This window comes from Rhincodon typus, chromosome 18, assembly GCF_021869965.1.
Source record: "Rhincodon typus isolate 14 chromosome 18, sRhiTyp1.1, whole genome shotgun sequence".
NCBI classification, from domain to species: Eukaryota; Metazoa; Chordata; class Chondrichthyes; order Orectolobiformes; family Rhincodontidae; genus Rhincodon; species Rhincodon typus.
Window position 1 is genome coordinate 48,940,013 of NC_063349.1, and position 52,500 is coordinate 48,992,512.

Here is a 52,500-nt window from a genome sequence, read left to right on the forward strand (position 1 = left end):
CTAGGCCCAAAACGTCAGCTTTCCTGCTCCTCTGATGCTGCTTGGCCTGCTGTGTTCATCCAGCTCTACACCTTGTTATCTTGGCTTCTCTTCTTCCCTTGTTTACTGTCAACAGTCCCTTTGTCTGCCAAACTGCCTTTTTCGCTTTCTCTGAGTTTTTTTTTTATTCACTCATGGGATGATGACGATGCAGGCTAGACAGCATTTATTGCCCATCCCTAATTGTCCAGAGGGCAGTTAAGAGCCAACCACATTGCTGTGGGTCTGGCGTCACATGTAGGCCAGATTAGGTAAGGATGGCAGTTTCCTTTCTTAAAGGACATTAGTGAACCAGATGGGGTTTTTCCCGACAATCAACAATGGATTCATGGTCAACATTAGACTGTTAATTCCAGATATTTATTGAATTCAAATTCCACCATCTGCCATAGTGGGATTCAAACACGGGTCCCTGGAATATTACCTGGGTCTCTGGATTAACAGTCCAGCGATAATACCACTGGGCCATCGCCTCCCCCTACTGTCTCCGCCTATCTGCTAACTCTTCCACCATTCCCCCCCACCCCCGCACCCGCCCAGGCATCCCCCCTACCCCACAACTGGCCCATCTCCTGTCATCAGATTTAATCCTCCTTTTCCCAGTACCTATCAGATCTGAAGAAGGGTCACTGGACTTGAAATGTTAACTCTATTTACTCTTCACAGATGCTGCCAGACCTGCTGAGTTTTTCCAGCAATTTCTTTTGTTTTATTCCTCTTTATGGTCTTTTGAGAAACTGTGTTCTTAATAGAAATTATTTTCTTGCTATCTGCCGCTAAGATGTCTGTGTGAGTTCTCTGGATACCCTTTTGTGGATTGGAACCTGGAAGAAAGGCATAAACAGCAAAAAACGATACGAAGGTGGGTCACGTTGCGGACAGTGCGGAGGGCTGTTCTAGGTTACAAAGGGACATTGATAGAATGCGGAGCTGGTCTGAGAAGTGGCAGATGGAGATTAACCCTGAAAAGTGTGAGGTGATTCATTTTGGAAGGACAAACTTGAAAGCAGAATACAGGGTTAACGGAAAGATTCTTGGCAGTGTGGAGGAGCAGAGGGATCTTGGGGTTCATGTTCACAGTTCCCTGAGAGCTGCCACCCAGGTGGATAGAGTTGTTAAGAAGGCGTATGGTGTGTTAGCTTTCATTAATAGAGGTATTGAGTTCAAGAACCATGAAGTTATCCTCCACCTATACAAAGGCCTGGTTCGGCCACATCTGGAGTGTCCAGTTCTGGTCACATCATTACAGGAAAGATGTGGAAGCGTTAGAAAAGGTGCAGAGGAGATTTACCAGGATGTTGCCTGGAATGGAGGGAAGGTCTTACGAGGAAAGGTTGAGAGAGCTAGGGCTTTTCTCTTTAGAACAACAAAGGATGAGAGGTGACTTGATAGAGGTGTACAAAATGATCAGAGGTATAGATAGAGTAGACAGCCAGAGACTTTTTCCTCGGGCGGAGGTAGCTTTTACGAGGGGACATAGTTTTAAAGTGGAAGGAGGTAGATATCGGGGAGACGTCAGAGGTGGGTTCTTTACTCAGAGAGTGGTCGGGGCGTGGAATGCATTGCCGGAGAGGGTAGTGGAGTCGGCCTCATTAGGGGCATTTAAGCGGCTATTAGATAGGTATATGGATGATAGTATAAGGTAGCGCTAGAGGTTAGATAGACCTTAGGTTTAGGGTAAAAGTTCGGCACAACATCATGGGCTGAAGGGCCTGTACTGTGCTGTACTATTCTATGTTCTATGTTCTACGTTCTATGTTCTAAATTTCAGTTTTCCTAGAATTTCCACTAATCTCTCAAGTTCTGAACGGAGGTTGGGAGAATCCAAATGGAAATTCAAGGCCAAATTTTTTATAATCCTTCAGTAATAACTTCAAAACACAACTCAGTGAGAATTGGAATTTCTTCTCTTTGATTCAAAAGACACTCTAGTAGGATTGGTCACCTACATCCCACTTCCAAAACATCACTTCGTTAAGCACAAAAGAAATACTGATGACTTAATTGTGAAATAACCATTAAGATTACCTTGAGTTTCAGAGATTTCCACAAGTGAAAGCATTTATGGTTTTAAAGAGTCAGAGGAAACACATTCTTAATCAGTTAATTCAAAGCTTTAGGAAAAGAGCCGCATTATTATCTTTATTTGCAGATGTTCAACCAAAGATATGTAAATGTTATCCAGAAAGCTTCTCACTAGATTGGCTGTCTCTCTCTGTTATACAAACAGTCAGAGGGTTGACATTAACAGATGTTCAGGTCAAATATTAGAGATTTGGTGCCACTGGAGAGATTAGCAATAGGTGGTGAATAAATCAGCAAATGCTGGCAAGTCTGACAGCACAACTATCCCTATTTATCTCCTTCTGGGAGCTGGTATTAGCACAATATGGGCAACCAAGGACGAGCAAGTCAAATGAAAAGAGTCTGTCAAAACTAGGCATAAAATGCAAGAGTTTGGGTGGCTCACTTAAAGTTAAGTACTTATTGAGAAATATACAGTACAGATAAGCTGCTGTTTAGGCCTGTGAAAATCTAACAGTAAGAATGTCGGAATGTCAGCAATTTAAGATACGTGGAAGTTAAGGTATAATTCTAACATGATCCTCGAAGAGTTTATCCTGCTTCAGCTACTATTGTGATGGAAATCATTAAAATTAAGTTTACAAGCTCCTGATACGAGCATTTTGTGGTGCAATGGTAGTGTCCCAACCTCTAGACTCGAAGGCTTGGGTTCAAATTCTATCTGCTCTAGGGATATCTATTACCATGTCTGGATAGGATAATTAAAACTATTTTTAATCTTTTATTAGTGTGCTGGCAGCCCGGATTTATAGCTTTGGAAAGAATCTAAAAATAAAAATGGAAAATGCTAGATTTCTCATCAAGTCAGGCAGCATCATCAGAGTCATCATGACCTGCAATATTAGCTCAGGTACTCTCTCATCGATGCTGTCCAAACTGCTGAGTAATTCCAGAAAATTCTGTCTGTATTTTAAGATTTCCGGCATCTGCAGTAATTCCTTTTTGCATTAAAGAGTCTTAGAATGTGGGCTAGAAAACTGGCCAGTGCTCTTTTGAGGGAATGGAATCAGAGTTACAATCTGATAGTGATGGTCGATGATAGCATTGGGCCAAGTGGAGCTTCTTCTGAGGAATGGTCACCGGACGCGAAACGTTAACTCTGATTTTTTCTTCACAGATGCTGCCAGACCTTGCTGAGCTTTGCCAGCAACTTCTGATTTTGTTCCAGATTTACAGCATCCACAGTTCTTTTAGCTTTTATTGGGCCACCTTATCTCTGTGTGTGTGTGTGTGTGTGTGTGTGTGTGTGTGTAGCCTGTCCTTCATAAATGGATATTGTGCTGAGCTATAGGAAACTGATGAAAACTCTAGCTGCAATTGCAAGCAAAGAAATAGAATGCTGTGAAGAGAAAGGGTTACAGGGAGATTGATGGGGTATTGGAGACATTAGTGGCTGAAGTGTACAGAAGGAAAGGTACCATGGCTCCACCGGTTGCCAGGAGACCATCAAAGACAGCACTAGACAGCTACTAGAAAGATAGCGGAAGCAGCAAGTGAGGGAACTCAATTGCTTGTCCAGACAGTAGCGCAATAAGAAATCTAACAAATTAGTCTATTGGTTAAGATGTCATTGGCAAGTTGGAATTTTAGTCCTTTTAACAAGATTCTGGAGAACAACACACTTTAAACTCAAACGTACCAAATGATCCTCACCAGGAAATTCTCATAGTTGCCCACCAAACTCTCTCAACACACCAACTTCAAAAAGTGCTCTTGCCTCATGGCTATGGCAACAATATAGAGGCAGGCTTGTGCTCTAAACAATATCTCCTCTCAGTCTGCATCACGGTCCACCCTTAGTTTTTAATTTTTACATTATGTGCCAGAATAGACCATAAGACCCAATACTCTCATTGCCCTGCGCCCTGCCAGCACAGGTACAAAGGGCCAAACGGCCTTCTTCCATGCTGTAAATCCCATGACCCTACTAGTTTCTCCACTCTATCCGTCTGGTAGTTGAGTGGGATTTTAATGAAATAATTAGTAGTGATTCTTTAAATTTTTATTTAATTTCAAACAGTGGGAGAAAATGTGCTTCCACTGGAAAGTGTGTTATGAAGAAACATAAAAAACAAAGATCAGTTCGTCATCAAGTATGTCCTACAATGTCATGGAGGATTTCCACACCAAACCCCAACCAAGGTCTCCTCTCCCCCCCTCAGCTCCCCGCCAAATCCCACGTCTTTACAAGACTAACAATTTCCTTTATTGCAAAAATGCAAAGAAAAAAATACGTGTATTTATTTAAGAGATAGTAGGAACTGCAGATGCTGGAGAATCTGAGACAACAAGGTGCAGAGCTGGATGAACACAGCAGGCCAAGCAGCATCATAGGAGCAGTAAGGCTGACGTTTCGGGGAAGGGTCTGGGCCCTTGTTGTCTCTGTATTTATTTAACATGTTTTTACCACCACTGGATGCCTCAAATTGTCTGACAGCCAATGAATACTCTCAAGATGTAATAACTGTTGTAATCATTAAAAAATAGAAGCCAATTTGCACGTAGCAAGCTTACACAAAGGGTGATGTGATCATTACCAGGGATAAATACTGGTCAGGCCACCAGTTATAGCTCTCCTGCTGTTTTGAAATGGTGCCATGGGTTACTTTACATCTGAACAAGTAGAAGGAGCTTTAGTTTAACATATAGTCAAAAGGCAGTACTTCCTAACAGTGCAGTATTTTTGATTTGATTGGTTTGATTTATTATTGTCGCATGTACCTAGGTACAGTGAAAAGTTTAGTTTTGTGTGCAGTACAGGCAGATCATACCATACAAAGTGCATTAGGGTAATAGAACAGAGTGAGGAATGCAATGTTACCACTGCAGAGAAGGTGCACAAAGACCAAGGTCAAATTTAAAATTTGAGAGGTCCATTCAGAAGTCTAATAACAGCAGAGAAGAAGCTGTTCTTGAATCTGTTGGTATGTGTGTTTAAGTTTCTGTTTCTTCTGCCCTATGGAAAAGGTTGGAAGGATTATAACTGGGAAGGGTCTTTGATTATGTTGGCTACCTTTCCAAATCAGCAAGAAATATAGATTGAGTCAATGGACGGAAGGTTGGCTCAATACTGTACAGGAGCATCAGCGTTACTGTCCAACTGTGGAGTAGGACATTCACCTAGAATCTTTCCATACAGGATGTTACCAAGTGAGCAGAAATAAAAACAGAAAGTGCGGAGAAACTCAATTCTGAAGAAGTTCCAAAGATTAATCATACCGGACTCAAAACATTAACTCTGTTTCTCTCCTCACAGATGCTGCTCGATGCCCCGAGTCTCTCCAGCAGTTTCTGTTTTTATTTCAGATTTCCAGCATCCACAATGTTTTGGTTTTACTTGTGCACAACAATAGAAAACAACGTAGGCACATTTTGTCAAATAACAAACTCCAGGAGATTATTTTTCATTCTTCAAAGGAGTACAAAACAGGGAAGCTGGTGGTGTAGTGGTAATGTCACTAAACTGGGAATCCATAAGCCCAGCCTAATTCTCTGAGAGAACGTTCATTCAAAACCCACCAAATTAGCAGCTGGTGCAATTTAAATTCAAATAATGAATCTAAAGTTAGTAACAGTGACCACGGAAGTATTATCACTTGCTGTATAGACCCACCTGGTTCACTAATGTCCTTTAGGAAAGGAAATCTGCCATCCATACAATAAAATAAAGAACTACAGATGATAGAGTTGTGAAGCAGAAACAGAAAGTCCTGGAGAAACTCAATACATCTGGTAGCATCTGCAGAGAGAGAAACACAGTTAATGTTTCGAGTCTGGTGACTCTTCATCAGGATCTACCTTCCTTGCTGGGTCTGGCCTACAAGCGACTCCAGATCTGCAGCAATGTTATTGACTCTTAACTGCCCACTGAAATGCACTTAATTAAAGGGCAATTAGAGAGGTAGGCAACAAAAACTGGTGATATTCAAGCACATCCTCAAAAGGAATAAGGGAAAGACAACCCATTGATCTTTCTTCATTCCACAGATTTTTGTACCTATATGATTGTAAAGTACACATATGTGGACACTTGAGAGAGTTGTACCACAAATCCAAAGGCAAGTTCTGTGTACAAAATTTGATCCAGTCGGATATTATAAAACAAAGAACTGCGGATGATGAATGTCTGAAACAAAAACAGAAATTGCTGTAGAATCTTAGCACATCTGGCAGCATCTGCAGAGAGAAAGCAGAGTTAATGTTTCAAGTCCAGTCCTGAAGAAAGGTCACTGGACTCGAATCGTTAACTTTGCTTTCTCTTTGTAGATGCTGCCAAACCTGCTGAGTTTCTCCAGCAATTTCTGTTTCTGGAATCAGTCAGGAATGGGCTACATTTGTAGAAAATGTTTCATTATCTCTTGCAATGAGAGGTTTCACTGTTTGTACAGGATGTATTTGTACTGTGCAGGAATTAATTCAAATCATCAGTTGAGAGACATATGGGTTTTGACCTCTGTGAGGTTATCACACGGGAAAGCGCATATCACTGGACTGACCGTGCCATGTTCATTACTGATGCAGATGCAGTAAGCAAATCCCTCTCATAGTTTGCTAATCTCGTTGTGATTCTTTTCAGCACCAACTGCGCCAGAGTGTTTCCTTCGCAAAAAAAATTTAAGGCTTTTAATAGCGTGAGTGAGAGATGACCCTATAGAACTCAAACTCAGTAAACACGAAAAGAAAATACTTTGAGTTCAAGAAATGGAAGTACTTAGCAGGTATCTGCGGAGAGAGAAAGACAGCATTAACAGGCTGAATGTTACTGGCCCTTAGCTAGCAGGAACAACAGCGGATGGTGAGGCAGGGTGGCATTGAAAACCTTGAGGTGAGTGGGGGGTCTTCTGCAAGGACCTGTTTGAAGGCCATTTTATGAAGCCAACAGATACATGGTGAACCATAGCAGCCACAGAGGCTCCAATTTCCTACCCCTCCCCCGCTAAGGGGGTCAGGACCTGTGGAGGGAGTGGTGTATTTGAATTTTAGATTTTTACATTTTCATTTTTACAAATTGTAAATACATGGTTTCAAAAATGATTTGCTGTCGGATGTCAACCTGGGAGCAAAAATTCTAATGGCTTTGTTAATTTTGGAAGCATCACATTTCCTCCCAGCTCGTTTACCAGATTTATTTGCACAGCTATTGTTTCGGCTCCTTGCCCTATTGTTACGTTTTATTATGACATTCTTCTGGTGCAGCCAGGACTTGAAACTTGGGCTTTCCAGCCCACAGGTAGAGACACTACCACTGAGCCACAAGCTCTTGATCTTGAGGTATTTTCTAATAATCTGGTTCAGAGAAGTTGAAACACACCTCTGGAGCAGGTGGCACTTGAACTCAGATCTACTGGATCAGAGGTAGGGACACAACCACTGCACCACAGGAGCCCCTGTCTTGGCCTCTAGATATTTTCAATCATCCAGTTCAGATATGTTCTGACACACCTCTGGAGCAAGTGGGGCTTGAACCCAGGCCCTCTAGCTCAGACAGAGACACATACCTCTGTGCCACAAAAATCCCATCTCTATCTCCTTGTCTCAACCATAACACCAGATGATGACAGCGAATGATGACAGCCAATCATCCCATCTAGGATCGTACAACCCGAAAGATTCAAAAGTGGCTCCATTATGGCATCAAATCATTTCTGAAATGAATCCAGGAATGTTGCCTCCTCTGCTTTTCCAGGGGTCTATTTCATTTAGTAATCTCTCTGTGAGCAAAATATTCTGAACAAAACGGCCTCCTTCTACTCAGCCATACAAGAACAGGACATGGGTCTGTCTGTATCCAAAAATATGGTCAGTAAACTGATGAAAATCAAGCATGATAAACAGATTGTGCAAACAATTCCAGGAGAACAGAAACAAAAATCCTAGAACTGACAAGAACCTTTAAATTAATGATTAGATTTTAGCTTTTTTTTGTTGCTTTAAAAGTATCAAAACTTGATTCTTGGATCATACTTCACAGGGTAAGGCTATTTAAAAAGAGCTCTTTTAAAAGAACTGTCCAATAATCTTCCTGCTCCTCTGATGCTGCTTGGCCTGCTGTGTTCATCCAGCTCTACATCTCGGTATGTCCAATAATCTAGCTTTCTCCCCCATAAATCTACAAATTAGTCTCCCTCATTTTTTAATACCCAGAAGTGCTCTTTCACAGAAATGAACATTTTTTTCTCCCATCACCAAACCACACAATGGTATTTTTTTCCTCTGTTCACCACCTCCAGTACATCTCCTGTGCTTCCAGTTGAATAAATTACATGCAAAGCCTGTTAAGGGCAATGGGAACCATCAAGGGTGAGGGAGAGGCAGGGAGAGAGAGAGGGGTCTAACTCAAAATAGGGTTGGAGGGAGAAATAAAATATCTTACCTAGTGGGGTTCCCACCTTTCTCTAAAGACATTGAAAGCCTCTTTAGTTTAAAATTTAATTTGTTTATGGGACGCTGGTGTCACTGACTAGGCCACCTAAGAGTCAGATGCATTGCTGTAGGTCCGGTGTCACATATAGGCCAGGATGGTAGATTTCACGTAGTGAACTAGATGGGTTTTTTGCAACAATGAACATAAGTTACCATTTGCCCAGTCTTTTTATCCCAGGTAGTACTGAATTTGAATTTGACTCCCTGTTATAGTGGGATTCAAACCCCCGAGAACATTATCCTGGATTTCTGGATGGCTTGTCCAGTGACATTAGCACGTTGCCACCGCTTCCCCTGATGAATAGCCAATTGCTTTAAAAGCCCTACCCTTCTGCATTCTGTGTGAAGAATTCTGCTGGAGCCCATTTGTTGAAGCATGGAAAGGCTTGGCCTGAGCATTATATAATTACATTTATGTTCCTGTGTATGGAGTGAAGTTTAGAGAGGCTCAAAGGACCAAATGATGTCATGTTAAAATAGGGGCTGGAGTCTTATGCACTCCCCTGCGGTGAGTTTGGTGTTGGCGGGTTATTTAATCAGGCGGATAGGTGGTAGGCAGGGTCTGTGGAGAATCGTCCTGGCCCACTCCAGTTAAGAGCCCGCTAAAGGCCTTATTCTCTTCCTGGTGGGTTTGCTTCCTGTCTGATGATAGAGGTGAAGGTCCCTTGTTGATAGGCGTGATCGCATAACCTCCTGTTGAGAAGTGAAGGACCTCTGAGAACCAGCCTCTTACTGCTGGTTCTGCCATATCCCTTCCCCTACCTCCACATTTCATGAACCCCATCCCTTCACGTTCAGGTGCCCGGTGTCCTTGGCCTCAGGTAGTTATACCCATCACCACCACATCCTGATGATGTGCAGCCAAGATATCAGCTTCCAATTGGCACAACCAGGTTTCTCGGGAAATGCTTGTGGCTGACCTATCGGCTGCCTGATTGGCACAAGGTGCAGTGGTCCTTCCATGACAGGGAGCGATGTGGGGAGTGTCACCAGCTCTCCAGTCAATGGTTGAGACCTCCATCGTTGGCACAAGACTCTGTTTCTGGTAAGACAGCTGCAATTTAGTCAAAAAGGCAAAAATCATGTGGAGGCTGGACATTTGAAACAGAAGCAGAAAATGGTGACACTCTCACTCAGTCATTAGTCATCTGTGGAGATAACTGATGAATTAACGTGTCAGCACTGAAACTACTTAATGTTACCCATCTATGTTCAGTTGTGAAAATTACAATTTCTGTCTAATCTTATTTGTGGTGTTAGGGAGTGAGTTTGTGTGTTTTTAGGTGAGTAATCCTTTCACAGATCATCAAATAACCAGAACCCATGTCCATTTACCTGTCCTACTTGAGATTGGTAAATTTTTATATAAGTAAATATTGGAGGAGAAGAGCAAAGGTTTTCCAGGCTACTTCCTGGAATGGTAGGATGATGATGGTTAGGACTATATTCCCTGGAGATTAGAAGACTATTGGGGAAATCTTATAGAAATCTATAAAATTCTAATAGGATAAGCACAGGAGGGATGTTCCTGATGACCCTAGAGTCCAGAACCAGGGGCTCACAGCATAAGGATACAGAATAAGCCATTTAGGACTGAGATCAGGAGAAATGTCTTCAGCAAAGAGTGGTAAGCCTGTGGGGTTCTCTACCACCGATAACACTTGAGGCTAAAACAATTAATTTTTTCAAGAAAGTGTTAGATAAAGCTCTGAAGGCTAAAGGAGTCAAATGATACATGGAAAAAATGGGAATACAGTACTGAGTTGGATGATTGGCAATGATCATGTTAAATGTTGGAGAGGCTCAAAGGACCAAATGGCTGCAGTTTTTTATGTTTCTAAACAACATTGATAGGATGCAGAGCTGGGCTGAGAAGTGGCAGATGGAGTTTAACCCTGAAAAGTGTGAGGTGATTCATTTTGGAAGGACAAACTTGAAAACAGAATACAGGGTTAATGGAAAGATTCTTGGCAGTGTGGAGGAGCAGAGGGATCTCGGGGCTCATGTCCACAGTTCCCTGAAAGCTGCCACCCAGGTGGATAGAGTTGTTAAGAAGGCATATGGTGTGTTAGCTTTCATTAATAGAGGGATTGAGTTCAAGAGCCGTGAAGTTATGCTCCAGCTATACAAAAGCCTGGTTCGGCCACATCTGGAGTATTGTGTCCAGTTCTGGTTGCCTCATTACAGGAAAGATGTGGGAGCATTGGAAAAGGTGCAGAGGAGATTTACCAGGATGTTGCCTGGAATGGAGGGAAGGTCTTACGAGGAAAAGTTGAGAGAGCTAGGGCTTTTCTCTTTAGAACGATGAAGGACGAGAGGTGACTTGATAGAGGTGTACAAAATGATCAGAGGTATAGATACAGTAGACAGCCGGAGACTTTTTCCTTGGGTGGAGGTAGCTATTACAAGGGGACAAAATTTTAAAGTGAGTGGAGGTAGATACAGGGCAGACGTCAGGTTCTTTACTCAGAGAGTGGTTGGGGCGTGGAATGCATTGCCGGAGAGGGTAGTGGAGTCGGCCTCATTAGGGGCATTTAAGCGGCTATGAAATAGGCATATGGATGATAGTATAACGTAGGGATGGAGGTTAGATAGACCTTAGGATTAGGGTAAAAGTTCGGCACAACATCGTGGGCCGAAGGGCCTGTACTGTACTGTACTGTTCTATGTTCTATTAACATGTGATCCCCATCCTGTGACAATCGCCCCCCCGGCCCGGCCAACTATTCCCATCTAGTTCTCACTCATCTTTGTTCTGGCATTCCCTCATCATTCCTGGGTCCATGGTAGGGGTAGTGTTTTCCAGACCAGTCATTCCCACAGGTGTTGGTAGCAAGAAGTACCTGCCAGTCCCTGATTGGCCAGCAGCTGTCAGTACATGGGGCCTCTACTGTTGAGCATCTCAATTATAAGGAAGGTCTGAAAATCGTCATTTTATGCATTGAAGTGAAGGGCGCTTGGAGTAGTTAAAATTAACATGGCAAATAGGTGTTGCGAATTAATCAGATAGTTGTATTAAAATAGATACATTTTAATTTAGATTATTAAGGTTTCCTTTTTATCGTGCTGCAGTGCTGGTTTCATTTTGTTTGTTTTGTTTTTTTTTCCCTTTTGTATAATTTAGTTTAATTTAGCTTTTGTCATTTGATCCCAAAACACTTTCACAATATATTTTTAAAAAGCCAGCCAGGAGGCGTATATAATATATTTGATAATATAGTAAGCTCTCTGTGAAGAAATAATAAGATCTTCTGACATATATTGATTTCTGCATGAGCTTCACAATAAGTTCAAGTCCTTTAACTGAAGTGAAATTGGCTTAAATTTTAGGTTGATTTTCTATCATCAGAATCTTTTTATCGATATCATCTGAAATATGAGAGGATTTTACTCTTCCTAATCCTTCAGTGCCCTAACCAAGAAGACATTTGACTGCATGTCATTTTTTTAAAATCAATTATCTGCTAATCATAAAGTAAACATTGATTCTATAAGCAACTGAAATTCTGATAGAATGTCAATAGATTGCCAGTCAACGGTGAGATGGTTGCTTTTCATCTTTCCTGTGTAAAATTACCCTCTTGGAAATACCAATATAATTATCTGTAATAAAGTAAAGCTTTTTGTTTGTTGTTAACTTCTCTTCTCTATAATTAAATGTTGCTGCCCATTTAAAACTTGTACGCTTATGTCTAAAGGTGGCATTTGTGCCAAAAGAAAATACTACTGCCGATAGGCACATTTTCATTTTACTTTGACACTGTTTTGGAGAAAGTATATTATAAATTGACTGATGAGCAGACTCAGGTAAGGCCTTTTTTTTAGCATAGAACTTTCTTTGTATGATTGTTTCTGTTCATTGTTCCAGCATCACTTTCTTTGCTTGGGGCTGTCCTTCAGCACTTTTTTTATTTTAAAAAAGTCAGATCAGCAATAACCTCTTAAATTATTTTTCTAAAGAGAAAGAGAGTAGAGTATTCATTGATTCAGCACTGTGGCAAACTAATGCATTATAGGTAGACTAGTCCCCACGGCCTGATAGCCTACATCATGGAGTCTTAAGGGAAGTGGAAGCGGAGATGGCGGATGAATTGGTTATAATGTTCCAAAATTCCCTGGATTCTGAAAGGTCCCAGTGGATTGGAAAAATGCTAACGTAACATCCTTATTCAAAAAGGGAGGGAGGCAGAAAGTAGGAAGCCATACATTATTTAGTTCAAAGTCGATCATTGTCAAATTGTTGCAGTCGCTTTTTGTGGAACTAGTAATGGGACATTTGGAAATGTAAAATGCCATCCATTGCAATCAGCATGGCTTTATGAAGGATAAATCAAGTTTGACTAATTTGCTGGGTTCTTTGAAGATGTAACAAGCAAAATGGATAATGGGAGTTGTAGTATATCTGGACTTTGAGATGCATTTGATAAGGTGTCGCACAAAAGGTTAATACACAAGATCACTCGGGGTTAGGAGTAATATATTAATTTGGGTAGAGGATTAACTAACCAACAGAAAGCAGAGTTGGGATAAATGGGGTTGGCAATACATAACTAGGGGGATGCCACAGGGTTTGGCCCCTGGGTCCCAACTATTTACAATCTTTAATAATGACATGACCTAGGGACTGAATGTACTGTAGCCAAATTTGCAGCCAAATAGGTGGGAAAGTAAATTGCAATAAAAAAAAGCCACTTAAGAATGGTTGTGGATGGGTTATGTGAATCCAATTTGGATGACAAAAAGGCAATGTATTGGAGAGAAAGTTTAAAATGCTTCAGTGCAGAGGGATTTGATAACTTTCATGCATGAGTTCCAGAAAGCCACTATTTATCTTCAACAGGAATATTTAGAATTAGAATTAGAATTAGATTTTATTAGAAGTACATGAGCACAGCAATAAGTTACAATGTCACCATTCCCTGCTCCATCTTAGGTACAAAGATACCAAGGTACAAAATCTTAGATAGAAAAATGGAGAATAAAGAAACAAAGTTAAAAGTTCAACAGTCTTTCTTAAGAAGGAGGGCAAAGATAGAGTGGGCAGCCAGCGACTTTTTCATAGGGTGGAGGTAGCTATTACGAGGGGCATAGTTTTAAAGTGAGTGGAGGTAGATATAGGGGAGATGTCAGAGCTAGGTTCTTACTCAGAGAGTGGTCGGGGCATGGAATGCGTTGCCGGAGAGGGTAGTGGAGTCGGCCTCATTAGGGGATTTAAGTGGCTATTAGATAGACATTTGGATGATAGTATAAGGTAGGGGTGGAGGCTAGATAGACGTTAGGATTAGGGTAAAAGTTCGGCACAACATCGTGGGCCGAAGGGCCTGTACTGTTCTATGTTCTAAACAGAACTTTGGCGTTTAAGAGGTAAAGTCACCATTGTCCTACTCTCTCATTAGAGAGAGACAAGTAATGGTGACTTTAATCTATAGGTCACCACCCTTCAGACTAGGGGTACATTTGAGAAGCTGGTTCTTCAATGGTAACCTTAACCAGTTCAGGAGTTGAACCCAAGCGGATGGTATTGCTCTATATTAGGGACCAGACATCCAGCTAACTGCGCTAACTGACACCTATGCCCTAACACTAACCCTGGCCCCTATTCACTACTGCAATATATGATGGATGCCTGGACACTGAATAAACTTAAGGAGGAGACATACAGATTTTTAATTAGTAGCAGGTTGAAAAGTTATGGGAGCAGGCATGAAAGTGAAGATGAGGTGGAGATGAGATGAGCCCTAACTGAATTCAATGGAGAGCAGGTTCAAGGGGATGAATTGCTTACTCCTGCTCCTTGTTTTTATGTTCTTATGTAGCCTTTAGTTTTGGTTGCAGCACTTTAGCCTTGGGTTGTTGTTGTAACTTCAGATCTGAACTCAGACAAGCTGATGGATGAGTGTATGAAGAAAGGCATTTCACAACTGCTGTCCTGCTGTAATATTTTCAGCCTTTAGCATTAATTACTGCTGCTAACTAGCTGTCACAGCTAACTTTTGAAACCCACTCACAGCCTCCTTAGCCTGTATAGGTTACGTCTATAGGTCCATGTTGAGGCAGATGTTTTGAAGTTTATTAACACTAACTATTTATACGTTTACAATATCACAGACTCACAAACATAGTCTGGATCCTGTGCTTACTGATGTTATTGTACATTGCATACATTACACCTAACTTGACTGACTGAAAACACTACACAGGTTGCATTACACAAAGACTGAGGTGAGGCAGGTCTATTTATACTGGACCATCACATTTTATGATGTTATGTAACTGTCTTGAAGGTACAGTGCTATCTGACCTGGAATCTATGCCGTAATACAAACTCACAGTTTCCCCATCTTTAACTAGGGCAGAAAACAATAAGCACTCCCTATCTGTTTCTTTCTAAGTCATATAGATTCTGACTTGGAACTATGTCACTGCTCCTTTAATGCCAGTGAATCAAAAATCTGGAACTCTGGTATGCTTTGGAAATAGATATTTGAAGTTAATTATATTGTTTGTATTAGTGGAAAATGGAAAGATAAATATAAGGATTTTCTTAAATTTGGAAAAAATAGTCAAAGATCTCTGCCACCAACTCTGAGTCAAGTAAAGAAATCCAAACATGCAATTCCATTCAGCAGGGATTTATCTCCCCTTATAGTCTGAAGTGGAACTGCGGTCATCTCTAAGTTATGTTTTGGTCATAGGAATTTAAGAATGTACAAACAGGAGTGAGCCAATCAAAAACAGAAAGTGCTGGAAAAACTCAACAGGTCTGGCAGCATCTGTACAGAGAAAAACCAGAGTTCACGTTTCAAGTCCATTGACCCATCGCCAGAATATTTAGCTCTTCAATTTAATTCCATACACCCGTTGTTTCATGTGTGACTATTTTTCAGGGAGTTCACCTTATACACACCATGTGCTGTGTGTATATAACATGCGACTGCTAGGCAGCTGGTCTGCTTAGTGTTTGCAAGCTGCACACGTACAGAAATCAGTTGGTTTGCTGTAAATTCTGCTTCATAACTTGTTATGTGTTTTAATGTTTAACAGAAACAAATCCATTGGATTTAATCAAACTCTGAAAAATGATTCATCATTAGACCATTACCATTAAAATGACATATGTTCTGGCCCTCTATCCCATTCTCCACAGCAACAGGAAACACATTAGCTTTGAATGAATGTAGAAATATGAATCAGTTATATCTGATCACCACTGCCCATGGGCACAGTTTCCAGAACAAGTATCTATAGCTTGATATTGGCATCATCTTTCTGGCTTAGAAACAGCTGTAATTGTTCCCAGATATAAATATTTGTCATCTTCTCTTCAATGGAACAATCTGAGTCTTCCATTCAATAATTAACAAAACATCCAGTTTATCAACAGAGCCACAGGATCTTTTTCACTCAACCTACATTTCAAAACACAAACATATATATGAGGAAGGAACAAGTGTAGGCCACTTCACCCTTTGAGCCAGATCTGCTATTCAATAAGACCACAGCTGATCTGATTTTAACCTCAACTCTACATTCTTGCATGCCCCTTGATAATCAAGAATTTATCTACCTCTGCCTTGAATTTTTTTAAAGATTCTGCATCCACAACCTTTTGGGGAAGGGAATTCCAAAGACTCCCTATTATAAATAGATGGCCCTTTATTTTTAAGCTATGACCCCTGGGTCTAGATTCTCCCACAACAGCAAACGTTCTTTCCACATCCACTCAGGGTCCTATATCTTTCAATGAAGCCACCTCTGACTGTCCTAAGCTCCAGAGGATATAGGCCTAGCCTGTCTAGCCTTTCCTCATAAATCTGCTCATTCCAGGTATTAGAACAGTAAAGCTTCTCTGAACTGCTTCCAACTCTTTAATGTCCTTCTGTAAGTACAGTGACCATTACTGTACACAGTATACCAGATGTGGTCTCACCAATGCTCTGTATAACTGAAGCATAGCCTCCATACTCTTGCATTCAAATTCCCTCACTGTAGAACATAACATTCTATTTAGCTTTCCTATACTGTTGTTGTACCTGCAATTCTTGCAGTAAGGCATACAGATCTTTTTGCATCTCAGCTCTGCAACCTCTCACTACTTAGATAATTTGCTTCTTTCCTTTCTTTCTGTTAGTCTCTAAGTATGACTTAAAGAAGAGTCAGGGGATGTGGGCTTCACTGGTTGAGCCAGCATTTATTGCCTAGCCCTAGTTACCATTGAGCTGTCTCCTTTAACCATGGCAGTCAACTTGTTGTAGCTAGATGCACAATGCCTTTAGGGAGGGAGTACTAGGATTTTGACTCAGTGCCACTGAAGGAACGGCAATATTTTTCTAAAGTCTGGATGATGAGTAACTTGGAGAGGAATTTGTAGTGTTGGTGTTCCCATGTATCTGCTGTCAATGTTCTTCTAATTGGTAGAGGTTATGGGTTTGTAAGGTGTTGTATAAGAAACCTCAGTGCATCTTGTAGATTGTTCACACTGCTACCACTGTGTTAGTGGTGGAGAGACTAGCTGTTGTGGATATGGTGCCAATCAGGCGAGCTGCTTTATCTTGTAATATTATAAACCAAAAGATATAGCCTGAAAAAAAAAACTTATGAACTTTCCAACTGTAGCATTAACTGGTGGAAATAATTTCTTTCTCTGGTTCTAATTTATAGCTAGAAACCTTTGAACTTCACCAATTAACCTTCTAAATTTCCAGGAATATAACCTCATTTATGCAATCTCTTGAAGTGTAATTATCAATCTGGTAAATCTATGTTGTGCTACCTTCAGGGCCATAGGTTTATGGAGATTTGCGGGCATGAAAATCTGAACTGTTTTAGAACAGTAGATACATAGAACATGTAAGGCACATTGCTGTAACTCTTTCATATGAGCATTTCATATGATTGAGAAACTGTGCCTTCTTGCTGTTGGACAGGAAGCAAGGAACAAAATTTCAATTTCCAGAGCCATCCAGTTCATGAGTCACACTCATTCACGATGAAGACAGATGAAAGACAGCTGGTGTGTCACTGATATTAGGCCATTCAATTTCTTTTTTTGTCTTTTTGAATTTATCTTTTTGAATAACCAAACTGTGCTAAAATAATGTTATAATCTTAAAAACTTTGGGCTTCATTTTGCCTTTGCAAAAGAGTGGGAGAAATGCTTGTTTTTCTATGTCATAGCTCAGCAAAATTGCAGAAATGCACCGTTGTGGTACATGCAGTTTAATGAGCAGAAATGAAATCCATTGTGGAGTTGTGATATTTTTAATGCAGTTGAGCCATGAATCAGCCACTTGTCAGCAAAAATGGTTCATTTCTTTGGGCTTTCTCAGAAGTAACATGCTCATGAAATAATGATGGTAAATCATGACATCTTTACACGATACCGTAACAGTGTAATATTGTGGCTGTGCTCTTAAAATACTTCAGCATAGCATTAAAATACCAAAGTAATGTTCATAAATAATGTATAATAAAAAACAAATGAGGTGATAAAGGTAAAGTCACCATCGGGCTCATTTCTCATCAGAGAGAAGGAGAGAGAGAGAGATGACTAGCGGTGGTTTAACCTGAGGGTCATCACACTTCAGACAAGGGGAGAGGTTGAGAATGAAGGTTATTTATTGTAACTGCAGCTGGCAGGCTAAACACTGTTTGGGTCACTCTGCATATTATTAATGAAATTACTAAACTGGAGAGGGCTCAGAAGAGAGTTACCAGAATGTTGCTGTGAGTGGAGGGTTTGAGCTATTAGGAGAGGTTGGATAGGCTGGGACTTTTTTTCACTGGAGTGTTAGGAGTTTGAGAGATGACCTTACAGAGGTTTATAAAATAATGAGGGGTATAGATAAGGTGAATGGCAGGTGTCTTTTCCCTAGGGTGGGGGATTTCAAGTTTATGAGGCATATTTTTAAGATGAGAGAAGAAATATTTAAAAAAAGATATAAGGGACAATTTGCTTACACAGAGAGTGACTCGTGTGTGAAATAGACTTCCAGAGGAAGTAGTGAACACAGGAATTAGGTGTGCAAGTCGACAATTCAGCCATTTGAGTCCACTCCACCATTTATTATGTCCATGGCTGATCTTATCCTGGTCTCAACTTGACTTTCCTGCCTGCTCCCCCGGCCCTTTATCCTGCTTTTCATCAGAAACATACCTATTTCTTTCTTGAATCTGTTGACTGATTCTGCTTCCACTGCACTCTGGGGCAGTGAGTTTCACAGATTCACAATCCTCAGAGAGAAGTAATTTTTCCTCATCTCAATTTTGAACCTACTTCCTTTCACTCTATATCTATGACAACTTGTTTGAGATTGTCCTACAAGGGACATCTTTCCAACACATATCCTATCAATCCCCTTTAGAATTTATATACCTCAATCAGATCCCCACTCAGTCTTCTGAACTCCAGCGAGTACAAGCCCAAACTATTCAACCACTCCTCATACGACAGTCATTTCATCCCTGGAATCAACCTGGTGAACCTGTTCTGAATTGCCTCCAGTACCACCACATTCTTTCTCAAGGAAGGAGACCAAAACGGGACACAATATTCCCGGTGTGGAACCAGAGTCTTACATAATTGTAACAACACTTCTTTACTTTTATTATCCAGTTCTTTTGCAATAAACGCAAAGATTTAATTTGCCTTTCTTGTTGTATGCTACATCTGAGATTCATGAACAAAGATGCCCAGATCCTTCATTATTGATGCACTTTGAATTTGCTTCCTATTTAAATATCATTTGCCCTTTTATTTTGCTGGCTAAAATAGAAAACCTCGCATTTATCCACATTAAACTCCATTTGCCAGATTCTGGCCCATTCTCTAAGCTTATCAATATTCATCCATAACCTCTTTATCTCCTCATCACTGCCTGTTTTTACTACCTATTTTAGCATCATCCATGAATTTTGCTATGTTACACTCTGTTTCTATTTATATAGATTGTTAATAGTTGAATTCTGAGAACTGAACCCTGCGGCACCCCACTAGTTTCAGTTTGCCATCCAGAGAAGGTCCTATTTATCCCAATGTTCTGCTTTCTGTCAGCCATCCAGCCTTCTTTCCAAGCCAGTACTCTACCCATAACCCTCTGGAATCTAACCTTCTGGATCAGTATTTTATGTGGCACCTTGTCAAATGCCTTCTGGAAGTCTCGATATATCACATCCAGTGGATCCCCATTATCCACCTTCCTGTTTACATCCTCAAGGAAATCTAGCAGGTTTGTTAAACATGACCTGCCCTTCACGAAACTGTGCTGACACTGGTAAATTGATCTTCGCTTTTCCAAGTGTTCAGTTATCTCTTCCTTTAGGATTGACTCCAGCAATTTCCCCATTACAGAGGCCAAACTCACTCGTCTATAGCTTCCCACTTCTTGCCTGTCTCCTTTTTTGAATAAGGTGTCACATTAGTAAATTTCCAATACTTTGGCATGTTTCCAGAATCCAAGAAATTTTTGAATATTGTAACTAATGCATCCACTATTTCTGCTGCCACCTCCCTTAATACTCTAGGATGCAGGCCATCAGGCCACAGGGACTTACCTGCCTTTAATCCCATCAGTTTACTTAATACCTTCTCTATAGACATAGGAATTCTGTCAAGATCCTCTGTAGTAACTGCAGTTTTTGGGAAGAGATTATTATCTTCCACTGTGAAAACAGGAAGTATTGGTTTTGTGCCTCTGTCATGTCTGAGTTTCCCATTATTACCTCACCAATTCCGTCCTCTAAAGGGCCAACACTTACTTTCGCTATTATCTTCCTTTCTATGTACTTGTGGAAGCATTTGGTATTAGTTTTTATGTTTTCTGCTTGTTTTTTTTCATAGTTCATCTTAGCTGTTTTGATTTTGTTTTTAGTATCTCTTTGCTGATATTTATAGTTTTCTGTTTGACTCACTCACAGGATGAGGGGTGTTGCTGCATGGACCAGCATCCACTGCCCATCCCCAATTGCCCAGAGCCAACCTTATTTCTATAAAGTTGGCAGTTTCCCTCCCTGAGGGATATCAGTTAATCAATCCATGGTCACTATTGATCTCTCAATTCCCAACTCAATTCAAACTCCACCATCTTCCATGGCAGGACTCGAACCCTGGCCCCCAGAACACCACTTGGGTCTATTGACCAACAGTCCAGCAACAACACCACTGGGCCATTGTCGCCCCCAATCCTCCAGAGTCCAACAAACTTGTGTAGCATGGTATGCCCTAGTTTTTGCCTTCATGTTAAGGCATGGATGATTCTTCACCTTTATGCAATTCCTCTTCCTCTCAGGAATATACTTTAATTGAGAGCTATTTAGTATTTCCCTAAGCATTTATCATTGTTCTTCAACTGTCTTGCCCTTAATGCAGGTACAGTTACAGTATTTAAAACATTTAGGTAAGTACTTGAATAAGAAATGTTTGGAGGGATATGTGCCAAGCGCAGGCAGGTAGGACCAGTTTAGTTTGGAATTGTGGTCAGCAGGGACTAATTGGACTGAAGGGTCTGTTTTTGTGCTGTATGTCTTTGTACATCGCAAACCAGCCGTCCAACCAACAGGGGTCCAACAGGGAGAAATGACTGGTGGTTGTTTAATAATAATACATTGTAAGTAACTGCTGCAACAGTTATTCCAGATAGAACTGCAATCTTTGGAGACTTCTGTTGAACAAATCAAAGTTTCCATGCCAATATGCTGAATGTTTACACATCCGGATTATATATACAGTGGGTTATTTGGTGTTTGCGGTTATTAACATCTATCATTTACAATTCAATGTCATTTTAAAGTAATTCAGTCATTGGAAAAAGCTACAGGTGAGTTGTCCAAATTGCTGCACAAGAGGAGACCAATCAAACTGCTAGTATCAGTGCCAGCATCATTGTGAATGCCAACACCAGTGTCACTGCCAATGCTAGCTCTTAACTTGGAACTGTCTTTCTTAGCGTTATTTCCCTGCTCTTTCCCAATGACAGTCTTCCTTTAAAAATGTCGAGTCAATGCCATGTAAATAATATATTCTCTGCTCTAATTGGCCCCTTGTGGTAAAATAGTCTAAGAACTGGCGCCCACTGGGGTGGAGTACACATGTCAATATATCAGCACTAGTCAGGGAAAGATGAATGCTGCATTTTCAGTATTTGCCAAGTACTGTCTAATAGATCCTACAGTCCAGCTCGGAAACAACATCAAGTTGCTTTTAAGCTGAAATTTTATTGTTCCAAAGTGTTCTGAGGCACTTCACCAGGTGAAGATCGATGTCAAGCCAAAGGAGACTTAAATCAGATGAAGAAAGGTTTAGTCAAGGAGCTTGGTTTTCAGGGCTACTATGGGGGGGGGTGGTGGAGACGGCTTGCGGGGAGAGAGGGAGAGAGACAGAGAGAGAAGGAAAGGCAAAGAGATTTAGGGAGAGCTTTCCACAGTTAAAGTTTAGATGGCTGAAGACCTGGCAGTCAGTTGGACCAGAGGGGACTTAGGCTTCAGGAAAGAAGAACTTGTGGGGATATCTACTCGCCAAAACAGATGATCATAGGGAGGCATTTAATTTTTATTTCACCTTGCAATTCCTATCTCTTATCACAGAAGAATCTGGAAGTTTGTTACTATTCTGCTGTTAAACATGTTGTTGGAAATGACAACGATCAACTCAGAATGTGAAATTAATCTACATTCAATATTAATGGTAGTCATGTTATACAGCCAATTTAGCCTCTTGTAGTTACATTAATGAATGATTTTAAAAATTGCCTTCATAAATTGCTATCATGTAGTGGTTCATTTGCAAAGATGAAATTACTCTGCCTGTGTTCCTTCTGGACGATGATCCTTTAAGTTACTTTCCTGTTTCAGACTCTTTATAATGTTATTAATACAAATTGAAAATGGAAATATTAAAAGACCTTTAAAATGAAAAAAGATATCCTGAACTGTAAAAATACATATTGAGATGCTCGTTATATTTGTACTGCAGTCATGTGTGGGCAAATCCAAAACTCTGCTGTTCTTTTACCCATCAGCCTTTGCTGCCTGACGCACATTGGCTCCCATGTTGCTACACATGGTCGTAGAGTCATAGAGACAGCACAGAAACAGACCCTTTGGCCCTCCTCGTCCATGATGACCAGATATCCTAAATTAATCTCGTCCCATTTGCCAGCAATTAACCAATATCTCTCGAAACACTTCCTATTCATTTACCCATCTAGATGCTTTTCAAATGTCGTAATTGTATCAGCCTTCACCACCTCCTCTGGCAGCTCATTCCATACAAGTATCACCCTCTGCAGTAAATATTGCCCCTTAGAGTCCTTTTATATCTTTTCCTTCCCAACTTCAACCTATGCCCTCTAGTTTTGGATTTCCCTACTCTGGGAAAAAGGCCTTGGCTATTCACTTCTATCCATGACCCTCGTGATTTTATAAACCTCTATAAGGTCACTCCTCAGCCTACAATGCTCCAGGGAAAATAGACCCAGCCTATTCAGCCTCTCCCTATAGCTCAAACCCTCCAACCCTGGTAACATGCTTCTAACTCTAAATAAAACGGAAGAACTGTGGATGCTGTAAATCAGAAACAGAAACAGAAGTTGCTGGAAAAGCTCAGCAGGTCTGGCAGCATCTGTGAAGAGAAATCAGAGCTAACATTTTGGGTCTGGTGACCCTTCCTCAGAACTGATTGTAGCTAGGAAAACATCAGTTTATATGCAGAACATAGGGTGAGAAGTGGGGTAAGGAGTAAACGATAGGTGGGATAGACCCCAAAGAAAGAGAAGAACAGTTGGACAGACAAAGGAGTTGATAATGATCTGGCTGGGAGTGTGAATAGCTGTTAATGGAGACTGTTAGTGGCTAACAATAGGTAATGTATAATGGCAGACTGTGTGATAACACGGCCTGGCGTATGGGGTTGGGATCTAGGACATAGGAGAGTTAGCGTCTAAAATTATTGAACTTGATATATGTCTGCAGGGTTCCCAGTGGAAAATGAGGTGTTGTTCCTCCAGCTTGCACTGAGCTTCACTGGAACATGGCAGCAAGCCTGAGACAGAGATGTTGGCTAGGGACCAGGGTGGTATATTAAAGTGGAAGTCAACTGGAAGCTCAGGGTTATTTTTTGCGGTCACCAGACCCGAAACATTAACTCTGATTTCTTGTCAACAGCTGCTGCCAGACCTGCTGAGCTTTTCCAGCAACTTCTGTTTTTGTTTCTAAATCTTTTCTGAACCCTTTCAAGTTTCACAACATCTTTCCTATAGCAGGGAGACCAGAATTGAATGCAGTGTGGCTTAACCAACAGTGTGGCTTAAATTCCTCCTTGGCTCCTCTCCTCCCTACCTCTGTAGCTTCCCCCTGCCCTACGAGCCTTCAAAATCTCTGTGCTCCTCCAATTCAGGGCTGTTTTGCATCCTCAATTTTCATTGTTCTGCTATTGGCCATGCATTCACTTGTAAAGGGCGTAAGGACTAGAATTACTCCTTTAAGTCTTTCCACCTTTTCAACCTCTCTCTCCTGCTACAAGATGGCTTTATAACCTACCTGTGTAACTAAGAATTGGGCCACCTATTCTTATTTCTCATAATGTGGCTTGGTGATAAACTTTGGTTCATAGTGTTCTTGTGAAATATTGCACAGGGAGATCCCCAATTTATGAACAGCTGAATTGTGAGCACCAATATTTAGGAACACATTCCCATACAGGGGTGTAATTTTAAATATCAAACATATGAATATTTCCTACACTTACAAACCACAATTTACATTGCCCTGCACTGTATACTGACTTGGGTAGAAGTTGTCTTGCGAATGGATTCGAGAATAGCGCTCATTTGCAATCCGGGAGTGCCTATCGAATATCATATTATATTAAAAGCGCAAAATAAATACAAGTTGTTACTATTTTAAATCAGATGTTAACTCATTTGCTTTGGATGATTTATAACTTACACAAAAATAACACACATGTTGTATAGAATAAATTCTTGGCTGCAATGTGAACGCCAACTATTTCAACTTTTGCTTTTATAGCTTCAGGCTACGGTCGAGAAATAATTCTTTGTGTATTCGCTAATAAGCAGTTCACATGTCCCTTACACATCAGGCCGGTCTTTTTGCTATCCACCATTTAAGATGGATTTCTATCTCGATTACAATCCATAATTATATTCACTGGGGTTGAGCAGATTGAAGGGCTTCTGATAGAAACCTATAAAATTCTATCAGGACTAGACAGGGTAAACTCAGGAAGGATGTTCCTGATGACATGAGAATTCAGAACCAGGATTCACGGTCTAAGGATAAGATATAGACCATTCAGGGCTGAGACAAGGATAAATTTCTTCAGCCAGAGATTGGTGAGCCTGTGTAATTCTCTGTCACAGAAAGCAATTGAGGCCAAAACATTGAATATTTTCAAGGAGTTAGATATAGGTCTTAGAGCTAAAGGGATCAAAAGATATGAAGAGAAATTTGAGAACAGGAGACGGCGTTGGATGATTAGCCATGATCATATTGAATAGGGAAGCAGGTTCAAAGGGCCAAATGATGACTCCTTCTCCTATTTTCTGTGTTTCTATATTTCTATAAATGGAGAATAATCAATGTTGAAAATGTGATATCAGATAGGTTGAGGTGAAGAAACAGGAAACCATCTTGGAAATGAAGCTGTGGGAAGTTGGATCATCTGAACTTATGTGGCAAAGATAGAGAAACTGGGAGAATGGGACAGAGTCATTTCAGGAAACAAAAGTGTAAAGAATTGTAGTCAAGGTTGCTAAGGTTATCAAGGAGCTTGCAGTGGGTATTGGTCAATAGCCTCCCCAGAAATAGAGAGATGAAAACAAGAGGTCATAAAAACAAGATTATCATGAATAAATCCAATGAGGAATTCGGGAGGAATTTCTTTATCCAGGGAATGGGGAGAATGTGGAGTTCTCTACTACATAGAATAGGAGGAGTGGCAAGCATGGAGGCATCCACAGGGAAGCTAGACAACCATGTAACAGAGACAGGAATATAGAGAATTGGTTAATAGGATTGTCGATGGACTACAATGGATGAGGCTAATGTGGAGTGGAAATATCAGCATTGGCCAGTTGGACTGACTGAACTGTTTCTGAGCTGGAAGCTGAATGTAATTCCAGAAGGTAAAAATATCACAAGAAGAAAAGGAGGAGTTCGAGATAGAACACAGGAATCCATGCCTGGATCTGCCTTTACTGCTACCGGTAGCTCAGAATGCCAAGACAAAAAACTGATTTATAATGTGTGATTCATGAAATTGTCAACAAGCTTCTGTATTTTTTCGTCCTGAAATCTGATCTAAAACTTTGTGACAGTGCTAACAAACGTGAAGAAGTATGAACCTCAATGATGGGACCATCCTATAGTTTCTAGTAGGTTGTCTCAAGAACTCAAAGTCAATTTTGGTCCATTTCATAATGGGGTATGTATTTAAGGACAAATCTTCATCATAATCTGCTCATATTACTGGTCGAATAACTATCGCATTCGAGTAATAAGTTTCAGATTTGAAACATGTGAATGATATTGAAATTGGGAATATAGAGTGAATTTGCTTACACTCATGACCCCTTTTAACCTCTCCTGCTCCCATCTGTTCTCCATTATAAAATGATCTCCTCTAAGTATACATATATTTTATAACGGCAACAGTAACATCACATATGCTATAAATTAGGGCAGGGTATAGAGAAACAACACAAAATGTCTCATCAGAGCCAATGGACAACCAAAGGATGAGCCAAGAAATCACATTTGGAACATTGTCTGCCAGATTGGCTACTTGTTGTTACCATGTATGGTTTGTCCTAGTTTTAAACAAATATTTATTTTTAGTAACACATGATGAAAGATGGAAATATATGCCGTTTGTATCATGTTTAAAGAACTGCAGTTCAGGAAAAATCTCGTCGATCACATGCGCCTCTCCACCACTTAAGAGCCTCAAGCCAGGTCTATGATGGATTACTCTCCACTTGCCAGAATTGTGCAGCTCCAACACCCTTCACAATACTTGGAACCTTGCAGGAGAAAGCAGCCTGCATGATCAACAGCTCATTCTTTTACCTTAAACTTCCATTCTCTCCTTCGGTGCCGTACCATAGCTAGGCTGCGTATGATCCACTGATGCACTGCTCCAAGTCGCAAAGCCTTTTTTGAAAAGTAGCTTTTTTGAAAACCTGCAACTTCATCCACTTCGAAAAACAAGAGCGCTGAGAAATCACTTCCAGGGTCATAGGAGCATAGACAGATACAACACAGAAACAGACTATTTGGTCCAACTCATCCATGCTGACCAGATATCCTAAATAAATCTACTTTCATTTGCCAGCATTTGGCCCTTATCCCTCTAAACCTTTCCTATTCATATACCCATCCAGATGCCTCTTAAATATTGTAATTGTACCAGCCTCCACCACTTCTTCTGGTAGCTCATTCCATACACGCACCACCCTCTGCGTAAAAAAGTTGCCCCTTAGATCCCTTTTAAGTCTTTCCCCTCTCACCTTAAACCTATGCCCTCTAGTTTTGGATTCCCCCACCCTGGCGAAATGACCTTATTTATTTAACTTATCCATGCTCCTTATGATTTTATAAACCTCTATAAGGTCACTCCTCAGCTTCTGATGCTCCAGGGAAAATAGCCCAGTCTATTCAGCCTCTCCCTAAAGCTCAAGCCCTCCAATCCTAGCAACATCTTCGTAAATCTATTCTGAACCCTTTCTAGTTTCACAATGTCCTTCCTATGGCAGGAAGACCAGAACTGCATGCAATACTCCAAAAGTGGCCTAACCAATGTCCTGTATTGCTACAACATGACCTCCCAACACCTATACTCAGTGCACTGACCAATAATGGCAAGCCTACCAAATGCCTATCTACCTCTGACTCTAATTTCAAGGAACTATGAACCTGCATTCAAAGGTCTGTTTGTTCAGCAACACTCCAGGACCTTACCATTAAGTGTATAAGTCCTGTTCTGATTTGTCTTTTCAAAATGCAGCACCTCACATTTATCTAAACTAAACTTCATTTGCCACTGCTCGGCCCATTGGCCCATCTGATCAAGATCCCGATGTACTCTGAGGTCACCTTCTCTACACCTCCAATTTTGGTGTCATCTACAAACTTAGTAACCATACCTCCTATGTTCACATCTAAATTATTTACATAAATGACGAAAAGCAGTGGACCCAGCATCGATCCTTGTGGCACACCGCTGGTCACAGGCGTCCAGTCTGAAAACCAACCCTCCACCACCACCCTCTGTCTTCTACCTTTGAGCCAGTTCTGTATTCAAATAGTTAGTTCTCCCTGTATTCTGTGTGATCTAACCTTGCTAAGCAGGTTACCATGAGGAACCTTGTCAAACACCTTACTGAAGTCCACATAGACAACGTCCACTGCTCTGGTCTCATCAGTCCTCTTCGTTACTTTTTTTAAAAAACTCAATGAAGTTAGTGAGACATGATTTCACACACACAAAGCCATGTTGACAATCCCTAATCAGTCCTTGTCTTTCCAAACACATCTTGACTTGGCTGAATATTATTGTTCCTTCACTGTCACTGATTCAAAGTCAATTCATAAAATGTTTTGTTGCTGTTATTCAGTTTAGAAAGAAATGTTTTAATAACAAGCACTTGATTTTAAGGATTATTTTAGCAGAACCACTGTAAGCACTTAAATGGATGTATTCTTTTAAGTGTATTTGCTTTCTACAATATTTGGCCCACTGTATATTTCAACCTGAAAACAAACAAACTTGACACAATCTGAAAACAGTGGGCAGCTCAGTCGGATGTCCTCGACATGGTCCTTACAAATAAATTGAAGTTAGACTGTAAGTGCAGCCGGATGTTGACTTTCAATGTTTAAGCAGAAGGTACATCCATCCAGCATTCGTTGCCTCGAAATACCAGCGTACATTTAAGATGCTGCTAAAGCACAGCTAAAAGTGGAAATTTTCTGTCACATTATTTAGCAGCTGGAGAATGTGCGTAGGAAATAGCAAGAAGATAAATGCCAAGTAACATGCTTAGTGCACATATTTTGTGTTGAACACCGTTTTAATTTGGAAGGGATCAGCTAAAAACTGTTATTTACTCGCAGATAGTAGAGTTGTCCCAAGACATGATATGCACTTTATGGACAGAAATGCACACGTCATTCAGTTGATTAGCAATTTGGTTGTTTATTTTCAAGTATTAACTTTGCTCAAGTGATCTCTCATTCAAAGCTACTGGAAACAACAGCACTACTGAATATATTTAGCAATTTTTTTGTACCAGTTTGGCTTTTCGTGTCTGACACAACTCTAATCCTGAAGGAGGAATTGAATCTTAAAAGATCTTGGATCTTGGAATCCAGCCTGGAAATATGACTTTTGAAATGTTTGTTTTGCAGAATTAAACAAACTCTCCCAGTTCAGAAAATTAACATTTGAAAGAAAAAAAATGGTTTTGAACTGCCAGAATAAATATACTTGTTCTCTATACAGCCATTCTGCCTTATTCCACCCATTTCCTTAAATACTTCAAGAATGTGTGCATGGTTTGTGATAATTTCAATAATTTAGAGTTATAAATATACTCCCACTTTTAACACTGTTGCACTTGCTGCTGGCTGTATTATATATCAACAAAAACTCAGAGGGCATTTGATTGTGTGGCTTCCAATGTGATAAAAAGAGAAAATGTGGGTATTTTTGTGTGAGTCATGCAATTTTCAGTGTTATGATTACTGTTCAACATAGAGATGATACTTCATTAATCTCTCCCTGAATATTTACACTAAAGTTAAGAGGATTTACGAAATGCCAGAGTTGTCAAAGGGATTGTCTCTGAAGTGTTAGCTATAGTTCAGTTATCAAGCTGCACTGTCAGAGATGTGGTCTTTCAGGACAATGCTAAACTAAGGTCCCACCTGTTCTCTCAGATGTAGATGATGCCATGGAATCAGTCTCCCATGCAATCATTATCCTTCAATCAATTTTACCAGAAGAAACAAGGTTAGCTGCTCATTATCATATTGCTGTTTATGGGAGCTTAATGTGCGCACATTGGCTGCTACAGTTCCTGCATAACAACTGTGACAGAACTTCCTCTTGTAGGATGTGGGACGTAAGGGTCACTATTAGTATCCCTTCTGACTTCACCTGCGAGAAGTGCACCCAACTCCAGCTCCACAGACCGCGTTGGGGAACTGGAGCTGGAGCTGGATGAACTCCAGATCATTCGGGAGGCTGAGGGGGTGATAGAGAGGAGTTATGGGGAGGTGGTCACACCTAAGTTACAGGACAAAGGGTGACTGTCAGAAGGGGGAAAGGAATGGGTAGAGAGTGCAAGGATCCCCTGTGGCCGTTCCCCTCAATAATATGTATACCGCTTTGGATACTGTTGGGGGGGACGATCTACCAGGGGAAAGCCATAGCAGCCAGGTCTCTGCGGCTCAGAAGGGAAGAGGGGAGAATAGGAGAGCGACAGTGATAGGAGATTCAATGGTTAGGGGAACAGACAGGACAGTTTGTGCTACTGAGCGAGACTCGTGGATGGTATGTTGCCTCCCTGGTGCCAGGGTCAGGGATGTCTCAGATCGAATCTACAGGATTCTTAAGGGGGAGGGAGAGCAGCCAGAAGTCATGGTACACATCGGTACCAATGGCATAGCTAGGAAGAGGGATAAGGACCTGAAAAGTGAATATAGGGAGTTAAGATGCAAGCTGAAAGCCAGGATGAGCAGAGTAGTAATCTCAGGATTACTACCGATGCCACAGGCTAGTGAGGCCAGAAACAGAGAGCGAGTGTAGCTGAGCACATGGCTACAGAGCTGGTGTAGGAGGGAGGGCTTCAGGTTTGTGGATCATTGGGATATCTTCTGGGGAAGGTGGGACCTGTACAGGAAGGACGGGTTGCACCTGAACTGGAGGGGCACCAATATCCTGAGCGGGAGGTTTGCTAGAGCTCTTTGGGCGGGTTTAAACTAGTTTGGCAGGGGAATGGGAACCGGAGCTACAGATCAGAGGATGGGATAGCCAGTGTACAGACAGATAGAGCAAGCAGAGAATCTGTGAGGAAGGATAAGCAGTTGATCGGGCAAAGTTGCAGTCAGTGTGACGGGTTGAAGTGTGTCTATTTTAATGCAAGAACTGTCAGGAATAAGGGTGACGAACTTAGAGCACGGATCAGTACTTGGAACTACGATGCTGTGGCCAATACGGAGACTTGGATAACACAGGGGCAGGAATGGTTGTTGGATGTTCCGGGGTATAGATATTTTGAAAGAAATAGGGAGGGAGGTAAAAGAGGTGGGGGAATGGCATTGCTAATCAGGGATGGTATCACAGCTGCAGAAAGGGAGGCCGTGGAGGAGGGTTTGTCCACTGAGTCAGTATGGGTGGAAGTCAGAAACAGAAAAGGAGCAGTCACTTTATTGGGAGTTTTCTATAGACCCCCCAGTAGCAACAGAGACACTGAGGAACAGATTGGGAGACAGATTGTGGAAAGGTGCAGAAGTAATAGGGTTGTTGTCATGGGTGACTTCAACTTCCCTCATGTAGACTGGAACCTCCTAAGTGCAAATAGTTTGGATGGAGCAGATTTTGTCAGGTGTGTACAGGAAGGATTTCTGACTCAATATGTAGATAGGCCGACTAGAGGGGAGGCCATATTGGATTTGGTGCTTGGCAACGAACCAGGCCAGGTGTCAGATCTCTCGGTGGGTGAGCATTTCAGTGATAGTGATCACAACTCCCTGACCTTTACTATAGACATGGAGAGGGATAGGAGCAGACGGTATGGGAAAGTATTTAATTGGGGGAGAAGGAATTACAATGCTATTAGGCAAGAACTATGGAGCACCAACTGGGATCAGATGTTCTCAGGGAAATGCACGATAGAAACGTGGAGGTTGTTTAGGGGGCGGTTGCTACAAGTACTGGATAGGTTTGTCCCACTGAGGCAAGGAAAGGATGGTAAGGTGAAGGAACCTTGGATGACAAGACATGTGGAACATCTAATCAAGAGGAAGAAGGAAGTTTACTTAAGGTTGAGGAAGCAAGGATCGGACAGGGCTGTAGAGGTCTATAAGGTAGCCAGGAAGGAACTGAAGAATTGACTCAGGAGAGCTATAAGGGGGTATGAAAAAACCTTGGCGGGTAGGATCAAGGAAAATCCCAAGGCGTTCTATGCTTATGTGAGGAACAAGAGAATGGCCAGAGTGAGGGTAGGGCCAATCAGGGATAGTGGAGGGAACATATGCATGGAGTCAGAGGACGTAGGGGAGGTCCTTAATGAATACTTTGTTTCAGTAATCACCAGTGAGAGGGACCTTGATGTTTGTGAGGACAGCATAAAACAGGCAGATATGCTCGAACAGGTTGATATGAGGAAGGAGGATGTGCTAGAAATTTTGAAAAGCATGAGGATAGATAAGTCCCCTGGGCCAGATGGGATATACCCAAGGTTACTACGGGAAGCGAGGGAAGAGATTGCTGCCCCTTTGGCAATGATCTTTGTGTCCTCACTGTCCACTGGAGTAGTACCGGAAGATTGGAGGGTGGCAAATGTCATTCTCTTGTTCAAGAAAGAGAATAGGGATAATCCTGGAAATTACAGACCGGTCAGCCCTACTTCTGTGGCGGGCAAATTATTAGAGAGGATTCTGAGAGATAGTATTTATGATTATTTGGAAAAGCACAGTTTGATTAGAAATAGTCAGTATGGTTTTGTGAGGGGCAGGTCATGCCTCATTGAATTCTTTGAGGATGTGACAACACACATCGATGAAGGTAGAGCAGTAGATGTGGTGTATATGGATTTTAGCACGGCATTTGATAAGGTTCCACATGGAAAGGCTCATTCAGAAAGTAAGGAGGCATGGGATTCAGAGAAATTTGTCAGCCTGGATACAAAACTGGCTGTCCAATAGAAGACAGAGGGTGGTAGTAGATGGATAGTATTCAGCCTGGAGCTCGGTGACCAGTGGTGTTCCGCAGGGATCTGTTCTGGGACCCCTGCTCTTTGTGATCTTTATAAACGACTTGGATGAGGAAGTGGAAGGGTGGGTTAGTAAGTTTGCCGATGACACGAAGGTTGGTGGTGTTGTGGATAGTCTGGAGGGCTGTTGTAGGTTGCAACGGGACATTGACAGGATGCAGAGCTGGGCAAAGAAGTGGCAGATGGAATTCAACCCGGAAAAGTGTGAAGTGATTCATTTTGGAAGGTCGGATTTGAATGCAGAATACAGGGTTAATGGCAGGATTCTTGGTTGTGTGGAGGAACTGTGGGATCTTGGGGTCCATGTCCATAGATCCCTCAAAGTTGCTACCCAAGTTGATAGGGTTGTAAAGAAGGCATATGGTGTGTTGGCTTTCATTGAGTTTAAGAGCCGTGAAGTTCTACTGCAGATCTATAAAACTCTGGTTAGATCACACTTGGAATATTATGTTTAGTTCTGGTCACCTCATTATAGGAAAGATGTAGAAGCTTTAGAGAGGGTGCAGAGAAGATTCACCAGGATGCTGCCTGGACTGGAGGGCAGCTCTTATGAGGAAAAGTTGAGTGAGCTAGGGTTTTTTTTATTGGAGCGAAGAAGGATGAAAAGTGACTTGATAGAGGTGTACAAGATGATGAGAGGCGTAGATAGAGTGGATAGCCAGAGACTTTTTCCCAGGGCGGAAATGACTATTACGAGGGGGATAATTTTAAGGTGATTGGAGGAAGGTATAGGGGAGATGCCAGAGGTAGGTTCCTCACACAGAGAGTGGTGGGCGTGTGGAATGCGCTGCCGGCAGTGGTAGAGGAGTCAGATACTTTAGAGACTTTTAAGCGAGTCTTGGATAGGCATATGGAGAATAGTAAAATGTGGGGTATGCAAGGAAGATTGATCTTAGTAGGATAATAGGTCGGCATAACATTGTGGGCTGAAGGGCCTGTACTGTCCTATATTCTATGTTAACTTCAAGCACTATTCAGTGTTAGTTTTGATCTTCAGGGAAGCGACAATGCAGCAAAGTATTGTACAGGCTCTTGCCTGGAGCCGATCATCTGCTTTTACTTTTTCTCTCCCTTCACAGCTTTTTTCTCCTACTTCAATCAACTTACCTTCTGTGGAGAGATTGAGCCAGCGTGGGGGACAGTGAAAGAGCATGGGGGAGAATGAGAGAGCAAGGTTAACGTGAAGGAGAGTGAAACTGACCGCGGCAGCAATTGAAGTTCCGCAGCAACTGCAGTGGTGAGATCAGGCAGCCCCATGTCTCCCAGCATCTGCGATGGCGTCAAGCATGGGGAGATTAATCCCAGCACGGAGGAGATCGAGCCCTTGTGGGGCGTGTGGCTAAGCATTTAGGAAAGACTGCAATGTTGAACTTTTAACTTTATTTCTTTATTTTTCTACTTTATACGAAGAAGGACTTTAATGTTGAACTTTTAACTATATTTCCTTATTTTTCTACATTGTACCTAAGATTTTGTACCTATGTACCTTTGTACCTAAGATGGGGCCAGGGATGGTGACATTGTACACTTTTCCCTGGACTCCTGTACCCTTCTACTTGAGTACACATGACAATAAAATCTAATTCTATTTCTACATCTACTTTAATGGCCGTTAGGTGCACTTAGAAATACCATAGTCATGAAAGGGGCTATACTAATACAGGTCTCCAATTTACAAACGTCCAACTTACAAATGCTCGCACTTACAAATAAGATTAAATATTAATTTTAAAGATACAACATGCAAACATTTTCTCATTGTTACGAACAGTTATTTTATATTGTATTGTGTACTAACTTACGTATAAATTGACTTATGAATGTATTCAAGAATGGGACATATTTGTAACCTGGGGACGGCCTATAGAAGGTTTCTCTTTGGTGGTAACCTTACTGATTGTTGCTGTCAACTGAGCACTACTGCACTGGCAGGAACATTGAGGACAGCTGGATTAAAAATTACAGCTAGTTCAACCTCAGCTATGAGCTACATGTAGACTTTGGCAGCTGTTTCTTTTCAACAAGCGAATGCGCAATTGGTGTGTGAAATTGAAAGGGCTTTCTTTTTAACCTTTGATATATCCAAGTTCAAATTGTTGAGTGTACAATCTTCTAGATCAAGTGTTTATTCATTCGTGGGATGTGGTCAGTGCTGGCTAGATTGGCTTTATTGGTTATCCCTAATTGCCCAAAGGGCTGTCAAGAATCAACCACATTTCTGTGGGTGTGGAGTTACACTTGTTTGGGACACCTCCCCACCTGCAACAACAGTAATAGCTGCGCCACCCACTTTCATCTTCCCTAATTCCATGACAAACTTCCCTAAAATAGGGCAGAAAGGGTAATTATAGTTGGTGTGCTGCGTAACATTCAGAATACCATCCTGAACCTTATTAGCAGAGGATCCTGATTCTGCCTGGCCTGGATAGGACTTTGATCGATATCAGAGGGTGCTGTTGAATTACTATACTGGGAAGCCCTGAGTGAAGGCTAACTCCCTTGACTTGACTGAGGCTTACTGACAACTATGGCAAGCTCTCTGGCTTTGTGTCTGTGCTAAACGACATGGCAAGAAAACAAAGATTGGTAACTCTGGCCGAGGAGCACAAGTAGACAAGGCAATGCCAGCGAGGGAGGTTCTGAGCATCCGGGTAGATTCAGAGTGAGTGAGCACTATGACAGTGAGTGAAGAGCCCAGAGATACAGCCTGGCCCAGTCCCTGAGCTGGGCATGCATCCCTAAGCACTCAGGGTCCTTGCTGCAGCATTGCAATGAGAGTTACCAGGGCAGCCCGAGGTGTAGCATTGATGTGCAAAAGAATGCAGCAATTGGATTGGAGATGTGCTGGCATATGTCAGATGGCAATGTCCATGGATGTGGGGAGGGCCATGAGATGTTGTGCCCGGCGTCCAATGTGGAGGTCATTCAGAGCAAGTGGTGAACTGAATCTGCCAGGAGCTCTCTCTGGTTTCCCGTCAAGTCTTTCTGATGTCAAGTTCCTTTGGTGAGAAGGGAGCCTGAATATTAATGAAGTGATTCGCGCTGTTAACAGGGCATTTAACAAGCAGTAATGACTGTCAACATGCAATTTGCCATTGCCGAGTGAGAAAGCTGCCTCACTGCTCATGATAAGCAGAAACCATGGAGTGAGATGCTGTTGACATTGAGATGGGCCTTGCTGCACTTGTCTACCTCACCTTTCACCACTCCATTGTTCAGCCTCTATGAGATTTTGCCATATTTCCTATCACTGGTAAGTAATTTAGCAGTTAACCTAAGTATGGCCAATGTGGGTTGTGTTTGATCATCTGAGAGAGGCATCAGACAAGAATTCCCCAGATGTTGTCCCTCCATATTGACTCAGGGACTTTTCTGTTAAATTTTCTCATTGATTAATGGAGAGTAAGTTGACCAGAGGTGAATATGAGGTATATGCTCCCATGGGTTGAAAAGCTGGTCTGTGCCCTTCCGACAGGAAGCTGTCTGTCAAATGTAAAACTTCTGCGACTTGCACATTATCAACACATGATGATCTCTCGGGATCTGACCACTTGACCAAATGGCAGAAAAATTAGCGCAAGGTTGACTTAATTTTCTACTGTAAAAATAACGTGTGAAGGAAATCAAAATCTCTCTAATTTTGAAATATGGATAATACAGAAGCTTTTTCCCAGGGTTGAAATATCTACTACTAGGGGGCATGCATTTAAGGTGAGAGGGGGAAAGTTCAAAGGAGACGTGAAGGGCAAGTTTTTTATTCAGAGTGGTAGGAGTCCAGAACGCATTGCCATGGGTGGTGGTGGAGGCAGATACAATAGGGGTTTTTAAGGGGCTTTTAGAAAAGTGCAAGGAATTGAGGTATATGGACCAAGCGCAGGCAGAAGGGATTAGTTTAATTTGTGTCATGTTCGGTACAACATTGTGGACCGAAGGGCCTGTTCCTGTGCTGTACTGTTCAATGTTCTACAGCTTGATCTGTCCATCTTACTAATTCTCCTTGAATTAATATGTTCCATGTCGAGATGTATTTTAAGACTACTTACAACAGCTATAGCGTTACATATTTTATTGTCTCAGAATAATGCAGAGATAATATTAGTTTGAAAGCATACCACGGATTTATTCACAAGAATTTTAAAATATGTCTGCGACTATTATTTGTCTGCACTCAGCTTCTGAAGTGTTTGCTTATTTTGCTGTGAGTTCTCACCCAGGCTGAACCAATCAAACACAGTCAGCATAGACCAGTTACCGAGCTCACACAATTAAACATTGAATAACTGAACAATTGAATTCTACAGCCATAAGAGCTCATCTGGAGTAAATAGTGATTATATTTCAAAAGTACTTTGTTAATTGCGTAGATATTTGGGACATTCTGTAGTTGTGTAACAGGTTTGAAGAATTAAAATTGTTCCCCTTCTGAGCCAGAAATGTTGATTGGCATTGCATCAATAATTATTAAATAATTACTGACATTATGTTATTGATTGCTTTACCTATGTTTCCATGGTGAGCTTAATTCATGTGAAACCTAGCAAGTTCTTAAAAATAGTGGAAGGCTAAGGGTGAAATACTGCTTAAAAGATGGAGAACATGTTTATGAGATTTCCAGCTCACAGTTCATCTCTTTATCCCCGTAACCTGTTAGCCAATTTGTGTATGAATTACAGCCTGTGTCATTGACACACTGTTAATTTTCTAGTATGTTTCAGTCTGTTATGAAGACAAATAAGACAGGCTGGATATTTTAGTTGTTAGGGGGCTGGAGCAGTTAATGAGGGCTCGAGGGCTAGTAAGCATGTTATAACACAAGTAGAATAGAGTAGTATTAAATCCACTCCTATGTAAAGGAATAAATAAAATGCCATTCAAACCAGTAGGCTGCATTTACTTAAGCAACGTGTGATTTAACCTTTAACAGAGACATTGTTCAAATATTAACAAATATCTAATGGATTTACTAATGCAGATAAAAGTACGATCACCTTGTATCTAAGATTGGAAGTGCAAAATTAAATTAGCTTCCTTTGCATTCAGTTGGCTTCTGAACAGTCAAATATCTACTGGCCTTTAATTGCATAAGTGAAAAGCTAGAGGCCAATTTGGATAACCCCTGAAATGTAGTTGGGATTGCAGTTACCTAATGTCACTTCTACATAACACATCAATATTCTACTCGCTGAAATCTTTGCTGCATGCACCCAGGAGTCACCATTCAGCTTACTGGCTGTAGGAATCAGCTGGGTGCTCACAACTGCAATTTTCTAGCATCAGCTAAAGCAGACCTATACAGCCACCTTCAATCTCACTCGCACATCTTAAAGGGAAGGTGCGTTGTGAATGAACTGTCATGCAGGAAGTGAATCTGACCTGGGAAATTGTTAAGAATGGCAGAATCTGGGAGAGATAGAGTTGAAAGGTTTTCTGACACAGCACTGGCGGAGAGATCAGAGAGAGATAGTGATGTCCTGTAATCAAAAGGGGACCCAGAGTCTCTCCAGTCCTGCGTTCATCGGCAGTGAGATTCAATACTTGAGCAGGACAATGCTAAGTCATCCAAAGGACCCTGACAGTCCATTAAGAGGCTCAATGACTTCACATGAACGGCTAAAGTCAGTGATTGCGTTTTCAAATGCCATATTTGCATACTTCCCACTAACTTGTGAGACTGCTCAACACAGTACATCCTCATAGGTAACCAACACACAACACTGATCCGTTAGGACTCATAACTAAAATTCATTTGTTGAACTTGAACCTCAAACACTCAGCAATTCTGCAAACTGCACATCCAAATGCCACAGCTTGTACACACTGCCAGCTATTCAAACTATATTATCTGAACTTAATGACACCTTTCCCTTTTACTTTTCAATCAAGATAGTGCACAACAATAAAGTGATAGAAGTGGCTGTCAGCAGCGCTATCAAGCAGCATTTGGTCAGTAATAACCTGCTCACTGAAGCTCAGCTTGGATTTCATCAGGGTCACTCAGCTGCTGGCCTCATTACAGACTTGATCCAAACATGGACAAAAGGGTGACAGCTTTGACACCAAGGCTGTATTCGATTGAGTGTGGCATCAAGGAGCCCTACTAAAACTGGAATCAATTGAAATAAGGAGGAAACCCTCCACAGGTTAGATTCATGCCTGGCAAATTGGAAGATAGTCATGGTTGATGGAGGTCAGTCATCTCAGCTCCAGGCCATCTCTGCTTGAATTCCTCAGGGTAGTGTCCTCAGCCCAAATATCTTCAGCTGCTTCATCAGTGACCTTCCCTCCATCATAAGGTCAGAAGTGGGTGTGTTTGTCAATGATTGCACAATGTTCAGCACCATTTGCAACTCCTCAGATACTGAAGGTGAGGTCGATGCAGAATCAATGGGCTGACTGGCTTCTTTTGGCACTGTAGGGATTCTACAATTCTGTGATGATATAAATACTGAGGCTTCAAGGGCAGATCAGAGGTTAGGAGTTCTGTGGTGGTAACTCACCTCTTGTCTCCCCAGTACCTATTCACCATCTACAACGCACAAGTCAAGAAGGTATTACAAAAAGAACATAAGAACATAAGAACTAGGAGCAGGAGTAGGTCATCTGGCCCCTCGAGCCTGCCCCGCCATTTAATAAGATCATGGCTGATCTTTGAGACTCAGCTCCACTTACCCGCCCACTCACCATAATCCTTAATTCCTTCACTGTTCAAAAATTTATCTAGCCTTGCCTTAAAAACATTCAACGAGGTAGCTTCAACCACTTCACTGGGCAGGGAATTCCACAGATTCACAACCCTTTGGGTGAAGAAGTTCCTCCTGACCTCAGTCCTACATCTGCTTCCCTTTATTTTGAGGCGATGCCCTCTAGTCCTAGTTTCACCTGCTAGCGGAAACAACCTCCCTGCCTCCACCTTATCTATTCCCTTCATAATCTTATATGTTTCTATAAGATCTCCCCTCATTCTTCTGAATTCCAATGAGTATAAGCCCAGTCTACTCAGTCTCTCCTCATAATCCAACCCTCTCAACTCTGGAATCAACCGAGTGAATCTCTTCTGCACCCCCTCCAGTGCTAGTATATCTCTTTTCAAGTAAGGAGACCAAAACTGCACACAGTACTCTAGGTGTGGCCTCACCAGGACCCTATACAGCTGCAGCATAGCCTCCCTGTTTTTAAACTCCATCCCTCTAGCAATGGCAGACAAAATTCCATTTGCCTTTTTAATTACCTGCTGCACCTGCAATCCCACCTTCAGCGATTCATGCACAAGGACACCCAAGTCCCTCTGCACAGCAGCGTGCTGCAATTTTTTACCATTTAAAACATAGTCCATTTTGCTGTTATTCCTACCAAAATGGATGACCTCACACTTATCAACATTGTACTCCATCTGCCAGACCTTTGCCCACCCACTTAGACTATCTATATCCCTCTGCAGACTTTCAGTGTCTTCTGCACACTTTGCTCTACCATTCACCTTAGTGTCATCTGCAAATTTTGACACACCACACTTAGTCCCCAATTCCAAATCACCTATGTAAATTGTAAACAATTGAAGTCCCAACACCGATCCCTGAGGCACACCACTAGCCACTGACCGCCAACCAGAAAAACACCCGTTTACCCCTACTCTTTGCTTTCTACTGTCAACCAATCCTCTATCCATGCCAATACATTACCTGTAATACCGTGCAACTTTATCTTATGTAGCAGCCTTTGGTGTGGCACCTTGTCAATTGCCTTCTGGTAATCCAGATACACCACATCCACAGGTTCCCCATTGTCCACCATGCAAGTAATGTACTCAAAGAATTCCACCAAATTAGTTAAACATGACCTACCCTTCATGAACCCATGCTGGGTGTTCCCTTTGGGACAATTTATATCCAGATGTCTTGCTATTTCTTCCTTAATGATAGATTCAAGCATTTTCCCCACTACCGAAGTTAAGCTAACTGGCCTATAGTTACCTGCTTTTTGTCTACTTCCTTTTTTAAACAGTGGCGTCTCATTGGCTGTTTTCCAATCTGCGGGAACCACCCCAGAATCCAGTGAATTTTGGTAAATAATTACTAGTGCATTTGCTATTTCCCCCATCACCTCTTTTAGTACCCTGGGATGCATTTTATCAGGGCCAGGAGATTTGTCTACCTTTAGCCCCATTACCTTGCCCAGCACTGCCTCCTTAGTGATAATGATAGTTTCTAGGTCCTCACCTGCTATAACCGTCTTGCTATTAGTTTTCGGCATGTTATTTGTGTCTTCCACTGTGAAGACTGACACAAAATAACTGTTTAATGTCTCGCATATTTCCTCATTCCCAGTTATTAAATTGGCCTTCTCATCCTCTAAAGGACCAATGTTTACCTTCGCCACTCTTTTACGATTTACATATTTATAGAAACTTTTGCTGCCTGTTTTTATATTCTGAGCTAGTTTACTCTCATAATCTATCTTACTTTTCTTTATAACTTTTTTTGTGGCTTTCTGTTGGCCTTTAAAGATTTCCCAGTCTACTAGTTTCCCACTACTCTTTGCTGTTTTGTATGTGCTTTTTTTTTCAATCTGATACTTTCCTTTATTTCCTTAGACATCCATGGCTGGCTCTCTCTTTTCCTACAATTTGCTCCTCTTGAGTATCTGAAAGGAACACAAAGGAAAGGTTGTGGTAAAATCAGGGTTTTGGAGGCGTTAGGATAGTATGAGATATATGCTTACACCTTGTACAGCTAGGAAGTTAGAAGATTGTGGGAAAAGGGGGTGGGATGCGACAAGGAGGATTAAGTTTGAGGGTAAAATCACCTTGAATGGTTTCATCCGCATGGACTCTGCAATGAGAATCCAAAATATTGGCAAATTGGGGACATTCAGCTTCATCTATCCCTGTCCACTTAGGCCATGATGCTTCCGTTTTTAATTCATATTTTTTCACGGGATGTGGCCATCATTGCTTCAGCCCACATTTATTGCAGGACCCAAACTGCCCTGGAGAAGGCAGCACTGAGACACAAAGACAGTAAGTGTTGGTGAGCTGAGTTATTTAAGGGTCTCAGGGAACGCCATTGACTGAAGAAAATAGCATCAAATGAATGAGCAGAAATTTGCGGAAAGGAAACTGATTACAGCTGTGACTGCCAAGTACCAAACTTTAGAGTGGAGGTAGAGGTGGCTCTACACTGAGGTTTGAGTGTCTCTAAGTATAATGCTTGGATAAAAGGAATGAATTTTTGTGATGTTTTGTAATGAGGTTACTCCAATATGTCCTGTATAGTCATAGGTAGTCATAGTGTCATTCAGAACAGAAACAGACCCTTCGATCCAATCAGTCCATGTAATACCATTTATGTTTTACTTTTGTGTAATAAATTTCTACATTCTATTGTTAAAAGTACGTTGGAAGCTTCTTGTAGTGTTTGATCACACAGGTGAACAAAAAAGAAATAAAACTTATAGTCAATCAAGATAAGTTTTACATTGGTATCTGACTTGTCCAGTATTATAACCGATTGAGATCATAACACTTTCCAGGTAGCTGGCATGGAGTCAATGGGCTAATAGCCTCCACTTGTGATATGATTGACTTGATACCTCTGATTGACAGCTGTCAAGCAATGGAATTAGTTATGAGTATTGAAAGATTTTGGCGAATACATTTCTGTTTCAGTAAGAACAATCTTGGATTTAGGAAATGCCTTTTGTAAGCCTAAGTCTAAACCATTTGGTGCAACCTGTGTGAATCTTTAGAATACTAACTGCAATTTTCCACTTTACTGCTGATTAATGCTGACTAGGAGTGGATATCATTGTCATTGCTTGTCATTTTTCAATTATTAATATGAATGGAAAGTGAAGAGACACTGCAGCCAATTTTTGAGATTAATGGTCAGAACTCACTGGTGGAGGGATTTATCATGCAGTCCTTTCGACTATAATGCGATAGTTGTGCTCTTGTGCGACCTCACACTATAGAAAATCACGCAATAAAATTACAGGGCTTATGGAAAAGATATGGTTGGGGCAGATCACCAAAAATATTACTCAAAATCGAAACAACTTTAGCAGTTAGCCTAATGCAAAGGATAGCACAGTTTAAATAAATGTTAAATTCATATCTAATAATGAAATAATACAGTAAATTTAACACTTTACCTTAAAAAAAATTGAAGATAACTTGATGGGGGAGGAGGGTGGTTTTGAGGTTTCTGAGTTGTTAAGACAGGGGCTGAGGGTCATCATCATCATCATCACCTTCAGGTGCAGTTGTGGTTGCAGGGTTAGGAGGAAAAATAGTTAATCCAGAAGTGGATGGCTGTGATTCATTGTCTTCTGAATGTTTCTTGAGGGTTGTCTTTAAAAAGACATCCAGCTTTTCTGCTTTGCCTTTTTTCTTCTTTCATGAAGAAACTGTTCATAGGGTGCCAAATAAGATCTTATTCCCACAAACTGCCAGCCTGCTGAGTTCTGCATTGTAATCATTGTCTTCTAAGAGCTGCAACTGCTTCTCAACTTCCTTCAGGATAGAAGACAAAACAGAAGTGGAAAACTCTTGTGGTGCTGCATCCTGGACTTCATCTTCTTCATCTCCAGCTTCCCCCTCAGTGACAAGTTGTTGTAGATCAGCTGTAGAGAGGTCTTCACAGTGGGACTCAAGCAGCTGTTCAACATCCTCACTCTCCACTTCTTCAAATCTATTACTTTGCAAGAGCAACACAATGTTCTTTGATTCTTGGGAGCTCCTCTGACGGTTCAAAGCCTTTAAAATCATGAATAAAATCTGGGAGAAGCTTCCCCAAACTTCATGCAAGCAGTCTTTACTGACATCACCCCAGGCCTCCACAATAATGTCAACTGCATTCTAGATGTTAAAGCTCTTCCAAAATTGAAGAACACTGTCCTTACCCTCCTCAGTGGCTACAACCAGCCTCTTAAATGCGCACCTTAAATAATAAGCTTTAAAAGCTGCAATTGCACCTGGTCCATGGGTTGAAGGAGAGAGGTTGTGGTTGGAGGTAGAAATAGCACTTTGATGTTTTCAGAAAGCTCAGCAATGGTGCAAGGATGGCCTGGCCCATTATCCAGAATGAGGAGAATTTTGAAATCCAATTTTTAAAAATTGTAATAATTTCCAAAAGCATCTTTGAAAACATCAACAATAAGGTCAGAAAAAAATTGCTCCATCATCCAACCTCTTTTGCTTGACCCAAAGTAGATGCCTAGAGTAGACTTAAGGTAATCTATCAAGGCTCGCAGGTTGCAGAGTGGTACACCACCACAGGCTTAGGCTTTAAGTTGCCACTAGCATTGGCACCCAGCAGCACAGTCATATGATCGTTTGCCACCTTAAAGCCTGGAGCGTGTGCTTCATTCATAGAAATGTAAGTGATTGATGGCATTCTCGTCCAGTGTAAACCTGTCTCATCCAAATTGAAATTTGATCTAATTGTAGCCTTCTTCCTCAAGCAATCTTTTTTACCAAGGGAGGAAATGTAATCATCTGCACTGGCAGCTTTGCCACATAACTTTACGTTATGAAAAGCATAGCGTCCTTAAAACCAGCAAACCAGCCACTACTAGCACTAAAGGCAGGCATATATGCAGGATTTTCAGCATTTTTCTTTAGGTTTTCATAAATTGATAAGGCTTGTTCTTTTATGGTGAGAAAGCTGGATTCCAGATTGATTTTTTGTTTGATCTTCTATCCAAACTTACTTTAGAGACTTTTAAGCAACTCTTGGATAGGGACATGGATGCTAGTGTAATGTAGGGTATGCAGAGTAGTTTGATCTTAGTAGGATATTAACATCATGGGCCGCAGGGCCTGTACTGCGCTATGTTCAAACACTTAGAAGCTGTTCCATCTCCTTAAATTCCTTTGGCTGTGATCTCACAGATTTGCCAGCACTCAGGCTTGTTCCAGCAATACAGCTTGCATTAATTTTTTCTACATTGTCTCTAATGGTGCATAACATAGACTCCTTTATCCCTGTAGCACGTAAAATATCACATGTTCTTTCATTATGTTCAAAATGCTTCATAGCATTTTGCTTCTCTTCAAGTGTTATAGCCTTTCTTTTATGTTCACCACTCGCAATTTTATCACCAGGACACTTCTTGTAAGCATTCTTGTTATTGAAGTTGTTGAGGTTGGTTGGCTCGCCGAGCTGGTTTCTTGTTTCGCAGACGTTTTGTTACCGTGCTTGGTAACATCCTCAGTGCAGCCTCCGATGAAGCATCAGTGTGTTTTCTTGCCTGGTTTTTAAACTCTGGTGTCCATTGAGATGGATTGCCTCACTTCCGGTTTTCCTTCTTAGTGGAGTGTATATGGAGTCGAGTTCAATGTGTTTATTAGTAGCATGCTTTGTGGAGTGCCATGCTTCCAGGAATTCTCATGCTGGTCTCTGCCTAGCCTGTCCCAGGATCTTGGTGCTGTCCCAGTCGAAGTGGTGGTTCTCCTTGTCCATGTGGATTGAGATGAGTGAGTATTGGTCGTGTCTTTTTGTAGCCAGTTGGTGTTCATGTACTCTTGTTGTTAGTTTCCTTCCTGTTTGTCCGATGTAGTGTTTCTCGCAGTCTCTACAGGGGATCCTGTAGATGACATTGGTCCTGTCCATGGCGGGAGGAGTGGGTTTTTAGTTCGGGTGAGCAGTTGTCATAGGGTTGATGTGGGTTTGTGTGCCACTCTGATGCCCAGCGGTCGTAGGAGTCTTGTGGTGAGTTCCGACGTGTTGCTGATGTAGGGTAGTGTGATGAGTGTGTCGGGGCGTGTAGTATCTTTCTGATGCTTCTGCAGTGATGCAAAGACTAGAAAGGACTGCCCTTCCACAAATCCAACCAAAACTATGGATATGCTTTGTAGATGACACCATTGTCATCATTAAACAGACCAAATTAGAGGAGACGCACAAACTCATAAACAACACCCTCACTGGAATAAAATTCACCAGAGAGGAGGAGAAGAACAAACAGCTCCCATTCCTGGATGTCATGGTAGAGCGCGAGACAAGTGGGGAACTGCAAACGAAAGTACACCGAAAAGCCACACACACAGACCAGGTATTGAACTTCAATAGTAACTATCCCAGCACACACAAATGAAGCTGCGTGCAAACACTATTTAAAAGGGCAACAACACACTGCAGCAACATGGAACTACTCCACGAGGAAGAATACCTCTTCCAAATGTTCAAGGATAATGGATATCCAAAGAACTGGGTCAGGAGATGCCTACACGAACAGCATCAGAAAGATACCACATGCCCCGACACACTCATCACAATACCCTACATTAGGAACACGTCGGAACTCGCCACAAGACTTTTACGACCGCTGGGCATCAGAGTGGCACACAAGCCCACATCAACCCTACGACAACTGCTCACCTGAACTAAAGACCCACTCCCCGCCTTGGACAGGACCAATGTCATCTACAGGATCCCCTGTAGAGACTGCGAGAAACACTACATCGGACAAACAGGAAGGATACTAACAACAAGAGTACATGAACACCAACTGGCTACAAAAAGACGTGACCAATACTCACTCATCTCAATCCACATGGACAAGGAGAACCACCACTTCAACTGGGACAGCACCAAGATCCTGGGACAGACTAGGCAGAGACAGTCAAGAGAATTCCTGGAAGCATGGCACTCCACAAAGCATGCTATTAATAAACACATAGAACTCGACCCCATATACACTCCACTAAGAAGGAAAACTGGAAGTGAGGCAATTCATCTCAACCAGGCGGGAAAACACACCGACGCTTCATCGGAGGCTGCACTGAGGATGTTACCAAGCATGGTAACGAAACGTCTGCGAAACAAGAAACCAGCTCGGCGAGCCAACCAACCTCAACAACCTCAACCCACAACCCGAGCTACAAATCTACTCCAAAACCTTGGAGCATTCTTGTTACTTTGTCCTCCCATATTTATGGGAAACACAGCAAAATTTTGCAAAAAAAAATTAAAATTACGGAGTATCTCTCAAAAAGCACTTCACAACAAAGCACGCAAATCAAATGAACATGTGATGTCAACACGGAGACTCTCCTCAGCGTTCTCCCATTCATCAATTGCGTTACAGCCATTTCACATTGACAATGCATGCGTAATAGCAGAAAGGACTGTATGTGACATTTCCCAATGTACAGTGCTGTGGTAAATCCACATAAGCTATCCTAAATTCGGTTATTTATTAAGAAATCTCACAAACAAGCACTGAAACAGTGATTTAAACTTTATTGCATTTAGCAACCAAAATAAGACCCCTCAAGTAAGTAACTTAAACCTCACAACTTAACGTGTCTACTACCTGATTAATGGTGGAATTTAGCTACGATTCCAACCAACAGTGTCTGTCTCTGGAAGTGTCCAGGATTCGATCCTTGTGCAGTGTTGTTCTTCGAAGTTCTGCTAATGAAGGGTTCTGATGTTGAATTCTTATATAGTTTTTTGTTTTTCGGGTCCATGATGTGATATTATTGATGATTCTTTAGATTCTTTCATCCAAATTACTCCTTTGAAACCATTAAGTCTGCAGCTTGCCTTCCTATCAGAAGTAACTTCTCTGTTCCTTGTTACATTTGGCATTGACTGTCTGTTTGAAACCATAACCATCCTGAGATTAACTCCTTAAATTCTTCTGCAAGGTAGTCAGTTATCCTTGCAGCATAAAGCCGCCAGTTATGAAGCAGATGTTAAAACATTTTTGTTTACATAACTTTGACTCCTTCTTGTCCCAGACATGACTAAGATGGACAAGAGCATCAAGGTTCCCAGGAGTGATGATCACCAACAATCAGCCCTGGTCCACCCAGGTCGATGCAACAGTCAAGAAAGCACAACAATGTCTCTACTTCCTCAGGAGGCTAAGGAAATTCAGCATGTCCACAAGGACTCTTACCAATTTTTATAGATGCACCATAGAAAGCATTCTCTCCGGATGCATCACAGCTTCGTATGGCAACTGCTCTGTCCAGGACTGTAAGAAATTACAGAGAGTTGTGAACACAGCCCAGTCCATTGCACAAGCCAACCTTCCATCCATTGACTTCTCACTGCCTCGGGAAGGCAGCCAACATAACCAAAGACACCCTCCCCCACCAAACTGGTTATAATCTCTTCCAATCTCTTCCACTCGGCACGGTGGCTCAGTGGGTAGTACTGCTGCCTCACACCACCAGGGACCCGGGTTTGATTCCACCCTAGGGGGACTGACTGTGTGGAGTTTGCACATTCTCCCCGTGTCTGCATGGGTTTCCTCCGGGTGCTCTGGTTTCCTACCACAGTCCAAAGACGTGTTAGGTGGATTGGCCACGCTAAGTTGCCCATAGTGTTCAGGGATGTGTACATTAGGTGGGTTATAGGCGGATGGGTCTGGATGGGATGCTCTGAGAGTCATTGTGGACTTGTTGGGCTGAAGGACGTGCTTCCATACTGTAGGGATTCTATGATCTATGATGATACAGAAGCTTAAACACACATACCAAAAGATTCAAGAACAGCTTCTTCCCCACTGTTATTAGACTGCTGAATATACTTAGCAAATTTTAAATTTAATGTTGATCTCGCTCTTCGTGCATCTTCTCTGCAGCATAACATTTTTTTCTTCGCTCTGTTCTATTGCCCTAATTCACTTTGTGTCATATGATCTGCCTGTACTGCACGCTAAACAAAACTTTTCACTGTACATAGGTCCATGTGACAATAATAAATCAAATCAAATCAAATCAAATACCTGCTTTCAATTCCTGTATAGGTTTGTTCTTGTCCCATAATAGTTTATTCCAGACAGAGTTATTGCTGCTTTTTTCCATGTGTAACTGTTTATCTTTGTCGATTCTTTCAATCTATGAATAGTTATTAAAGTTCTGAAGTTTATAACTTCACAGTCCCTCTTCTTTGTTCATTATTTTTAATATGATGAGCAAACACTAGTACAATTGATTATTTTCCACAATATCAGTTCAGTTCCAAGCTAAGTTGCTACACCATGTATATTTAAAAATGCACCAATTCATTATGTGGTACAAATATATGCAATTCAATGATCAATAAATGAGTTACAGATTAGTAATCAGTAACTTAATCATAAAAGTAATAAAGCTAATAAACTATTCCATCACAGATTTCTCTTCCTGATGTTAACCAATTCCATTGTTCCTATGTGCATGGGCATTTAGGGTAAATGCAAAATATCAAATCAGTGATAAAACAAGACAGGTTATGATAATGATATTCTTTTAAAGAATTTGTGATACAGTGTTTTCTTTCTCCTGCATATCTGAATATGTTGTCTTGAGTGGTACTTGAAATTTCATTAGTACAATTAACTGTTTCATTAGACTCAAAACTCTATGTGACTTGTACAGTTGTGTAACTGGGATAGGGCCAAACAATAGTTTTATCAGTTTGTTGGCATTCCTTAAATGATAACCAGAGGAAACAGATCTAAGATAATTAGTGAAACAATCAGAGGGAGATGAGATTTTTTAAATATGTTATGATATGGAAGGAGCTTTTTGAATCATTCATGGGATTTGAGCTTTATGGGCTATGCCAGAATTTGTTGCCTGTTTGTAATGGCACTGAAGAAGGTGGTGATGAGCTGTGTCTTGGACCACTGCATCTCTTGGGGTGTAAGTCCACCCCTAATGCAGCTGGTGGGGGGCTTTCTAGGATTTTGACCCAGCGACAATGAAAGAACAGTGATATATTTTCAAGTCAGGTTGGTTCGGAGGGGAACTTGCAGGTGGTGATACTGCAAGTATCCACTGCTGACCTTCTCCTTCTAGGTAGTAGAGGTTACAAATTTGGAAATTGCTACTGATGAAGCCTAGGTCAATTGCTCCAGTGCATCTTGCAGATACTACACATTGCTGCTACTGAGCGTCAGCGGTGGAGAGAACGAGTTTTGAAGATGGTGGATAGAATGCCAACCAAATGTCCTCTATAAAAGGGAACTGGGTCAGGGCAGCAAGTAAAGACTTGCTTTGTCAAGCTTCTTGAATATTGGAGCAAGTGGGGAGTATTCCATCACATACCTAACTTGTGCCTTGTAGATGGTGGACAGGAACTGGGGAGTCCGGAGAAGAGTTACTCACCTCAAAAATCCTGGTCTCTGACCTACTCTTGCCATTGCAGTGTTTGTGGAACACAAGGTTTGGAGGGATATGGGCCAGGAGCAGGCAGGTGGGACTAGTTTAATTTGGGATTATGTTTGGCATGGACTGGCTGGACTGAAGAGTCTGTTTACATGCTGTATGGCTCTATGAGATATGTACAATGTTTACTCATTGAGTCCTGAATACCATCCCATGAAAGAGTTTGGAATGACTATGTTGAGACAAAAATAAAGTCAATCCTTCTGTTTGGTTCTGCTGGTTAATAAAACACTAATACCAACTAATGCTAACTAATACCATACTTCCGGTAGACCATGTGGAGGAGACAGTGTGAGGACATCATTGGTCAAATTCGCCAATTCAGGAACCTGCAAACAGAAATTTCCTTTTGAAAATGTTAAATTGCAAAATACCCCCCTACAAGCTTAAACACACATACAAACAGATGTAAGAACAGCTTCTTCCCTGCTGTTATTAGACTTCTGAATAGACCTCTCAAATTGTAAATTTAATGTTGATCTCACTCTTTGTGTGCCTTCTCTGCAGCCGTAACATTGTATTCTTTTCTCTGTTCTATTACCCTAATGCACTTTGTATGGTATGATCTGTCTGTACTGCATGCAAAACAAAACTTTTCACTGTACCGAGATACATGTGACAATAATAAATCAAATCAAACTAAATCAAGCAATTCTACACCTAATGTACAGTATAACAAATCTAGTTGTGTGAGAAATAAGTAAAGTCACAAGTCAAATCAAAACATGATTTCACACCATAAATTAAGACTGACTAAGAGTTAATGAGGATTAATAGTTCCTTTGGAACTTTATGAGGTGTAGATCTATCCGTTCAGTTGTGTGTGAGAGTATTCTAAACTGACTGGTCACCACGTATTTGCTTTTGCTGGATCTGAGCTTTTTCGTTGGTTTCCCAGTTTGAAAGGAATTTTAAGATGGAACAGAATTGCAAAAATGAAGTCATTATTTTTATCCACTCCATTTAATTATTATGACTAACTTCCATCTGTTTATTTTCAAGTCAGAGCACCATAGAGTAAATCAGAAAGTGGAATGCTTCTTAATATTTTGTTTTAAAGAATTTATGGAAGCCTAGAGAGATGGAATTCTGGATCATGGTGCTACCTGGATTGTGACCCTGAGTTGTATTCCTACATGCAATGTGAGGAGGCAGGAGAACAGCTCCACAAATCTGACCTTTGTAAAATGGCTGCCCGCACTTCCAATTGTCAGCCCAGTGAGGGCGCTCTGTGTTGGGAGTTGGGCCAGGCAACCAGGAAAGTGTCTAAGAGGCTGCTATTTTCTGAGGCAGGATGGGCAGAAAGTCTTCTCCAGGTATCTAGTGCCGCGGCCAAAGTTTAAAACTAAAGATTGAAAAAATAAAACATCCTCCTCACTCTCTTCACTGCCAATCCCCAACACTCCTAACAGCCCATCCATGCCCAATCCATGCAATTGATTTACCTCTACCAATCTCCCATGGAATCTCATCCTCCCATGCTAACTTACAGTCTACTTCCACCATTACTCTTCTCCTGGATTCACCAGTCATGCCAACTCATTGAGTATCCATAAGAACCAATACACACATGAGAAAATGTGGCTCTTTTACATAAAGTTCTGTTTTGCAGTTTACAGAACCATAGAACTGTTACAGTACAGGAGGAGGACATTTGACCAATCAGGCCTGCACCATTTCTATTAACTTGTATCAATCTCCTGCTGTTTTCCCCATGTCCCTGCACACCATTTCTATCCAAATAATTATCCAATACTCTCTTGAATGTCTCAATTGAACCTGCCTCCATCACATTTCCAGGCAGTGTATTCCAGACCCTAACTACTTGCTGTACGAGAAAGTTTATTCTTGCATTACTTTCGCTTCATTTTGACATAACTTTAAATCTTTTCCTTCTATGAGTAGGAACAGCTTCTCCCCATCTACTTGCTCATGATCCTGAACACATCCAACAAGTTTCCTCTCAGTTTTCTTTTCTTCAAGGAAAACAGACCCAACTTCCTCAATCTAATCTCAAAACTGAAGTTTCTCATTCTGGGAAACAGTCTTGTAAGTTGTTTCATTATTCTCTCCAATACATTCACATCTTTCCGATAAGGTGGCACCCAGAACCGTACACATGGTCCACCTAACATCTAACAAGCATCTTGTACAGATTCAAAATCACCTACTTGCTCTTGTACCCTTTGCCTCTAGGCTATATTCTATTGAGAAAAGCACTCACACTCATCAAAACACATCTTGACATTTCTTGACTGGTTGTGACACTTGCTGACACTCTTGGCAGATTGACATATTGACAAATTCTAGATACTTTTTGACAACTCTAAACCCGTGAGACTGTTCCAAAGTCTCTTTGCACCTTTATGCCAATCATCTTCATAGTTAAGAACCCAAAGGGTACCTTTCTGCCCACAACCAACTCCAAAGGATATCTGATGCAGCCCCGTTATGGTGCCCTGACCTATATCTGCAGAAGTTCACAACTCTCCTAGGAGTTGCTCTGCTATGCAAAGGAAGTGCATTGAGAAGAGAACTACTCTTACCTGAGTAATCTTCGCATTCCAGACACCAGGGAGCAAAATCCTATTTTAATGGCTGGCTGCCCCTTGGAACCATGCACGTGAAACCTGGGTCAAATCCACCTATACCTCTGCACAAATGGGAATGAATTGAATTGAGGGATAGTAAGGACTGCAGATGCTGGAGTCAGAGATAACACCGTGTGGAGCTGGAGGAACACAACAGGCCAGGCAGCATCAGAGGAGCAGG

At 41.4% G+C, this 52,500-nt stretch overlaps 1 long non-coding RNA gene across 1 annotated transcript; it reads left to right on the plus strand.

Annotated features, from left to right (window-relative positions):
• The first annotated feature begins 29,460 nt into the window (after window positions 1-29,460).
• On the plus strand, window positions 29,461-34,155 carry LOC125485317. Its single transcript, XR_007264044.1, has 2 exons — window positions 29,461-29,575; window positions 33,641-34,155. It is a non-coding gene; the product is annotated as an uncharacterized LOC125485317 (long non-coding RNA).
• The last annotated feature ends 18,345 nt before the right edge of the window (window positions 34,156-52,500 follow it).